At 34.6% G+C, this 72,089-nt stretch overlaps 2 protein-coding genes and 1 pseudogene across 2 annotated transcripts; all 3 read right to left on the bottom strand.

Moving 5' to 3' along the window:
- Positions 1-649: 649 nt before the first annotated feature.
- LOC132548806 (microfibril-associated glycoprotein 4-like) lies at positions 650-16,322 on the bottom strand. Its single transcript, XM_060212699.1, has 4 exons — positions 16,223-16,322; positions 15,861-16,051; positions 5,115-5,235; positions 650-1,260 (listed from the first exon to the last, which is right to left on the bottom strand). Exons 1-4 carry the CDS (start codon positions 16,320-16,322, stop codon positions 650-652), a joined length of 1,023 nt encoding a protein of 340 aa, XP_060068682.1.
- Positions 16,323-16,457: 135 nt separating this feature from the next.
- Positions 16,458-24,611, bottom strand: LOC132548807 (uncharacterized; annotated as a pseudogene).
- A 2,339-nt stretch (positions 24,612-26,950) lies between these two features.
- On the bottom strand, positions 26,951-27,952 carry LOC132548808 (uncharacterized). Its single transcript, XM_060212701.1, has one exon. The coding sequence runs from the start codon at positions 27,950-27,952 to the stop codon at positions 26,951-26,953; it is 1,002 nt and encodes a 333-aa protein (XP_060068684.1).
- Between the last annotated feature and the right edge of the window lie 44,137 nt (positions 27,953-72,089).

Here is a 72,089-nt window from a genome sequence, read left to right on the forward strand (position 1 = left end):
TTTTTCAACGAGTGCGATGAAAACAATCATCATATATCATGCATATTTACCATCAATTTACCCTAATTATAACAGCATGTTGATAAGTTATCTGTAAAGGAAACTAATTCATGATTTAGTTCCGACGTGATAAGTGTTTGTTAATGTTAATTATATAAATACCAATCTCTACAATCTTTTATAGACATTGGACGGGTTATCTGCAGACACAATAACATACCAATCATGCAACTCCTGAAGTGTGAATTAACATCAAGATCGATAAACACCGACCTGTACTTTGTTTTCATTTTTTTATATATATTTCCAGCTGCGAATTCTTTTGAGAATGTTGGACCGAATAGATTTACCCTGATTTACCTGAAAGTACCTGCATAATCTCGTTTCATTCACTCTCTGGCATAGTTTCAACGAAATCCATAAGTATCTTGAAATTGATATCTCAATTAATGGACGAGATTTACTGACTAAACCCATGTTTGTTGTTGGTTCCCAAAAACAATATTTCCACTAGTTCAGAGAATTGACAGTAATTGGTAGTATTTATAAAGCTATTAAACCAAAAGATTAGAAAATATCGATATTTCATGTTAGATTTTATTTCAAAGCAAACTGAAGAAAATTATGATATCACCTTGTAAAGTAGATATTATTGTATCATCATGATTGTTTTCTGAAAATTAACGTACCCACTATAGAATCTATGCTCAATTACTCCACTTTCATCATTCAGTAGCCCAAAATGCCCATTGATGTTCAAATATGTACACCCATTATACCAGAACCCCCCAAAACGTGAAGCAGCACATCCACGTGAATCTCTGTCGTATGTTGAGAATACTTTACCATTATTGTACTCAAAACTCTCTGCACAAAATCCATTGGTGTGATTAGACACATGAAGCGTATATTGTTGACTGGCGTTAGAGATATAAAAACTATTGTATTCCAGCGGTAACCATGTCCCATTCAGCGCTTGTAGGTTAAACTTAACTTTACGACTAGAATGTGCTAAAATATGCATTTTCTTCAGACCTATCCAGAATTCGCCGTACAATTCTCCAAATCCGTTCTCGTATTCAGCAAAGGATCGATTGAACAGTACCAAACCATTGAAGCGGCGCTGAAGGACAATCCAGCCTCCGTCTCCATTTTCCATATCACAGTAAACATCAAACGTGTTGACATCATCAGGTGATATCGTGTAAACACCTGACTTTAAACGTCCTACTTTAAAGTGATCATCACAACTTCTATACGCTGTTGAAAAATCAAAATCAAGTTTTACTCGGTTGCATTGTTAATTATATATTATACAGTTGATGTTCATTTGGATGGAAATACCTTTTGAAAATGTGCCATTTTAGACAATTTAGCGTAAAGATTAACAGATCTATGCCAGTGCGCAGTGCATCGTTTGTATGGTTGGAGAATAGGAAATCTTTTTTTGCGACAAAGTGGAGCTATATGAAAGAAACCAAACTACGTCCCCTCCTAATTCGTCAACTATTAATTATTCATTTGCACAAATTCCTAGTTCGATTTTTCCAAAAGAGTGGCTTGACCTAATAAAACACAATGTAAAAACAAAACAAACATAAAAAATGCGTTATATAAGTCACTTATTAAGTTGATATGTCACTCAGTTAGAAATGCAATATAAAAATTTGTTTTATCAAACTTGATCTACAGACTATAATAGGAAAACACTTAAACAAACCGCCACATTGATGGTTGCACAGATCGGTTTCACAACACCTCCTGCACATTTTGGTTGATTTTTTTGATATGTTTATTGCACGTCCAAATATGGGGAATTCATGACACTCCTGTAAAGTAGTAGAAAGTTTTCATATTTTACATCATAAATATGTATATTTATATGAAATGCATATCACAATCTTACCACAGTATAAATGCTAATTAATAATGTCTTCATTAACAACAAATGAGTGTCTGATATTTTGATATCTTTAATGAGTGGGCAGAACGAGTGAAAAATACAAACATATTGGACACATGATTGAAATATATTTGTTATTAACAAATGTACTATTAAATATTTTATTGATTAAACACTTACAACCAAAATTGCCAAGTTACTTGCATATTTAGAATAGATATAAAACAAGGGAGTCGACTTGATTTTTCGCTTACACTACTTGTTCATTAGAACTGAACAGTACACAACAAATTATTGTCCGTTTTTTGTGTTTTGTTTTTACATGATTAAAAGTATGTAAACACAAAAATAAATTTCAATGTAAATTTGTTTTATATTTTCACATAGAAAATGTTACTTATTCATGTCACTAACGACAAAATTTGTTGTAAAACGTTCAAAGAGTGTGTAACCTGTGACAAGTTTTCTACGCGGCTGAAATTATACGGCAACCCATAGCTGTCGCTTTTGATAACACGAATCTTCTTGTAATGTCTAGAATGTTAGCTTCTGATTCAAGACACTCGGATTGGGATTGGATTTGATCTCTGATAAAGTAATTTACCTTGCATTGTTTGCTGATTTAATGAAAATGAACGTTTGGCCTAGAATTGAATGTCATGTTAACAGTAAACAACCAGGTTTCTGGTATTGTTTTTTTGCACCGGGCTTTATAATTTATTGGTTTTATAAGATGATTGTGTTCTCTTGTAATTTTTCACTAGTAACAAAAAAGTGCTATTTTTCTCTTGCCAACGAGATATTTCTCCATATTTCACTGGCAAAATTATAATATATTTCACTTCATGAACTATATTGATGAAGTTTATTACCCTTAAAATCTGTGCATTCGTTTAAAGAAAATAATTCATGATTGTAAAGCTATCTTACAGTTTTTCTTCTGCAGCCCGCGGAGAACTGATGTTCTTGGTGAAAAAACTCTGTCTCCTCAATTCCACACACCTTGTTTAAAATAAGCATACGAGTGACATATGTTGTTAATAATCGTTTTAAGATATTTTCGTTCTGGAGCGAGTCGATGTCGATATCCTAACAAACAAAACAAATTTTAAGGAAATGCATATGTTGTAAAATTGTTAAGCCTAAAGAACCGCGTTGAAAAGTGATTATTTTTCCACCAATAACTAAGGATTGCTATGAAAGTATTTGCACTCCTTACTTCGTTAGTGTCGCAGATTGTCACTTGATCACATTCACTGGGGTCCGACAGATGTTCACATTGAAAACAATAAGGTCCCCTGTCCTGTCTTGGTGGTGGTCCTGTCAGATATAATTATGTTTCTATATAGTGTTAATGTAAAGACTTGCTACCAAGATGTCTTCCTATTTGACATCGATATTTACGAACAGTTGGCAATAAATGCAGTAATAGATAAATAAAACTCACTGCTTTACATGTACACCTATGAGATGAGGATGTGTCTAAAGAATTAAATCTTTTTACAACGATTTTGTCATTTTATAACATATTTGTACTGATGATAAAATGTCAGAGGGAAAAAAAACCAGGCACACAGATATTATGTGGAGAGTATGCGCAAGATCAAATTATGTCTTCATCAATAAAAAAACTTGTACATTACTTAAAATGAAGGATACATACGGTAAATTGATCGTTAATGGATGTAAACTTGAGTATGTGTAACAATCATATATGTAAGGAGAACAAGAGAGCTTCTACATATCTATACTGTTATAAATGGATATGTCTTTGTACAAAAAAAAAATTGTATGATTTTTATTTCGGTTCTTTTGTAAGATATAAACATCTTTTGTTAATATTAAAGAGCCAGATCCACTCCGCTAGATATATTTTTTCATATTTTATTGACTGGAAATAGATAATATATAAATAAAGACTTGTATAAAGTTTCGAACTTGAAATTGAAAGGGTACCGGAGATATCGGTGCCGGAATTAGTCTCATTAATCAACACCAGGATATGAATATTAATGAGGAAAAGTCACGTGATACGTTCAGACGCGGCCAGAACCAAAACAAAAATGGAGGAAGAGGCGAGTAGTACGACATCGCTTGTAAAGATACTTTACCGATAAATGCGATCAATACTTTATAAATCCTGTATGGAAATCATCTAACGTATGTATTGATCACATCTTTCAGTGCTTAGATATGACACAAAAACAAGAAAAACTACTATTAATTGCAAAGAGGCCCTCAAATGGGGGCTACGATACGGTAACGAACATTTAGACCAACGCGAAATGAATCTTATCTGTTGCATTAAAAATGATGCACAGGATTTTAGGATAAATTTGCGTCGAAAATCAGATTTTGTTACTAAATTGGAGACATCATAAAAATGAGAAATTTAGGATATTTCAAGGTATCTCGATCAAGACTACTTATTCGAAAATCTTGATTATGATTTCCTCTCAAGGGGCCCCCGGAATTTTGCTTTTCGTCAGCTGCATGCAGAACACCGATTTGTCTTAGTTTTTTAGCTGTCAGGTCATCATATGTCACGGAAAGTAACAAACATACTTTAATCACTTGCACAAAATAACCAAACATAAATATTCAAGCTTTAATTGTCCCGTATTACCTGTCGAGCAAAATACCCGCTGCTCCGTGATTTGTTTTTAAATCCAGTTCGGTCTTCACAGCAGTCGATCTTTCCGTATTCTCGCCAATATAAATCTTTGCCTTTGATATATCACGGTCTGGCGCCATCTTCCTTCTTTTCGCCTCAGAGTCCGTCAAAACACGTTTTAACACGTTTTAATCCCCGCTTCCCTCGCACGCTTTCTGCCATGTTGGAAGACGGCAAATTTATTTACAGTTCTTTATGAGCACTGAGTCGTTTCGAATTCTTTTTTAAAACTATTTATTACGTTAGATTGGTAGCGATTTACTTTTAAATTGCGGTATTACAGGGTTAGTCAGAACCTTTGCTACCCGAGAAAAATAGAAAATCATGAATATTTTTCTGATATATAATAATATCGGTTGAGGAGTACGTCTGGCTCTTTAAGGTTTTTATTTGAATGATTGTGGAGTATTCAGATAGACTATACACAGTTAAGAATAGAAGTTTGGAATTACACTATTAGTCATTTATTTAAGTATGACATATCATAGTAAAGTGTAGTGCAGTGTAGCATTGCTAGCAGAGTGTAATATAGCCTACCATCGTCCCCACATCCTTTGTTGTTGCACATGTTGCCATGACAACACTCCCGACAAATTTCATGTTCGTGATCCGAAGACTTTAAGTCAGTCATTTTACGTGTGATGGCTTGTTCACATGTCTGTAAATATGATAAAGCTTTTACAAGTGAGAATAACAGTTTGATAGAGACGATCGTAAAAATAAAGGTTTATACTTGACGTTCCTCGAAAATTATCAAATATATAAAATTTACGAAAACAGGGTTGGTTCAAATCCTACGGAGCCCGTTAACTGACATGCTCCATACTTACTTTATTTTGTTTTTTCGAAAAAATAATTCGTTTTTTCGAAATAATATTTCGGTTTTTTTTCGAAATATTATTTCGTTTAAACGAATTATTATTTCGAAAAAACGAATTATTATTTCGAAAAAACGAAATAATATTTCGAAAAAACGAAATAAAATATTATTTCGATAAAACGAATTATTATTTCGAAAAAACGAAATAATATTTCGAAAAAACGAATTAACATTTCGAAAAAACGAAATAAAATAAGTATGGAGCATGTCAGTTAACGGGCTCCGTAGGGTTAGTTCAAATCCCTATCTATATTTTGTTATTTTTTTCGATCACTTATGATTTTCCGCAGTCGTCTCCTAGGTTTACCATTTAGCCTGTTAGCCTCATTGATAAGTCCTAGAAGGACAAAGCAGTTTCTGATACAGTTTAATTCATTGTTTAGCTCTAATTATCTTATTTTATTTTGTATTTAAAGGTGCGTTTAACTTGTGTGATTTGTACAATTACAAAGGAGTATGAATCGACACTTATCACTTAAACTGTATATCACGATGACGGAAACCAACAAACACATCCATCTCAAACAAAAGATGGAATACCAGGGAAGCTGGAAGTTATAAGATTAGTAAGTGCATAATAACGGTTAAAGCTAATGATATTTGGACTGTATTTATACCGTTGTCCTCTTGTCAGGCATATTTGGGTTCATAATAACAAAATGTCCCTTCTGAAATGAGTTGAACTGAAAGGCACGATCCATTATTTTAAATGCCTCAAACCTATACAAGCATGACTTTAACCTCCGATAAAGTTTGCATTGTACATTATTTGAAAAAAGAAAAAAAAAATCTATTATTGGGTTCTTCCCCAAAGGTTCCTTTGGGCGTTGAAACTGTCTCAATGTTGACATAATACATGTACGCATTTAGTGCTATTAATCCTTAGCAATGGAATGTTGTGAAGTACTGAGTACTGAGAAAGTATTTTATGACCAAATCTACATTTCGTGACAAGAAATATACTAACTATACACAATTCATTTAGTTTCTGAGTAAGGTTAATGTCATTCAGGAAACTAATCATACGTACAGTGTTATGTGTACATCCAGACGTATATTTCAAATGACCATTCTTATTTTCAGACTTCTGTACGTAGCAAACCTAAATATTAAACAAAACGATTGGTTATACTCAAACAGAATATGATGCTGTTTTGTTCTTTATTTATAGTGCGTGACTTAGGATTTTGTGAATTCACAATGCAAGTCATTAAACAGTGACCCTCAAGTTGATATTGCAATATTATTTTCAGTCAATAAATAGTCTGCCATATTTGATATCCCAATGTGCATTATGTCACTATTTCTTTTCCTCAGGAATAATGAAGAAAGAAAATCAGAAATTACATGATAAAAATTAATATTTAATTTCTCTTACTACAGCAAAAAGATAATTTAGGGAATTACGACTTCGCAAACATTAAGTTAATTTCGTTTTAAGTTAATGTCCTTAAACATCAAGAATGTTGATAAAATACATTATGATGATCATAATAAACATAAAACACAAACAAATAAACAAACACATCAACAGAAAACAAACATAACTAAAACAAGAATATTTTCTTGTCTTTTTCTATACCGACCTCGCCGTCATCACATTGTGTGTAAAAATCACAGAATCTTGCGTGGGAGATGGATGAGCAGGAGAAACAAGACGGCGGAGAAGCTAAGGCTATCAAATGTAGGCAAAAACAACATTTAAAAAGAACAAAGCAGTTCTTGATATTCAAGTACCTCATATATGTGGCTCTGTCTATAGTATTTGTTGTTGTAATTTGTATAATGTGGACACTTCGTTCGGTAGCAACAGTTTCACTAAGCAAGCTAGTTGTGGCATCTGGCACGTGTTATTAATATAAAACGCATAGTTGATTGTTTAAATGGGTCTCCTATTTCCATTTTCCGTCAAATTTTAAAATCTTCTTATTTGAATGGTTGAATGTATATTTGTTATATATTTATTCATTTCATAATATTACAAATATTTCCTCACCTTGTGTAATCCAAAACACAACAGGAAGAAAAGTGAAACGTAAATCCATTTTCCTTGAAAAAGAACAGAGAGCGAAAACATACATATCAGTTTTGACATGGCCATACACCGGATGGAAAAAGGATCAAGCCGTCAACATATTAAACCAGAAGCTACTCTCTATGTGCCAAAAATAATCGGTGGTCACAATGGCAATAAATCATACATCGCTAGATATACGGAACAGAAGTAAAACAAAATGGTTAAACGATGGTCATCAAAAGTAATTCCCCCTTTTAAACATTAATAGAGTAGAAGCTTATTGTCTCCATTCGCGTACAGGACACCATCAATGCATCTGAGAAATATTTACCTTCGTGCAAGGGCTGCAATAATTAGTGAATGAAGCAACCGGTAAGGAAGAAATGACTGGCGTGCAGCGTTGCTCTTTATTATTTTATCTGATAAAGATAGTGTCGATACGCCCTCGCTAGAAACCAGGACGTCCTGAAGAACATATGGTTTTTCAGACTTCATGACTTAAACACCTTCTAATCAAGATAACGACTTTACTAAGTCCCATCTTATCAATACAAATAAACTCAAATGAATAGATATCGGTGAAGAAAGATACAGATTCAAAGCTTCCTCTGTCTCTTTTGGTCTCTGTTTCTTTATCTCTCTGACTGTCTCACTCCCTCAATTTTCTTACCAATTACAACATTGCCTGCACATTAGTGGTATGTGTAGATAAAAAAAAATGAATAAATAGCAAAGTCATAAAAACCCAAATAACGAAAGACGCATCAAAATTATTTACCACCATGATGTTGTTAAAAGATAAATGAGAAAGTACAGCTCACCCTTGTAACGTACCAAAACAAATAATTTGTTAATTCAAAATATATTCATTTTCATAAAGATATTTCCGTTACTTTGTTCAGGATTTTGGTAAAAAGTTAAAGTTCATGGCGATTACACATGGTTTTGGACACATTGAGATAAAGGGAAAACGTTATGCGCCCAATGCTAAATTTTAAAGTCCAGATCGTCAACATTATGTCAGTTCACAGAGGTCATTCAAAAATCGCCGAATTCTCACCGAACAGGATAAAAAGTTGTTTCCAGTTAAAATAAATAAAACTAAGATGAAGTTAATACGATATACTATTGTGTGCGGTCTGTTATTCAAATTTTTCACTTTTTCTGTGTTAAGTCGGTTTGAGCTTGTTCCTGTCACGGTAGGTATTCTTTAAATAAACTATTATTCTGCTAATGTTTGAAAGATAGATAATACAACATGTGACATTGATTCATTAGATGGAAGGTAAAAAGTGTGTGGGAAATAACCTATTTTCTTCCATATATTAGCCAGAACCTCCGATCTATGCTGACAGTCATATTTGTATCATAGACATACATACTTGTACTGTTTATTCGGTTGACAATTTAAGCATTAACAAGGACGAAGGTACATTGGAAACTACTTATATATATATATATATCTTCATACATGTATATCCTTTTTGTGTAGTACAGATAGGGCATTTCGCTATTGTTTCACTGAGGATCAGGTAACTTAGATGAATATGAGAATCAATATATTGAATTCAATATATCATGAATGTACATTTGAAGGAAATATGTTATAAACTAACTGAAATTGGTATTCAAGATACGATAAATGACATCAAACATGCGTAGTGACGTCAATATTACAGGCATAGAAAATGGCTGTTCCACATGACGGGTTAAACTGTCGATAGTCAATATATTCTTAGCTTTACTCAACTTATTATCGGCATGAAACAGCAATACGAGTAGGATATATATATTTAAACACCTATCTGTTTTTCTACGGCATCAATGTTCGTATTTTCAGACACTTTCTATATTGAGCGCTAGTATGTTATTACCGTGAAGGCTATTTATAAAAGCTGTTAATGCCATTTCAGCACTGTTCAATGCTAATCTTTGGTACATATGTGTATATACATAAGTATAGTTGACAGTGTAGTTCAAATTACAGGGTTAACAAATTGTAAAGTATTCCCTGTTTAATACGAACCTACATCTGTTTGTTCCTTAAAAGTCTTCCTTTCGAAGGATAGTATGTATCTTGGATGTAAAGGAATGTCAGGATGGATGAAAATAATACATAGTCTTTATTTTTGGAGAAAAACTTATTTCGTTATACAAAATTCTCCTCGCCATGGTACTAATTTTACAAGGCGATTATATACTTGAACTACTGAGATATGAATTGACGCACCAAACAAAATACAAATACAATTAGAAATATCCTTTACTCGAATATGAGCTGGAGCTGTTTTATCTGTTTTAGTAATGCTCTTATTGTCTAGCTTCAGGACCGTCCTATTTCAACATAGTGTGGGCTGTGGCCTTTATATATATATATATCTTTAGACGAATAAATGGTCGTCACTCGCTGTTAGGTTAAGCAGAGGTCTGTCTAAATGTTTTATGTTTATTAGACACACTTATGAACCGATGAAAGGGAATTCAAGAGAATTATTATTCCATTTCTTACCAATATAAGTACATTTCCACACCTGCACTATGACATTTCCATAGCGCACTCAGGATTTTTTCTGGGTCGCCTCCTAGATTAACATTTAGCCCTTTGCATCACAGACGAGTTCTAGAAAGATGAAACAGCTGAATGATGCAGCTCAGTGTAGCTTTATTGTATCTTATCTAAAGTATTAATTGATGTATGAAAAAACAAAACCAATTTGTCAATACAGACCTGTTAATGGAAATCGTGGTCGACTTACTGACTTGCTACAAAGAATTTTGAATAAAATTTCTATTTATTTGACCGAAGGTTTCGTTGATCTTATTCTCACTTAAACTGGAAGGGATAAACCGGAATATCTGGTCGTATACTCTTTGTAACACTTCAATGCTGAGCAAGTACATATTCACATAAGTCTTTGTTCGTTTCAAATTTTGTCCTCGCCTCTTCGATGTTGTGTTTGAATATTATAGCGGTGTCGGAATTTTCTTGTTTTTCCCTCTGCCTAACAGCTATCTCAACTAGTTTGTCTCTGAAACCGTAACACTTTAATGCTAAGCAAGTACATATACATATTCGTCTTTGTTCGTTTCAAATGTTGTCCTCGGTTTAATCGATGTTGAGTTTGAATATTATTAAGGTGTTTTCCCCTCTACCTAACAGCTATCTCAACCAGCTCAGCTCGTTTTTGAAACTGAGTACCGAAGTACCTCATGTCAATTAAGACATATTATTTTTCATTCTTTTTTTCCGAATTTAATATTTATTCTACGAAATCTTATTGTCATAAGATGATAGTGTTGGACAACAGACAAAGTCTATATACACATTAAGTCCTTTCCAGAAAGAACAAACGAGAACAAACAATATGAGCTTATAATACACAAACACACACACACACCACCACACCCACACAAATCCACGCACATACATACAATGAATTCATACAAAATTCATATACATCCAATATCAGATTACACAGATGTTTTCATATCTAGTCATAAAAACAGTCAAGAAAAACTCTTGCATGCAGCATTGGAATGTTGTGCAAAGGGAACACGAGTGAATAACACCATTTAACAAAAATTTCGACCAGATACAGTAGAATCAAACATTGAATTAAACTGCATCATACAGCTGTTTCGTCATTCTAGGGCTCGTCAGTGACGCTCAGAGCCTGAATGCTAAATCTTGGAGGTGACTGAGGAAAATGTTAAGTAATCAAAAGAAATGTAAAAATTTAGATTGGGTTATGCATTAGCCCCACAATTATGTAAATTTCGTAATTTCATATATGCAATAATCATTTTAGAAGAACGTCGAGTACATTTGTATATTACATAATACTAAGAGACACGGTGTGCATTTTTTTCTCATCATGACTTACTATTTGATAGCCTGAACATCTCCGCCATCTTGTTCCTCCTGTTCCTCTGTTTCTCACGAACAAAACTGCGATATTTTCACAAAGTGTGATGATGGCGAGATTTGCATTAGAGCAGAGAACATTTTACACAGTTTTGAAGTACTTTTAAACTCTTTTGGGATTAACAAAACACTCTCACATAAATGAATTTGATTCGAACAAAGTTATATATATGACGTCAGAACTGCTTTCTAAGTTCATGGAAATGCGTAATATGCTAAAATTAAAAAGGCACTTTTACAATATCAAAGACAAGATATGTGAATCACTGAGAATTTAAATACCTTTACATTCCAGCATTTTTAAATATTTAGGTTTGTTTTGTTCAGAAGACAGAAAACGACAACGACCATTTTAAATGTGTATACATAACAAGATGATTACAATCAGTCACCCATATGAAAAATAATGCTCTGTCCGCATGCACAGTGTGATCAAACATTAGTTTCTGTTGACGATTAATTTGTTACATTACACAATATTTAATTTTTAGCCGTAATGTCACGGTATGCAGATAACTTTATAACATCATAACCAGTATATTTGGCATGATCTAATAGATGGCACTGACATTTCTTTTATAAGTTAGAGAGCTTTTTAGGGGGGGGGGTACTATTTTTCATCAAAAACTATATTGGTATACATTGGTATACCTTTGGATACATGGAAGAACTATATAATGAAATACAGTCGATAACATGCCAAACATATTGAGGAATGGTGAAGACGAGACGAAACAATTAAAACATCAAAGCAATTATATTAATCTTCTGTAACTGTTGTCTGTTTGGTTTTGGAGTTATAGTACTGATATCATATATATAAGGTTGTCTCGATCACTTAGGAAAGAATGCTATTTGTTTTATATATAGATAAAATTTATCTTGGAATGTATATTATTTTGTCTGACAACAGGGCAATGCATCCAATACACTCCCATGTAATGTAGTTGTAAGATAGGCACTATTATTGCAACATCTCACAAAAATAGAGACGAATGTGCTAAAAGCCGATATGGTGAAAATTAATGGACTTTTCGTTTACACAACGAAAGTGGAGTCATTGCACAAAAGGAACTCATTTATTTAGATAATATCTTTGATAAAAATAAATTGGAAGTAAAAAAACTGCATGCAAGGTTTATATTCATTCGAATAGTGGCACGGTTCAGAATATATACCTGGACTTGACGTTGTTCTAAATTTCAGATCTATGGAAATTACGAAATTAAATGAATTATCGCACAAGTGCGCCTCCCCATCTAGAATTTTTTTATTCGTTTTGGTTACTTTGGATTTTTCGCAGTCACCTTCAGGCTTCACAATTTAGGCCCTAAGCATCATTGACAAATCCTATAGGGACGAAACAGCTGTATGACGTAGTTTAATTGTGTAGATCTACTGTATCACAATCTAAAGTTGTATAGAGAGGTGCTATTTACTAGTGTGCCTTTTATACAATCATCAATCAATGATGATTGCATTTCATTTTTCATTTTCCCTCTTCAATTCAGTAGTAGAAGATGTCATATGGAATATCTAGATAGGTAAGTAAAAGGCATAAGGATAACATTGATACATGTGTATAGTCTCTTATATTTTCCTGAAGATTTAATGCAATATTTTATTCTCTTACCTAAACACCATTAACACCAACAAACAATATCAAGGTATCAAAAACACACTGAAGGTTACAAAAAAAAAAAAAACAGTTCATGTGTCACTCCATGGACGTATACAACTTATTGGTCAGTCGAGTATGACTTCCGGTTTTTAAAAAAAACATTTTAAGGTACGAAGAACATGAAGAGATTTGCAAGGTTTTAGTTTTTATTGCCTCGTTTTCTTTTCATCAGATGTTGTTGAGGTGGCGAAGCGTTCGATGCATAAAAAATGAAGCATGCCTTTAACATTTAAGAGCACTTATATGATATCGATAAATCAACACATCAGGCAATAGTCGGTACTAAGGAAAAACGTGATGTGAATAAGTGTCAGAAAATAGTCTATAGGCCAAAACCACTGATTTAGATCGGAAACATCAACAACTCTGTAAAACAAGTGACCGTGAATGGTATAGTAACATCAAATACCTTTAAAAATCTTTTCCATGTCAGTACATATAGTTCAGACTATAATACATTATGTTTACAGGGTATGTAAAGCTAGAACACTAAGCGTGTACGTTGTTATACATGGTGAATCAATACGTTATTGGAGGAACCAGCGTGTTGGTAGACTTAAATAAAAGTCTACGGTACAAAGAGAAAAGTATCTTTTTGACCAATAACACTGTGAACTATTGAAATGGAAAATTATGGAAATAAAAAGCATACCAAATCAAGATAAAATATTGTATGAACGATACTTTTATATCATATGAATTGTTTTTGTTCACAGTGTCCTTATTTGAAAACTTGACATTACTTACTTTGGGTTACTAGGAATTACATGGCAGGTGTCGTTGATATAGCCGAGGACGCTCCCCTTTCGGAACACCTGGTCTTATTTTCCTTGTACGCCTTAATTTGCAATCATGTAAATTATACTTTTTGTCATACAATAGTTCGCTATGTTTTCATTGAGTTGCTGCCATGTTAGTATTTTCCTTGCTGTTCTAAAAACTACCAGAAACGTTACATTTAACAACAGTTCTAAAGGAACAATAGTCGTTTCATTTTATACCATGTTATGATAGTCAAGAGATCACTCGTGCTAAAAATGAGTCCTTCAAATTAAATCTAGAACAAAATTGAAATATCTTAAGAGAAATAAGATATGATGTTGTGGCACTCTGATTAAGTAGTTAAATATTTTATACTTGTATTTAATAAATATGCTAAGTAAATCCTGCACGGTAATAGTTTCTTTGTTAAATACTGTCCAAGGCAGTTGTACCGCGAAATCTGCCATATAACGAATGAGCTACTAGCAACTCGCTATCGCCAATCAAAAAGTAAAAGAGGAGGCGACACATTCCACGGTACAAGGCTGCGACCACAATTCCATGCTGTTCTATTTACAGTAATCATAGTTACATCTTAGCTGTTTGGCTAGTATCTGAATACTGATGTACTAAACGTTTCCATTGCACCTTTTAATGTGTTAATAAAGAGCTCATTTCCGAGTGTGGATAAGTGTATCCCATCCTCATGAAAAAATTGTTCCTCTAATTTCAAGTCTGGATAATGCACTACTGCTCCTCCACTTCGAATCATATATGTAGACACTTCACTGTTTAGCCTCTTTCTGATCTTTTCCAGCGCACATGAATTTCTGGCTCCTCTCCAGTTCTTTCTGGGGAGGATTAGGGACCAAACAAGTAGTGTGTGTGGAAAATGTTCTCTTAGGAAATGCATAAATGTTTTATATGTATCCTTAGCTGCCCTACACCAGTGTTGCCCACATCATTGCCACCACAATGAATAATATGGATTGCTGGTTGCTCGGCCTCAAACTTTTGTATATGTTTAACTTTTTTCTTTATATCACTTATGACCATACCACCCTTAAACTGCCACCAAACTGATAGTCCTAAGCGAGAGAGACCTAAGCTCACCCCTCCTGGAATATCGCGGATGTGGATAAAGGCATGCTTGATGATTGATGACCCTAGTATCCAGACTTGCTTGAAAGAACCTACAATTCTTAAAAACGCTTGTTAGCGTTGTACCATTAATTCCTCTGTTGGGATTATGATAATCCTTTGTAGGCTTTAGACTTCCACCGACCTAAATGCATGATATCGTCAGCCGATATATTATGTTGGGAGGCTGATGTTGCTGCCCCAATTCTAAATGAGTGAGATTTGTAATGTCTGCTTTCATAGCCAAGAACATTACATGCTTTGGTAATGACACTAGCAAACTGGTATCTAGTTAATGCCTTACCCCCAAAATAACATAACAGAAGACCTGAACAGTTTGGTATGGCAAGTAAGTAGTTACGGAGGTTACGGACTGGACAGTAATGGGTACCGTTACTGGTCAATAAAATAGTTGTTCCATACCATACTGATTCGTTTTGGAGGACGCCAGATGTGCTGTAGCACTATTTGCCTGTAGTGATACCTCTGATATTGTTACTACTCGGTAAGCCATATCCCTACTACTGATAGCTATTTCACCTACGCGGAAAAAACCCATAAAATGCTAAAGAGTATGCACAACTGAACAATGATAGCTCGTATTGGGAGCTACAAATATTGGGGAGTACGGATAATATCTCTGCCAACTTATCCACAGTGATAGGCATCCAAGCATATCTAACCCTATCATTATCTCTTCTGAGACTTTCTAATAATTTGTTTATTACAAAATGTTGAGTTGGATCATTGTACCCCGACATCTTACAATGGAAACCTAACCCAGCTAAATAAGTCTTAACTGTGGAATATGTATAGGCCTTCTGAGACATTTAACCTATATATCGCATATCATGTTGTATGGAAAGAGGCCAAGATACATCTAATTGATATTCCTCCTGAAACTGTCTTAAACTTCGCAAAGCCAACTCATATGCACCCCTAGTATTTGTAGCAACAGACAGCTTGATTAATCTGTCAACTTCACTGTCAATAGCCTTGAGAGGAACCCTTCTGGTATCACTGCTGGCTCCTGATTTGGCCAAGGTATTCTTATCTCTTGACAAGTTTCCTGAAAAACTGACATAAGCCTATCACATGTTTTTGTTCTTTCCCTTCCAGCAAATATAAAGTCATCAAGATTCAAATGAAGAATATTGAACGGAAACCATCTCAGGATCAATATTGCTATCAACGCTATCCCCTAAAGGCCATGAAAGGTGAGTTATGAGCCGCCACTCACCATCCTTCTTAGGTATTACCCCTATGGGAGAGCTACGCCACTGAGACATAGGTTTTTCATCAAAAGGACCTGCCACCCCACCTAATTCTACTTCCTGCATAATTTTTTATTTGTCTTGGATGGGTATAAAGATGCTGATTTTAATTGTTTTGATTCCCTAGGCAACCTCGAACAAAGGTAATGGAGTATAAAACCGGTTCTAAAATCCTGCAATAAAAGTCTGCCCACTCCCATGTTAGGGTATTTTGACACCCAGTAACTTAGGACTGGTATTTTAATTGAAGTTTTTCCCAGTGTCCAAATTTGGTTGCCCCCCTTGTTTTTGTTGTTTGTTTTGCCTAGCAGGGCCTTGGGTGACTGCTTTGGCACGAAAAGTATATGGGTTGTTATTGCCAACAGATGCCTTAAAGCAATTCATATTAGCATGAACCCCATTACACTTCAAACATTTATGTGTGAAAATGCAATGTAATCGTGTGCAATTGCCCTTGTAATTGAAATCGAAACATTTCTGTGGATTTTGATTGTATGATTGAGTCACTGGTTGTCTGTGTGGCTCCATATAAAGTAAATACAGTTCATTGTCAACATGACCCATGCTTCTTGTGGTTTTTGTGCTTTTCTAAGCCTGTACTGTTCATCGTATTTAAGCCATTCCATTCCGCCACATCTTCGAGCACCTAGCCGAACTGTTTGCAAGTATTTCAATAGACCATGCAAATGTTCTGGATGAACTGATGTATAGATGCTTATAAAGATAAAGCATCAGTCCACTTAGCGATATCTGTTATTTTTGCTGTTTGATTTTTTGGTTTGATAACTAGTTCCCCATCGGCTATGCATAATTTTTGAGAAGGCTAGTTTCCTCCATGGAACTAGTCAACAAAGAAGCCAAGTCTACATATTCACCATTAGTGATTTTTTGTTTAATGCTATGAGAAATGTGCAAGCCTAAATCCTCATGCACTCTTGCTATTGGATTCAGTATCATACCTGAAGTACTTGGACCAATCTTGTCTTGCTGAACAATTTCCTGGTCAATGCCATGTATTACCGGTGTCGGATTGGCTGGCTATGTGGCAGTATTAAGATTGGTCTGTGCCGATGTAGGCATCGTTTCCAGTGCTGTCACATCTGGCTCCGAGACTGTTGTCCCAGCAGGCTGGGACCCCGTCCCCAAACTGGTTCTTTTTCTAGCGGTGTACATTATCTAAACCGGAAGTAGCTCGTGGGTATTCCTATAAACATAGCCTGTTTCCAATGTTCTCAACTTCTGCTCCTCAGATTTCCAGGAACGATAACTCTCACCAACACTGCAGCAAGGCAGGCTTCAGGTTTCACGACACCAATTTTTTCCTGTGCCCTTTGATAGCGGCACTATATGGTTAACTGCCATAAGTGCTATTATTAACATATCGCTTCGTGTCGCTAGATCATGTGACCGTCACTTTCGGTTTGTAAGTATTTTGCATTGTGTGTACTCATGTGTGGTGTCATATGAGGTATTGTGTTCTTTTGTTGACCGGACAGACCACTCCGGACACATGCGCGTTGCCTATTTTCCTGTCCTTTCCCGCTTTTTTGGGTCTTTCCTTTCACTTGGGCACCAGAAATTTAAAGGGGTTGGGCGTTTGAAGTTTGAACCTACAGCAACTATATCTATTGTATCTATTCGAGATACAAGTACAGCCCCCAAAAGCCCCCCCCCCCCCCCTTCCGCCATGTGCTCGTATTGTATAGTCATGTTTTTGTCTTTTTAGAGATTTTTTCGTGCTCGAAATAAATTTGAAGCAGACATCCTCGAGTCAGTCGTTTTTCTCAAAAAGAACCATAATTTCAAATTGTGCTGTTCAAAAAATTGTATATCATTTACTCATTAAACCCAGGTCCCTTTTATTGAAGGACTTGTTTTACCGTCTGCAAGCTGCGATCTCCCCGTGGAATTGTATTATATCTTTTTAATGTTTTGTTTATGATGAATATTCTTCCATTCGTAAATCATTATCCATGGTACGTTGATGATATTGAAATATATGCAATTTAGCGACATCCAATCGATAAATGTATAGATGGCAAGTAATTACTATAGAAAATATTTCAAAGGATACTAGGACCCAATTACGGGATATAGCTCTCTCATAAAGATTTTCTAATTCAATTACAAGATGGTGATTGCATGTTCATCCAAATTGTTTAAAAAAACGACATTTTTAGTATCGTTCGACATTTATCGACATCAGTGTTTATCCTAAGCCTGATGGTAGTTATCACAAAACATTTTCCTTGTGACTGATATACTTGATCGCCACACATGATGATGTCTTTGACAGACAAGCTGATGATTATCTTTTTGAAATGTTTTCATAGTCGGTAAATTATCGGCGAATTTGATTGGTAATGAAATTTTCAGTTCAAAACTAGGCCTATAAACAAGCTATCTAAATCCAAATTGATTGAACTGTCTAAGAGAAAACTTGAACACAACGTAACATCCTTATCTTTTGTCATGAATATTCTATGGAATTTATCCAAGACATTGTATCAGGTATAACTGCACGGAACAATTTTGATTAGAAATGTGGTTTTATTAAAGTCACTTCATTGAAATTTTGACGATGTAAATAATTAAAATTTTCGAGTTTAATATATTAAAATTTATTTATTTATTACTTATTCTCATTTCTTTATACTTCAGTTTTTAACGGTTTCTCACTCTAGAAAATGCACCAGCAAATTAAATCATTGTGTCATATCGTATCGAATACGGATCGTATATCGACCTAGGGCCTCACTCTGTTTAACATTGTTAAAATTGTACAAAAGTCACGTAAAAATCTCCATCTAATCCAACGTTCACATGTTTGATCTTATTGGCTGTGATTATTGATCTTCGGTTTCATCTCTCGTGTTTTAATCATACATTGATCAGTAAAGACAAGATAACAAGGATCTCCTGAAAGTCCGGGATTGGTATTACAATGATTAAGGGCACGCTATCTTCAGTGTGTCATGTCAGTCTTGTACGTCCTTTAGATATGATAAACAAATGTGTCAATTCCACGGACAGATTAACCTCAGCGCGGACAATAGGACGAAGGACACACAGGTTCAGACTTGTCGACCTGCATTTTTTTATAAACAATATCTTGATGTTTGAACTTAGAAATGATATGAACATCAGATGCGACTAAACTTAAATTGGTGGTAAACTGAGGATATACACCAATTAAAAATACAATTTAAAAAAATCTGTTGAATTCATTCTATGATCTAGAATAGCTGTTTAATATTTATGTTTACAGCGTTTCATTTTTTTTCAAATATCACTTTCTTAGTTCACAACACTGTTTTAAATACGACTCTTGTGGTGTTTGTTCACCTGTAGTAGAAACATAATAGATATTTCCCAACAAATTATAAATGAATATATCTTTAACGACTGTGGTGTAAGCATTTGAATGGACAATATTTTAGCACGTACATAACAGTTTAATAGAGAACGCGAATCCTTGAATAAATGGGGAAAAAAATGGCGCGTGACTTTTATATCCAATGCTGACGAAATTGACATAGATCTTGACATTATGTTCGACGAAAAATATCTTAACTTTACGACCGACATAGACATCTTTGGGTCATTAGCAGTTCAACTGCTATATGGGGGAATCACTTCAATGCTGTATTTGAATCAGTTTTGAAAAAAAAAGTTAATGTGTTAGGAAAATTAAAATTTATATTGAAAAGAGATGCATTATTTATGATATATAAACTTTTGTCTATCTTAGAGTATGCATGTGAACTTTGGAATGGGTGTTCAGAAATTGGTTCTTTGAAATTGGAAAAATCACAAAGCGAAGCAGCGCGAATTATCACCGGTCTATCGTCGTATGTAAATGTTTCATCTGTATATCTAGAAACGGGCCTTGAGAAACTCCGAGAGGGGAAAAGGGAGACAACTGAACCTTATGTATAAAATGGATGATAAATTAATACCAGATTATTTCTACTCACTTCTACCTCCTAAAGACGGCGATACTAAAAACTTTGTTCTAAGAACCAACAGCAGTTATAGAATCCCACATTGCCGACTTTCTATTTCTAACTCTTTATACATTTCTCTCTTCAGTGGAATGACTTGGATGAACCAACTAGGTCTTCACCTTCCCTAGTAACTTCCAAAAGAAATTTGACTCGCGAATCCCAGAGAAAATACCCAGTATATTTCAACATTGGAGAAGACTGATATATTACACACTAAATTGAGACATCGATGTAGCCAATTAAATTGCGACTTGTTTCATCTCATCAATACTCAACGTTGTAGTCATTGAAATCGTTGTGAGAAGGTTTATCATTGATTTTTGAATGTGAAAACTATCTTAACTGTATAATAACATTATTTGATCAATTACGAAACGTAAATGTTGATATCAATTTAAATGAATCATTATATGGTAATGCACTGTATGCCGATGATATTAATACCAGTATTTTAAACACGTCATTATATCAAGACCTGTAAAATATTTCGGAATTAAATATGTATAAATAATTGTTAATTGTTTCGTTAGTTGTAATTACTTTTTTTCCTGAAACCCTTGTCGTTATTTAGATAATCAAATATGTTTAAAATAAACCGTGTAGCTCCTGAAATAGAGTTCCTTGGAATAAACACTAATATATCTGTTTTGTTTTCTGTAATTTAATTAACTAAACATATTCAGTTCTCATTTTCTACTATTATTGGGTCGTACTAGTTAATTTTCTTTTTAACGTGGACAGGTGTGAACTATTGCCATCTCTTTCATAGGCTAATTTTTCATCCTCTGATTCTATGGCCTATATAATTTTACACATTACTACAGTCAATATACAAAGAAATCATCTGCTTATGATAAAGACACCCCCCGGATTTGGTTTAAAACAAATAAAACTGCGAGAAGATCTAAAATTTGAAAATACATTTGAACAGAACAATTGATTATTACTATAGCAATTAAATTTGAAGATTAACAACTGAAAGCCATCGATCAAGGATTCGGATCGGAAGTGATCTACAACATCTATCGTTAACTATATCTCAAAGTAACCCAGTACACTAACGAAAAGAACAATTATTAGAAATTGATTAACCACAGCATTTTCAAAAGACATTTTTTCATTACTGTGGCAATGCTTGTATCCAATATAAACACATAGCACAGAGCAAATCTCGAATATATTGAACTCGTACATTTTATTTCTCATTCGATAAATCAGTTCATTTATGTAATCCATTTGCTTGGTTGTTGCAACATCAATCCATGTTCTTAATTTTCAAGCAACAAGTCCGTGATTTTTTTGCAAGTTTAATGTAATGATATACAATGTACTAATTGCGATACTAGCCCGCCAACACAACTAAATCTTCCTTTAACCAAGTCCTGAAATTCAGCTATGTCAGGTAAAATCAGAAACGTATTTCTACTTTTTTTAATTGTTGCAAATGCTAGAAATTCATGTTTGTATCTATTTTGATATCTGATTATCATTATTGTCTATAAACGTACTAATTATAACGAATACGTTTATATTTTCTGTACGATGTATTATGGAATATTTTGAATTGAAATACTGTATCAATTATAGTTAATTAGCGTTGCTATACTTGATAGCCAGTGGCATAAATTTGGAGATTTATACATAACATTGCTTTTATTTCACATTGGAGTTGTCAAAATAACCGTTTTGTTAAAAAATTGGTAAGACTACGAAGGAGATTCATGTGTAAGTTTCAACTAAAAAAGGACACAACTAATTTTCATATAAAAATCAAAAGTTAATATTTATTTGTAATGAATAGATATCAAATTTGCTGCTCAGAGACATACATTTTGGAATTTTTATCTACAAAACGGTATATTAATATTTTTCTGAAATGCTGCTATATAATAAGTAAAAAAATCGTTCACCTGGAGCGAGTGTAACACAATGAGGTTGTTTTGGCCGAAACGTTTATTTCATCGTATAGTGGTTTTCCATAGTTAATACTTCGCGTTAATATCCATTACAAAAACATAGTTCCTAATCAACATCATCAGGTTCTATAGGTTACCCGTCCATATCAAAGAGTTCCATACAAATGTCCTAGGGCAAACTTGGCCAGGGCCGCTTCATCGCGGAGAAGGTCCCATACGGGACTCTGCCCGTCTCCACGTCCGGCTCCCAACTCCCAACTCTCTCTAGCTACTCGATCCCAGACTAACTTCTGCTGGCTATTGTCTTAGTATAAATAATACCCAAATACTTAATTTCAGCCTAGTCCCTATTGGACAACAATAACACAACCCACGGAGCATCTAATTATGAAGGCACGTGCGACTAGGAGTACCCGTTATCAAGTTCCATCTTGGATCTACCTCATACATTGTTTCTTATCTTGTTTACTTACAAATACGCGAGGCAGACATGAGAGAACATCTACCTATTCAGATCACTCATACCGGCGATATTCTGCCACGGTGTTTCAACACTGAGGTGCACACCCCTCCCGTTATCAGGCGTGCATCACTACCTGTAACTCAAGGTCGCTAAGCCTGGTCCAGTGCCTGACTTATGACACCTGTTGTTATTGCTCCCTGAGATACCTTTTGTACTTTAATTTCTGACCCAAAATGTACTTTTACTATCCATTTTGTTACACGAGAAATCCGTGAATGCGCGACGCGATATGTCCTCAATAGCTACAGATGTAGTTGGGCACCATGGAAATGTATAGTTTTAACACATTTCAATGGATATGAGACAGTCCAAGATGCTATTCAACCTAACATATGCTTCTATGAATCTAGACAGTTGTTGCTTGTGTTGAACTTCAAATTTTAATGCTATTAGCTTAAATGCTAAGTAATAACATAAAGGGATTGGTTTAGTTGTGCGAGTCCTGAAACCGGATTCAGTTTTCATGTGAATAAAGGTAAGGCTACAGCCTATGAATATAGAATTTTGCAAATGGTTCCAGTTTTCTATCGTAAGCGGTAAGATATTTATTCTAGTTGTGCCTGCATGTGTTGTGTGTTTCTGGATGGAATATCGAGGTTGTACATTTACTGCGTGTTGGTAGGATGAACGAACGAGATGTGTTACTAGTACGCCTTTCATTCTAAAACACGGCTTGTCTGCGCATGCTTGTGGCCACGTTTCCGTTCAATGATAGTAGTGCACTTGATGATCTCTTTTGCGTTGTAAATATGTATTTTTAACGATGTAACCTCAGTGGCGATTCGTTGTTTTTACCACTCATACCTATTTCTTGGCAGTTTTCGTTACACTGGCCATTTATCCACTGGGTGGACGATGAACTTTTTTGAATTGTAAACTTACTTTTTATGATATGACCTCAGTGGCGGTTCGTTTATTTAAACATATTTTATTATCAATATTAGATAAATGGATCGTTGCTCTTACTATTTATCAATTTTAGATCCTGCTCGGAGAGTGTGGCATGTTTATGGTTTTACCCTTTTAAATACCTATTATAAACGAGACGAAAGGGGCCTTTTTGTGGTTTAGCAGTGAACCAGATGGGCTGGCATACGTTGAACATAGTCTTTATTAAAACCAATTTACCAACATCTATATTTCATATTACTACTCTTGTTATGTCTCCTTACAATGAACTGTCGTTGATAGTGTTATCTGGTGACAATGCTTTTATTATTATCATAGTCTGTCTTAATCTCCCTGTCACACTATCTACTACACCTATCGACTAAATAATAACACTATACTTAAATTGGATGCGCTCACTCACTGGTGCCTCGATGGAGCGGCGTTTAATTAATTAAACATTGAAATGTTTATTGTATATACATATATACATCACATTATCACTTACAATTATCCTACCTCACATTATCATTAACAAATGTCATATTTCAAATGCTTCCTTGTACATTCGTATCTTGACTTATGCTATCTTATTTTCTAATGCGATTTTACAAAAAGTGTTTTACAGTAATATCCTCGCAATGCAAGAAATTAATAAAACGAGAGATAAAACTAATAAGACAAAAAACTCTGAAAAACCTAGGACGTCGGCGCAGAGCCAAACTGAGTGCGAGCGAAATAAAACAATTTGCTTTTTATTTATATTTTACCAATACAGTTGAAATACATAGACAATTCCATGAATAAAATTTCCAAATATTCGGCATCGAGCTAAACAAAATGCACAAAATGCAGGCATGACAATTAAAAGAAAAACTTTGCTTGTATCTTTCCCTTTTAAAACCATTTAAACACAGATGTAAAAAAAAGTTTACCGTTCGCTGTGAGTTCCAAGGCTAGAATGCCCGCTCTATTACACGTGTCTAATAATTCTACCAACCTGCACGAGATTCTTGTGCATCTTGCATATTCATCACATGAACTACCTGAACGTACCAGAACAGACAAATATTTCCCGCTCTACAATGGAGATTCTTAAAGGCCCATCAACACATAAAAGGTCAATAGGGTCATAAAACTGTTAAATACACAGCGATCCAAAAAGGAAAAGATCATCAAACAAATTAAAAGGTCAAAGACAAATGCTAAACATTTTAGATGGTTAAATTATTACAAAAAAAAAAAAAAAAAAAAAAATTTAAGTCATAGGGTATAATACAGACCAATCTTGAATTTTATTAATCTCAACAGTTTCAAAAAGCGTCTTAGACTTATAATGTTACGATTAAAAAATCATCGAGTAGACAGAAGGTCAATGCAGTCCAATAAAAAAATGTTTAACGATGAATGACCAATCACATCCTATGCACCGAGGATTATCTTCGCCTTTTAACATATATAAATGCTTAAGGTATGTATGGCCCATCCGAAGACGGTCAAGGACAACTTCGTCTGGGTGGTTGTCTATAGAATGGTGACCATTCGCTAATGATAGGTTTTACGGAGTGCAATTTATTGTAGATCAAAATTTAAATATTTAAAAATTGTACATAAAAATAAACACTGTTCATTTTCAAAGATTCATCTTACAAGATTCAATTTGGTATCTTAATTTTAATTCAATGCTCATCAAATGATAACCTTTATTGGCTGAAAAATAATCTATTTCCAATATATATATGTGTGTGTGTGTGTGTGTGGGTGTGTGTGTGTGTGTGTGTGTGTGTGTGTAAAAAGTACCTGTCACACTATCAAGTTCCTTGCAGAGAGCGACAAGTACCTGTCACACTATCAAGTTCCTTACAGAGAGCGACAAGTACCTGTCACACTATGAAATTCCTTACAGAGAGCGACAAGTACCTGTCACACTATGAAATTACTTACAGAGAGTGACAAGTACCAGTAACACTATGAAATTCCTTACAGAGAGCGACAAGTACCTGTCACACTATGGAATTCTTTACAGAGAGCGACAAGTACCTGTCACACTATGCAATTCCTTACAGAGAGCGATAAGTACCTGTCACACTATGAAATTCCTTACAGAGAGCGACAAGTACCTGTCACACTATGAAATTCCTTACAGAGAGCGACAAGTAACTGTCACACTATGAAATTCCTTACAGAGAGCGACAAGTACCTGTCACACTATGCAATTCCTTACAGAGAGCGACAAGTACCTGTCACACTATGAAATTCCTTACAGAGAGCGACAAGTACCTGTCACACTATGAAATTCCTTACAGAGAGCGACAAGTACCTGTCGCACTATTAACTTCCTTACAGAGAGCGACAAGTACCTGTCACACTATGAAATTCCTTCATAGTGTTTGAAAAGTATTATTTTATCACTATTTATCACCATTTTCAACCCATAAATGTCAAAAACACGTCTGAATTGCTGGATGTTATTAATGGTTAATTTCACATGCATCATTATTTATCCTCGCAGAAAAAAACATTTAAAATATATTCGTTTTTTTAAAATGATTTATCATAAAGAATTGTCAACACTTAACGGTAAATATCTATGTATGTCTGTTATCTACTATCACAGCGCCATTTAAAACTGTCTCCTTACGTATCATTTTCAATATGATCATCATTCTAACAAACAAGGTAGTTAAAAGAATTTATAAATAAATATCATAAATAATTAATAAGAAAAAGGAAAAATCATCCGACAAATAAGCTAAATACAGAAGAAAGACATGTATTTTAAAAGATATGAGAAGTGTCCTCTAATATCTCTGTATAAATCGTTGTATCATGCGCTGGACTTTAACTCGTCCACTTCGCTGGTAATTACGTTTATTGAATCTAGTCTGATTAGAATTAATTTGAAATGAAATAGCAAAACTCGCGAATTCAGAGAAATTGACGACTGAAAAAATCAGAATAAGCAAGAAAAAATAATTGCACAAGATCAAATCACCACAACAATATTTATTTAGTTAAATGTGCGCAACGACTTTGATCTACGTTAATCAACTTGTTATTCAGAAAAATTAAACTATTTTACCATAACAAAGGATTTTTAACAAATAGTCACCTGGACAGAAAGGGCATTTCATTAAGTAGCATCACGATGATAGCTAATTGTTTTAGAAACGAACTTAATCAACAAGATGTTATTTGAAAATAAATCTTTGAACCGAATTTATCCGAATTCCATATTGCATATAATACATCGGTATGAGTGATTGTTTTATCCATACAAATTTAAATTCATGAAAGGATAGTTTGCATCAAATATTAACTCCGTTTGACAGTTCTGTTTACAATTTGTGCAATAAACCACTACACTTGTTCGCATATACTATACTTCTTCAATGTACAAGATATATCCAATGTTTGACCGAGATCTGACCTTAAAGTCAAGCAGTTTGTATCACCGAGTGAGGGGGCACCAAGTTTAAACAGATCCATATTCACCGCCGTACTGTCAGAATAAACCCAGGTACCGTCTTCTGCTTCGTCCGTCCCGTCAACATATACTTGCACATTTAGGTTCACTAAGACTGTGTTGATCTTGTCGATGGTGTCGAGTTTGGCTAATTTACCATTCATGGTGTTACAATGAAGAATGGCGTCCGCATAAGTATTTCGCTGAGAATTTTCAATTCTGTAGCAGAAGTTTAGACTTTCTGCAAACACATAAAATGTTGTGTCACATATAATACAATTCATTGATAGTGTTGACCATTGTCCATCTGACTCACATGTCGTCTCCGTGTCTCCCTTGGCTATTAGTCCAGCTTGACAACTGTATGAAAGGACCGTTCCGATAGACCTGTCATTTGAAATAGGAGTTGTAGCATCTACTACAATGGGTGGATCTCCACATTCGACTGGATTCTGACCTTGAATAGTGGTCAGTGCAGCGGTCATCTCCGTGGCCGATACTGTTGTGGATGCTAACTCACTGCTGGTATTATTTAATGTAAACCAAGAAGCACACTCGGATGTTCCTGTGGACATTTCTACACACACCGATGACTCATCACAAGAATGACCAACACAAGACTTTAAAAGTTGTCCTTCAAACTCCATCAATATCGTTCTTGTTGATGCTATTTCCTCCTGATTGGACGAAGTAGTGATATATGTGTTGTTATCACCAAGGTAACAGTTCAAATGCTCTAGGTTATATGCCACTGCTTTACAATTTGTCCGTAACAAACACTCTCTTGAACACTGCTGTATGCCAATATGTTCAAATACCAAAAACGCTTCTTGAGAAAGACTTTGTATTATCTCAAATTTGTTGATAATGTCCTGACATCCCTGGCAAGTAATCATTTTGGCATTACTCAGAATTATAAAAACACCAATATATATTAAAAAATCTCTTGTCCTTTCCATTGTTCCTTGTAGATACAAAGTGGCCACCTAGCCAAGTTTATGCTATCTATTTATTGGTACCTAGCCGCAACTGAGCTATATTGATTAAATAAAAAAACGCTCACCGATGGGTGATTAATGATCGAAACACTTGCAAGTAACCCAAACGTGTATTGTCTGTAGTCATACAGCTGACTGGAGATGTTTGACTGTAACCATCACAGTGTTAATTAAGGTGGAACGGTTGACGTACTGTGAGAAATAAAAGGTTGTACACAAGACACACAAGTGGAAGTGCACCGTTCTACATGCAATAAAATAGATTGGTACGATATAATGATTTAAAATGCATAATACACTTGTTTCGTCATTTTAGGACTGTCCGATCAGTTTCGGAGCAAACTACTGAAATACTAGGTTGCAGTGCTTCGTATGTTGTGTTACAAATTTAGGAAATTATGTTAATGTTTCAATGAACTATGAAATCGTTGTTTTGGAAGAGAAATTTCATGTCAGTATTTAAATCTTAATTGATGAAATTCTGTATACAGGCCGCGGTATCCTGTCTCTCGGCGCTCAGATGTTTAGAATGCGAAACGAGGTCACGTGACGCATGACGTCAAAGTCTTTTTTCTGCAATGATGATACTCTATTCACCAAATAAGACACTACTACACAGGTCACACCTTTATTCATTTACAAACGTTCAAACTTGTTTTAAATTGAAACCCACCTTCGTATATAGTTTTTGTTTACGTAACGATATATAACATGGATTTTTTTTCATGTTTTTGAATGGAAAGCAACCAACAACTGGACATATAACATTAATCTTGAACTCCTGCTCAGTGAAAAATACACCCTGTTTGCTTCAGAGTTGAAACATTTTTTTTTAAATTAAAAAATAAAAAAAAACAATGATATAAAATTGTAAATGCAAAGACATTTTACGTATTTCTATCGGCCTCGTTGTATACTGATGGACAACAACTCTCGACCATATGGCGCTAGACTCTGTGAATTGGTATTTCCAAGCAGAAACTATCCGGACCATGTGGACGGGCCTAATCTGTCATCCGACCTTTACCCGACGCGTGGTCAAATGACAGGAGCTTGCTGATGCTCTTTGTCAAGTTTTTTGCCTTATGGTAGAAATACATTTACTTTAGAATGATCCCTAAACTTTTGTGACCTGAATATATGATAAAGGAGAAGTGCCAATTTAGGCTTTCTGGTGGCCATGACGAATACTTTTTATTTTTTGTCTATTAAAACCTTGAGGTCAGACGGTAATGACTTGACATTAATCTAAGGTCAGCTCAAGGCTGTTCAGTTGTTATAGGGTCACGAGTGGGGGATAAAATTCATAATTATTGCAATAATTATCAAATTAAAATATTTTTTTTAGTTTTTTTCTCTTAAATGTCATTTGATGATATATTTCAAAACCTTCATTAGAAAAAATGACCAAAACTTATGCCATTGTTGAAAAGTAGGTCACGGTAACTAAGTGCCCTAATTACTAATTAAGTCACACTTGAGCACCGTTTTTTGTCTTAATGCATCTATAAACAATACGTTTATCACGTGCAGTGTATTTATTTGAAATACTTTTGTATGAATAGGAGCAATGAAGAAGTTACAGTCAGGGTAAGAGAGGCATGCCATTTAAATAGACTAGTTACAATTTAAAGTGCAAGAGCACTAGTCACTATCTTATTCCGGTTAATGAAAATGAATATTGAATTATACTGTATGAAAAATTATTTCAAATAATTTTCACAGTATAATAATTCTTCCGTGCATTAGTTGTATTCTTGAGCTTTAACATAAGATGGTTTGACACTAGAGCTTTAACATAAAATAGTATGACATCATGACATCTCCCTGATGTATACCTTGTTAATGGTCTTGTTTCAAACACTAGCAAACTTCAGTAATCTACAATGCAGTGTATGTAACACATGGTATATCCAGATATATAAGTATACTTTGTTCTGTGCAGTTCGTACATGTATTGACTTATGCACATATCTTGTGTATCACTAAAATGTTAAATATAATTTCATTCATACAAGAATGACATATATGTAATAGTATTATAGTATTTTGTTTAGTTTTTATTAACTTTTTGTTATTTTTGTAAAATGCTAGTACACAAACAGTGTACTTGCTGCAAAGCAGATTATGAAGTCAGAATAAATTGTCTGAATCAGGCAGATGTTCTGTCTTTCGTGAAAGATAACATCAATAAAGATTTATGTTTAGGTGACCCTGTATGTAAGAAATGCAGAGGGAGATTCAACAAACACCATGAACCAGTAGAGCATTCTAACAGTGGTTTAGACCATCAGAATGAGACATCTGACTCTAAAAGAATCAAACTTGATATTCCACGAGCTACGCTTACTGAATCGCGATGTTTCGTTTGTGGAAAGTCCAGAGATGAAAAAAGGTGTACAATCTTTGGATTGAATATTCAAATGGACTGACCCCAATATCAGGCTGATATTGTCAATGTAAGGTTGAGGCCAGAGTAGTCGGCTGCTGTGCCCACATTGCATCTGTCCTATGGTATCTTTCTTATGACCGACACCAGTCTGATACTGCACGAACAACTGCCTCCTCAAGTTTCCTTAGTTGTGTTGATGACGCAATGACGGTGGAGAACTGTTCAGATTTTGACAGCGACAGTGACTCCTAAATGAATATCCCAACACCACCATTCCCCTTACTAAAGCAGTAAACAAAAATACAATCCTGTAAGTAATAGACAAAGGTCATTTATAATCCTGTGAAGCCTGGTGATAATTTTTTTTCCATTATAATATCACCCATATTTGCAAAAAATATTTCAAATAAATACAATGCACGTGATAAACATATTGTTTATAGATGCATTAAGACAAAAAACGGTGCTCAAGTGTGACTTAATTAGTAATTAGGGCACTTAATTACCGTGACCTACTTTTCAACAATGGCATAAGTTTTGGTCATTTTTTCTAATGAAAGTTTTGAAATATATCATCAAATGATATTAAAGAGAAAAAACCTATTAAAAAAAAAGATATTTTAGTTTGATAATTATTGCAATAATTATGAATTTGATCCCCCACTCGTCCCCCTCTATAACAACTGAACAGCCTTGAGCTGACCTTAGATTAATGTCATGTCATTACCGCCTGACCTCAAGGTTTTAATAGACAAAAAATAAAAAGTATTCGTCATGGCCACCAGAAGGCCCAAAATGGTACTCCTCCTTTCGGTGTGCGAGAACCAGAAGTCGGTGTTTCGTTTACATTTAAAGTTTTCATATCTAAAAAAGAGTCCAACATTTTCAAATATTTTACGTTTTCATTTTGCAAGATTTTGAAAGTACATACTTTAATAATTTAAATGATAATTAAATAATTTGGAACAGTTCGTGCTTATTGAAAAAAATATGATTAAATAATGCACATTGTCTTACACCCATTGCTCGCAGTACTCCGTCACATCACAGGCCCTAGGGACCTTTTCCTATTTTTAAACGCATGCCCTCAAGGTGCTGCACAAATCACCAAGTGGAGTTTAAATTTGTTCTTTGGAAAATTATCTTGTTATTGAAAGAGGTCCTTTTCTAGATTTAACAAACAGGAAAATTGTTTGGTTTCGATCGAACTTATCTGAGGCAAGTGTGGATTTCCGACGGAAAGTTGTTTCTGATCGGAATAGACTGTGGCATAGTCAATCGCTATACATGTATATGCATATGCATATTCGGCAAAGATAAAGATGACGATGAAGCACAGTAAACACATATTTTTGCATTGGGTCTATGGTCTATGTATCTAACATACAGAACGGAATTTGGCAACAATTGATCAGTATTTTTGCTTTACAGTTTTACCAACTGATTTTTTTAATAACATTTGAATTCTAATGATTTTGTTTGATCACGAAAAAAGGTCTGAAATTAAAGATTAAAGAATACATCATGCCTACCTGTACAGGTTTAGAAGATCAAATGAAATTACAGTAACATAGATCAGATTTCAAATACATAGGGTGTTGGCCAGAGGAGATTACTGCAGAATTGTCATTGGAAGGGAGGTAACTCTTTCATTAACGCTAAAACACTATACAAACGGTAGGTAGACTAAATATAGAATTACTGTAGATTATAGGTATTACGTCCAGGAACACTGTTATAGTTATGTAGTGACTGTTACATTCACAGTGTAATTTATAAGTTCTAGTAATAGGTCATGATTTCGACCAAAAATAACTGAGAGTTCTACAGCCCTTCACGTGTGCCTGGCTTGATCATACCAATGTTAAACTGAAAGAATACAATCCAGAACTCTTCTTCTCATCAATCAAACAATCAAACTAAGCAGCCCTACCAAATATGTCATACATATCCACACAGCTTCCATTCAATTTTGCCTTATAGGATTAGCTGATGCTTTATACACAAAATATATGTATCCGTGAATTTGATTGGTTAGTACGCTTTTACGCCGGTCAAAACATTTCACAGGATGTATCATGACAAAGTAGTTTAATACGGCTGTATTTGAAAGAGTTTCTGTCCTTTGTTGGTTTCATTATGTGAATCTCCAATATCAGTTTTTGACTGATTTCATACAAACATGGTATGTAGGTTTAACCACCATGACAAGGAGTTGTGTTTTATCTGAATGGCAGTGTGAATCAAACTTTGATTTCACTTTTTAAAAAAGAGGTGCTGTCCTTGCTGTTATCCAAAATGTCTTACGTCCGCGGTCCGTAGCCCGTGGTTCATCCGTGGTATGGACGTTCGTAAACTCTTATTGTTGTAGGTATCCCGTTAGACGTACCGAATGGATCTTTTACAAAGTGCAAGTATAAATGCCCCCTGACACGTGATGGGGGCACTTATGAGTCCTGAACTGATCATAAAAACAGAATGGCTGTCAGGCGGCTATTTTTCATTTGGACAAAAACAGGTGTTATTGCTATTTCTTGAGATGAACTGGATGGATCTTATCAAATTCCATAGGTAAATGACGAAACCCTTCTTTGGTCTCTCGTTGTGCCCCTTTGATCATGAGTGTGATCAGAAAAACGAAATGGATGACCGGGTAGCCATCTTGGATTCTTATTTACCGAGAAGTACTATATGAGTCAAATTTCATATGTAGATTCAACTTGATCACTAGTTGTGCCGTCTGATTTTGGGATTGATGATAACAAAATGGCCGAAAAGCTACACTATTGAATTAGGGAGTTTAAGAATATTATCGCTATTTCTCAGAGGGAACTTCAAATTTCAGATTCAGAGCAAAAAAGAGGAGATATTCACCTTTAAAAAGTAAAAAGAAAGATCAGACGATGACGGTCGTCAAGATTCCTGTAGGATCTCTTGTCACCATGTTAATATTGTCTGGAGACCTACCCTCTCCGTTGTCAACCAATTCCTTTCAAACTTAGTAGTATTTATCATCATAACATGAAACTGTGGGGGTTTTTGAACGGCATCTTGATCCGACTGTATTTGGGAGAGTTACTGCCCCTTGCTTTTTCTTAACGTTATCATTGATAAAGGTCTCTCTCAGATTTGCACCGATTTTTGTTTTTGCTTTTAACTTGACAGCTTTTTAATCATGACATGGAATTGTGTTTTCCTTACACAATAATTCGATTCAAAATCGTTGAAGGAGTTTTTTCCTTTTCAAAATATTTTTTTTTTCTAAACGTAAATTTGCTTCCTCGATTTCACACCAATTTCTCTGGATCTTTTGGAGTTTTTAACTATTTCATGAAATTGTGTATGCCTTCATGGCATCGTGATTTTACAAATTAAAATGAGTTATTGCCCTTAGTCTTGTTCAATATTTATATTTTGTCCGGATATCTCCTCCCTCAGGTTCAACTTATTTATTTGAAATTTAGTACATGCAATGGAGCGACATCTAGCCTCTAAAACCAGTAATGACTGCGTATGGCTGTAAGTTATTACTGAAAGATCCATGTCAAATCTTCATCCGAACTAGAGAAATTGATAACCACGTACAGGTCTTAATGGGGAATATGACAAGTGATGGAGATAAATTAAATGTACATGTCTGGGTGATATTTTACTACACAAAATGTCAACTTATTAACCACTTAAACACTTTGAATTTCGTCAGAACATTGTATCAGTTCAGTTTTTTTTCTGTTTCAAACATGATCAGCAACAAAGACTTGTTTAATGGATATTATGTTTGCTTGTTATAAAACGCTTTGGATTCCATGAGACTGAAATGTCAAACTAAATTTGATACATTCTTAAACTCTATTTGGGCTTGTGAGTCACACCGGAACAAGATGAAGATACAGAAAATTGTATTAAAATGAAATAATTTAATCGTCTTGATGGAACTGGTTACAATATCATATAATTATAAACCGGCCACAGGTTGTCACGATAGCAAAATAATTTACAGAAAAAGGTTGAAGCACATGCTATTTACAATAGCTTCTAATTTTAATGGATGAATAGTTTTATCATGTAATGGCAAAATGTATCAGTAAACATTAGAAAAAACAAAAACAAAAAATCAATGAAAATATCAAAAATAAATATTATCATTTAACAAACCCCAGTAAAAGCAGAAATAAATGAAATAACAATAACATGTTAATGATAAACCTTTGCCGGAAATTACAATAATATTATTATACCACATATATTCCTATATACATAATCACAGCTTATTCCATATAGATGGTGGATTAATCGTATCAGCTTGTACGGATCATTATTGCCAGCTAGGATGGAAGTGGGAGTAATCATACTGTATGATGTCGCCGGATTTCCGGTAAATGTCTAGATATATTTCTACGCAGTTGTCATCGACAAGCTTATATAAAGTATAAATAAACGGATAATAATAGCTTAGCTACAACAGGTAATCCATCTAAAGCTTTGACATACTGTCGAACCTCGTTATCTCGAACTCCTAGAACTCGAAGCATTTAGTATGTCCCAGTCAAACATCACACAAAACATAAGAATTCACTGAAATAGAATCCTCGTGTATCTCGAATTTTCCAACCGTCGACTTCGAGATAACGAGGTTCGACTGCAGGATAAAACATCATCTCATAGTCATGAAAAGTACCTTGAAATTGAACAGCAACCTTAACCACTTCTTTCCAGCTTTATGGTATTTTTAAATTGATTCCGAAGCAAAAAACGCAAAAGGAAACATAGCACTTAGATTTTCTATCGTTTGACAATCGATCTGAGATTGATTGGTTTTCATTATTTCCAGACTAAAGGTGTATTGATCACACACACTACACCGGTATTCATTTAATCTGATTGATCCACAGAAAGATTATTCACGTCTTTGGTATTTCGAAGTATTGGTGCGAATGACGAGATTACATATAGAAAGCGTTGCTTTCATTTGTTCAGAATACTCTGTTTTTCCCGAATATTTTGATAATGAAAATATTTGATCCAAACAATTCCATATTTCTCTTTTCAACAATTCAAATACTCAATATATTGGGAATAAGAAATATATGAAAGTGTATTAATGAAGTATGCATTATATATATATATATTTGTCGACAAATGGTAAATAAATCGATGAGATAGAAATTGACACCTCTACAGTTGCTCGCATACACTAAACTTTTCTTTAGTACACTGTATATCTAGGGTTTTACCGAGATCTGACCGTAAACTCAAGCAGTTTGTATCACCGAGTGAGGGGGCACCGGTTGTGAACAGGTCTATATTCACCATCGTACCGTCGGAATATACCCAGGTACCGTCTACTTCCTCGTCCGTCCCATCCACATATACTTGCACATTGAGATTGGTAACAAGGGTGGCTATTTTTTCACTGGTGTCAACTTTCGCTAGTTTACCTCCCATGCTGTTACAATGAAGAATGGCATTCTCATAATTATTTCGCTGAGAATCTTCAATTCGATAGCAGAAATTTACACGTTCATCAAACACGAAGTAGTTTGTATCACATACCGTGCAAAGAAGTGACATTGCCGACCATTGTCCATCTGTCTGACACCACGTGTCCGGATTTCCTTTCGTCACTCTTCCACTCTGACAACTGTATGTGAGGACCGTTCCAACTGACCTATCTGGTGTATTGGGAGTCGTAGCGCCTATCACAGTTGGCGGATTTCCACACTCGACCGGATTCCGACCTTGAGTAGTGGTCAGTTTAGTGGTCAACCCTGTGGTTGATAAGGATGTCTGTGTGGATGTTACTCTTGTTGTATCTAATTTGCATTCCTTTGTCACAGTCGTTTGAATATATGAACAGTTTGTTTCCAACCAGGGCAAGCACTTTGAATTTCCATTAGACAACTCCACACATAAAGACGACAAATCACAGGAATGACCAGCACACGATTTTAATAGTTGTGTTTCAAAATGCATTAACCTCGTTCTTGTTGATGCTACTTCCTCCTGGTTGGACGAAGTAGTGATATATGTGTCGTTATCACCAAGGTAACAGTTCATATTCTCTAGGTTATATGCCACTGCTTTGCAATTTGTCCGTAATAAACATTCCCTAGTACATTGCTGTAGGCCAATATGTTCAAATACCAAAAATACTTGCTGAGGCAGACGTTGTTTTACTTCAAATTCTGTGTTTATGAAGTTGTCCTGACATTTTTGGGATATGCATGTTGACATCCCAATAAATATAACTATGATTCGAAACAATCTTGAGATTCCCATCCTCAACATGTATCAAAATGCATTCGTACACGAGTGAGTCAGATGGTCATCCTTAAACAAGTAGATAAGCTTACAATCATTTGTGACTGTGGCGTTAATGTATTGATTCTAAAGTAACCAACCAATGGAAGGTATAATAGACCTTAGGAACAATTCCTGACGACAATAATCATAGGAATTAGTGTCATACCCTTGCATGTTTTTCATTTCAAATCCCTGGAACATTGTGACATGGCTCTAATCTTCAAAGCAATCAACCTTGTAAGGAAAATGGTATTTTCTTTGATATCCAGTGTGCATTATAAGTACTTTGGCTTTTGCCCAAATTCTCGTTCCAAATAATATTAAGAATGAGAGTTAGGCGGTTAACTGATTTCAAAGTGATATGGTTGGCAATTGTATCAATTGATTCCTGTCAACCAATTGTAAGAACTATCGACTTTGTGAGCAAAACAAAAACCATCGATATATCATGCGACATTTTACATGTGTGTATCAACATAGTTGTATTCATATTACCTTCAACTTCAGCATGGCTTCACACACGTACCCATGCTCGAACGTACACACATTTAACGTAATTATTATAATTGCCTTTTACCAACGAGCATAGTAAATAAGAGATGTTAATTACATATTTTGACTATAATGTTAGGCATAAAAACAATATCATATAAAAATGAATAAACTATTTACGAAACGAAAAAATGCTTCTTCTCTTTTTATTCTTGATAAACGTCAAATCCATTGGTCCATGTTGAAGTAGTCATTATGACGTTACATACCTGTTTGTCAATCAATGTGTCAGTAAAACTTTTTGGATATAGGAGTTATATCATTTGAAAATCGATAGAGTGTCAGCAAATAAGGTCTATACTCTTTGACTTCTAGAAAAGACACATAATTCTACTATTACACATCTACATGTTATTTTCGAATGTGATTTTTCATTGTAAGAAAAATCATTTAGATAGCATGAAAGTCAAGGAGTGAAGTTTGATATACTTATCTGTTTATTTCAAATGGGCATGTACCTATTTTATAAAATCATATGCCGTTTTTGAAAATAGAAAAAAAAATGAACCCTAAATAACAGCCTTGATAGATAATTTACTTTAAGAAAAATAAGTTAACAGTAGACAAGGCAGATATCACAGTACTGTACATAACATATATTATAACTCAATCCCTACCTTATTTTTTCTAATTCTAATTTTAATGTACAACGAAAGAGTTCTGTTTCAATTTCTGGAACGTGACGAATAACATTATCCCCTTTTAGGAAATAGTTTTCTATTCTAGGAAATCCTTTAATCTGATCCTGTCCCAGGATAGTAGTCAACTGCTCTAGAATATGAATACAGCTGTCACGTTTATGACTATCGTCGTCGGTATCGTTTGGCCAGCTATCGAACTGATGAAGCATGAACATCTTTAGATGGTAGCTACATAATTTCTTGATCTTCTCGTCGTGTTCTCTTTTTGTCTCCTCCAGCAGAGTCTTCAGGAAACGAAAAATAGGTTTTCTGATGCTTTTATCATTTCCACGATTTGCGTGAAGAATCAGCTGCTTCTCTGCTGCTGAAAATGAAATCCTCCACAAAAGTTTTCTTTCTTGTTCGGGATAATCTACAATAACAACCAAAAGACCATCTTTTCAACATAATCTAAACTCAAATCGATTAAAACTATAGTAAAATATGCACAAAAGAAGGATTTACACGGAGACTACTGAAAAAGCACACGGATAATATGACAAAGTGTTTCGGAAGAGTTAACGTCTTCTGTTTCAACCGTCATGAGAATTTTTCGTAAATCTATGTAACTGTTGTCACGTTTTTAATGGAGAATACAGTAAGAAAGTAACAAAATATTACAACAAAAACTGATTTTTTCCCCACTGGTTGCTGTAAACAACTTTCTTCCATGAAAGATATAAAGTGAATTATCTTTTCCTATTCTCCTGGGTTTTTTTTCAGTATATTTAACAATTATCTTTAATTCTACCCACAGAAACCTTCATTAAACACCAGTAAGATAATTACATTTTTGAATTAAGACGAAACATTTCTTTTTGACTGATGTACAGATTAATTAATTTTGTATAAATTAGCATTAGTTCAAATCAGTATCAAAATCAGTCACGTGGTGTCTGAGTATTTTCATTTTAGCACAGTTATTGCCAATGTTCCAACACATAGATAAAATTGTTGATAGCGATACTTACCGGTCTCTGGACACGATTTAGCGACAACGTGGATTTTTTCCTTACATTTATTCCACAGCTCATCGCTGTGGATCCAGTTTGGTGGCTTCTGTCTAAACTGTTTCGGCCAACCTCTGACTTCGATGCTTGGAACTAGATCAATGTCAATAATTGGTTGTCCTCCTCCCGGGTTGTATAATATGGTATACGCTGGACTGTCCATGTCTTTTTTCTTTCCTGACATAAATTAAGAAACATTTTGGGTTTTTGTTAACAATAGATACAATGTTAACTTTAGGGCGAAACAAACATGAATTCTCAACTTTTAAAGTCCATTTTGATGATGTGCATGAAAACCCTTTAAATGACATCATGTAGTTTAAGTCATTTGGTTATGATGATGATGCCTGTTATAATAACATTTGATAGTGTTGTGTATGTGAATTCAGTAGTGGTGGTAAGGACGTTGGATTAATAACATCAGGCTCACAGTCATTGTATATTGATTGTTGGATTGATGCATGGTTAAATGATCTGATACCTGATGGATGTACATGGTGGAATACACAACTGGTAGTTTTGTGTATGCTCGTCGGTGTGATTAGTAGGTAAATATATTTACCCAAGAATTTTGTGAAGGTACTACATGTGTTGGTGTTTGTGGGTGGGTGTGTGCGGTTTTTTTTCTTTAAGGGTTGGTGGTAAATAATGTTTCTTAATAACGTGATGAATTAAGATTGCCCATTGAATGTCAAAATCTACAAAAAAATTAAAATTCACGAACATTAACCTTTTTCACAGAATAATTATCGACACAAAATACAATTAAAGCAGGATATATATATATATCTTCTTTATGTGTAACGGCTAAAAGGGGAAGGGGATAAACAATACATTTCCTACTTGTCACATTCCTACTATTAGCTGCCTCGGCAAATTCGTGGAACGCCAATGTTTTAAACTTTACAGGGTCCAGGAATTCTCCTGTCATCAGTTCAACTCGGTTTGTTTTTCTGAGGCCGATTTTGCAGAAGCCCTTTGGCATATCATTGTTCCATACAATATAAGCATCCATGCCCGTGGGTGATATCATAAAGTCGAATTCGTCGGGACTCATATTCTGAATAATAAACGAATAGATACTGGTTATCGTAAACTCGTTGTGTATCTGATTTATAAATATGTATGTTTACAAAACTAAGAACAAGCTATGCCGCAAATGAAAATGCAATTATTACTCAATCATGTGTTACTTAAACATTTGTTAAATGGCATTGAAATACTAAAAGTAAAATTATCCATTATCTCTGGAAAAAGTTACTAACCATAACCAAATCAGACCTTGACCGGTATGTTATATGTATTTAACTGCAAAGCAAAATATAGTTCGTTTTATGTATCTTTTAAAAGGTAAATGAGCGGAAACGAAACTACAATGCACATTATGAAGCCTGGTAAGCTTATACAAACACCTGATATCCTGCACTCTCACTCCGATTACTTATATTTATTGCAATGCAAAGCAAATATCGCTTACCTTCGTTCTATCATAATAGGATCCGGAAGTAAAGATGTCCCAGTTGAAAATGCTATTGTCATTAAGGTTCTTCCTAAATCGACGGTCGCCTTCTATGAAGTCCTTCACTATTCCAGCAGCGATATTGATATCATTTATACGAAGTCGTGCGGTCTCCATACGTTGTGATAAATATCCACCCGGATTATTGAGTCGGGGAGGCAATTTTGGTGTCTGAAAGACCATGCAAAACTCATTACCGAACGTGTCATACATATCTTTGAAGTTTGAATTATACTACATTTAAAAAAAACAATTTTTAGTTGATAGTTAATATAGTTAATATTGCTTGTACAGTAAACCAAACAAAACTGCATTTTATAGCTGTTCCGTCCTTCTAAAACTTGTTAGTAATGTCAGAATGAGGAGAAGCACTGGCCCTAAAAGTCAATAAATGTTCTTTTCATATATCTGGATTAAAACGAGACATCCAGAATATGACAAATCTCGGTGAGTAAATGTTCATCAGGAGTGCCTACCACATGCAATCTCGAAGATCCCTTAATAAAAAATACTGTACGTTCAAATAATAATTTAAATACATCATATATCTGGTTAGTCTTTCTAGGATGACAATGACCTGAATATTGAAACCTATTATAACAGAAGCCGAGGACAACGGACAGTGATAATTATTATTTGGATTGTAATTGTTACAAATTACTGAAATGTTTGTTCTTCACTTTTCAAGCGAAGAGAGAGATCCCGATTGGATTATCGCCAGATGAAGCAAGTCAAGTAATTACCTTGTATATTTAGATTTTTTTTCTAATGTTGTTCAACGTTATATCGCTTAGAAATATTCCCAGATAAATTCAAACCGAAATGGCTGTAGAAGACGTGCTTTATTCCTTAGTAAACACTATTACTCCTCATTTTAATGCGAGATTTCAATAGCATGCATTCTTGTTAATAATGTAATAATTCTAACTATCAGAGATTAAATTCTGAATAAGTATTCTTGCGTTATCAATCATACTTTGTAACGTAACAATTTTTGTTTTTCCATGGGATTGATTGGAAAATATGTATATCATATACGGGAAAACCTATGAGCACAACCTCGTGACAAATGGATAATCTACCTCATTCATTCAGATGGAGAATCCTACAAACCTGAGGCTTATCTGGCGTGACATCAGTCTTCAATGGCGCACCTACTTCGTCAAACACAGGTCTTTCTTTACTAGTTGTATCATCATAAACCGATCCAGAGACTTTCTTAACAGGCATGCATAAGGCTTTGGTCGGTTCCTTCGGGGTCATTAGAATCTGCTTTGCAATCTTTTTGTTTAAAACAAAGTATAGAGTAAAACAAGTACATTTACAAATTTGTTGATGGACTTTCAATTTGTTTTAAAATATCTTTGGTAATGTGACGAACTGGTGTCGACACTTGCATAAATTTGTGTCACATCACATAGCTTTATCAACCCACTCCGTTGTTGATCAAATTTTGATTTTATCTTTATACGAGGTGAACTTTTAAAACAGTAAAATCGACACGGCAGTAGCAACAACAATAAGATAAAATGATAAAAAAGAAATACCACAAGGCAATTCAAAAGTTTGTTCAGAAATGATAGAACAAGCACGCGAAAAAAAGTTATCTTAACGGTGAAAGCTTTTAGATAGGTACCTCGTTTGATCCAGGAAAGCGAACTGCCACCGTATCCGTAGCCTTACACTTCTCACTGACATCAGTGTGCATTTTAGTCTTATGTCCCTTCAAAACGGACTCAGTTTTAAAATCGTCCTTTCCACATATTTCACATGAAATGATGTCACTACCATTATTATTTGGAATATTTGGTCCTTGTGCACCGCAATGCATTTTAGTCTTATGTCCCTTTAAACCGGCCTCGGTTTTAAAATCGTCCTTCCCACATATATCACATGAAATGATGTCACTACCATTATTATTTGGAATATTTGGTCCTTGTGCACCGCAATGCATTTTAGTCTTATGTCCCTTCAAACCGGCCTCAGTTTTAAAATCGTTCTTTCCACATATGTCACATGAAATGATGTCACTACCATTATTATTTGGAATATTTGGTCCTTGTGCACCGCAATGCATTTTAGTCTTATGTCCCTTCAAAGCGGCCGCAGTTTTAAAATCGTCCTTTCCACATATATCACATGAAATGATGTCACTACCATTATTATTTGGAATATTTGGTCCTTGTGCACCGCAATGCATTTTAGTCTTATGTCCCTTTAAACCCGCCTCGGTTTTAAAATCGTCCTTCCCACATATATCACATGAAATGGTGTCACTACCATTTTTATTTGGAAAGTTTGGTCCTTGTGCACCGCAATGCATTTTAGTCTTATGTCCCTTCAAAGCGGACTCAGTTTTAAAATCATTCTTCCCACATATATCACATGAAATGGTGTCACTACCATTTTTATTTAAAAGGTTTGGTCCTTGTGCACCGCAATGTATTTTAGTCTTATGTCCCTTCAAACCGGCCGCAGTTTTAAAATCATTCTTCCCACATATATCACATGAAATGGTGTCACTACCATTTTTATTTAAAAGGTTTGGTCCTTGTGCACCGCAATGTATTTTAGTCTTATGTCCCTTCAAACCGGCCGCAGTTTTAAAATCGTCCTTTCCACATATTTCACATGAAATGGTGTCACTACCATTATTATTTGGAATATTTGGTCCTTGTGCACCGCAATGCATTTTAGTCTTATGTCCCTTTAAACCCGCCTCGGTTTTAAAATCGTCCTTCCCACATATATCACATGAAATGGTGTCACTACCATTTTTATTTGGAAAGTTTGGTCCTTGTGCACCGCAATGCATTTTAGTCTTATGTCCCTTCAAAGCGGACTCAGTTTTAAAATCATTCTTCCCACATATATCACATGAAATGGTGTCACTACCATTTTTATTTAAAAGGTTTGGTCCTTGTGCACCGCAATGTATTTTAGTCTTATGTCCCTTCAAACCGGCCGCAGTTTTAAAATCATTCTTCCCACATATATCACATGAAATGGTGTCACTACCATTTTTATTTAAAAGGTTTGGTCCTTGTGCACCGCAATGTATTTTAGTCTTATGTCCCTTCAAACCGGCCGCAGTTTTAAAATCGTCCTTTCCACATATTTCACATGAAATGGTGTCACTACCATTATTTGGAATATTTGGTCCTTGTGCACCGCAATGCATTTTAGTCTTATGTCCCTTTAAACCCGCCTCGGTTTTTCAAATCGTCCTTTCCACATATATCACATCTAATGAAGTGATTAATAATTATCCATGCAGATTCGGGTTCTTTAGATTAATCGTGCAGTTTTGTTTGGTGATCTTTTAGACCGGCTTCCGTTTTGAAACCTTCTTTTCCACCACACGTGAATTCACCTGCAAAACATATTGATACAACCGATTATGGCGTTTTTCTAAACTCGAAAATTGACAGTTGCTTAACCTATTAAAGGGGGTTTTAGAAATTATTGCTAATTCGATCAAGTTAATTTTTCTTAAGTCACCTCCAAGGTTTTAAACTATTTGGCCCTTAGGCTTACTGACAAGGCATAGACGGACGAAACAATTGTATGATGCACTTTAATCCATTATTTGGTTCTTCTTTTGAATTCTTATTTTTTTTAATATTCAGTGTGTGTCTATTGTCAATATTTAAGATTGCAAGTGATAGACACTGCCACGTTTTAATTCATTCAAGTAGTGATAAGATTCAGAAGCTTAAATCGCCATATAAAGAAACGATTCCTAGTGTGCCAATAAAATAGGCTAGCATGATACATGTCGCCATGCTTTCCTATTTATAAAATTGCCCAAAGTGTTGAGTTCTTCACATTGGAAACACAACCGTATATTCTCGGACCCTTTGATTATTTGTAAGCAGTTAAACCAATTTAATCTTGGAAAAATCATTCATTTTAAAAGAAGATAAAGTAAGTATAAAACTTTATTTTTGGTAAATAATGATAATAATTATAGTAAATGTTTAACTTTATACATGAAAAACCTAGCACAAAATAAACAATATGTTTGAATAAGACATAAATCAACTTGCCTTGCGCAAGCATTCCTATCTACCATTAATATTTCGTGATGGAATTAATTGCAGCAGTTCTATCCTGGAACAGGGCATTTTACAATAGCATCTCGCTTTATCATAATGTAGGAGAAAGCGTTACAAACATTGAAGTTACTAGATTGAAGACAACCAAGGCGAATTGCGCCGTGTATGCAGGAAGATCAAGTAATTATCATTCACTCTAAATTTGTATATTGTTGAGGTGACTCAGCACTGCACTCGAATGATATACCTAATCAAGGGACCGAATCAAATACATTACAAAACACATGTACAACCAATGACATATTTTAAATGTATGACTAATTTGATCTGGATCAATAATGATACAATCTTTTTTAACACCTACGTTTTGTAATATGTAGTTTTCGTAACACCTTTCGCTGGCTGGTACGCGAACGCTGTATGCCACGTGTAGGCCAGCAACGTAGACATGCGTTGTCATAAGTATATTTATACTATGTCCTTCGTCAATAAAAAAAAGACATTTCATGATGGAATTAACCGTCGTTGTTTGGTGAAAGTTTGATGGATGCTGTTAAAGAATATATTATTTCATTGTTTGATCAAATAACAACAAAATAAATAAACTAAAGTATAATACCGGAAACACACATATCCTCCCCGACCTCTCACACACTTATTAAACCCCACACAAAAACATGTCGGACACAAAGAAATAATTTGAACGAGGACTACATCAAGCTTGATACTCACCTAAAAACAATATCCTAAATTGTTGTACTCTCCCCACTTCTCAATAAGTGTATGTATACAAATGACGGCTCCTTTTTAACAACGCACATTTACTTTGTAAACTTGTTAACCAACATACACTAAAGGCAAGGCTATATTACATAGCTCCGATATCTGTCGATAAGCCCTTCCCCCTTAGATAATGTCGCTATGCGTAGGTAAGTAGGTGTGTGGGTTTATGTGCAATTCGACATATTTCGGAGAATTGAGAAAGTGAAAGTGAAATAGCATAGTTGTAACGGGAAAACCATGATAATAAATGTGGGCGGGGCATCAAATGGGATTTACAAGAAAAAAAAAACGTGGCGAATTGCGCCATGTATGATCACGTAATAATCATTCATTCAAAATTTTATTTTATTAAAAAAGGAAAGTTTTTATAATGTTGAGGTGACTCAGCACTGCGCTCGAATGATATACGTAATCAATGGACCGAATCAAATACATTACACAACACATGTACAACCAATGACATATTTTAAATGTATGACTGATTTGATCTGGGTCAATGCTAATACAATCTTTTTTAACACCTAAGTTTTGTAATATGTAGTTTTCGTAACACCTCTCGCTGTGGCAATCAATTCACTATCATTTAGGTTTGAACACGGTGTATATATATATACTCAGCATCATATAACAAGAATTCCTGTCAGAAAGAACCTGTGGCTTATCGGCTTTTTCCGGATTACTAATAGTTTGAAGAAAAGCAAAAAAGTCGTGACGTCACGGGAAACCCCGACAGATGGAATTTAAATAGCATTTAGAATACAATACGAACTTTGAATATGAATGAACGTATGGTCACGAAATGTTAAGAGGAAAAACGAAAATAAAATGTACAGATTATTTTTCCGAAAGAAACAAGATTGTACAAAAACGCACACTTAAAGAGCACCTTTAAATTATTTAGTTAGGCACAGTAGAATAAAACAGTTAATGTAATTGCCCAAACTTTAAAGCCTAGGGGGCGACTGGGGAAAGCGATTTACAGAAAAGTCAATGTGCAGCAGCCCCATAACTACATAGATTTCGTAAGTTTCATATGTCAGAAATTTTAGACAAGCGTTAAGTTTATGTATGTGTTCTGACCCGTGCCACTTCTCGAATGAATCAAAACACGGCATGCTGGTTATAGAAAACACCCACCAACAGTGTCTACCACCTGCTTTCTCAAAGATAGTACATAAATAATACTTTAGTTAGATATAGTAGAGCCATATTTTCGACCTTGACCTATGATAACACCGTAGTTTAAAACGCTTATTGTTGCCATAGTGTCTGCAGGCATTTAAAGTCATTTGAACGATATGTATGACGGGAGTCTTCCTCAAAACTGTCCAATACCTTCTCCGAATTCAGATTATTGTATAGTGAAAAGCTTTCCTTGGAACTCCTTCATCTGGAAGAAACAATGGTAATAAAAATACAGAGCAATCTATATCCCAGTCGCTGCGTTCTCTTTCTCCAACTTTTTTAAAATAAAGAATTACATAAACACTGGAAGACAATAGAGGTGTCACCTATATACAGGTTGATTATTCACTGTTCATAGTTATAATATAGCACTTCTTAGTAGATTTTAATAACATTTTTCTTAATTGTAACATATCAAAATCAAAACTCTTTTCCATCGGATCCTATAAACAATACATCTGTCTGAAAGGATACAATACACCAAATAGCATTAAGTTATCAAGTCATGTGGTGGTAATTATAATCAATAATAACATGTAACACGTTTCAATATACATTTAAAGATCCTCGTGAAAAAAAAAACTGACATGTACACAAGGTTTATAAACTTAAGCATATTTATTAAATACACATACAAATAAACAGATTTAGTATACGTGTTGTCCTTTATGCAGAAGATGTATCCGTTGTGGGCGATGTTCTGTATACCAAACTTGTGCATCTGCCATGTTGATGGTTGATGAGGAATATGTGATAGACCTTTCTCATTCATTATATACTTATAAATAGCTTGGATGTTCAATTATGAATATATATTACAGAGAAAGATTATATAGGTGTTTGTTTTCTGTTCAAGTGATCAGGCAAACTATCATCAAGTTTACAATACTAAATGTTGTGGCTGTCTCATTTCTGTTTTTCATATCTGATGAAAATAACATGTCAAAACCAGTTCAAGATAAAAAATAACCAACATTAAATTCTATGTGGATAGATCCATGTTTGAGAGTAGAATCCGGGTTATGTGGGAGAATGTAGGTAAACAGGTGGGGGAACATCACGGGTGAAAAAGGACAGACTATAGCAACTGTCACAATATAACTGCATCAATGTTGTTTTCAAAAAGTGGGAGAAAAGAGAACACAACATAATGACAATATTTCATACGTCTATATGTGCTAAGATGAAGGAGAATTAAACTGAAATAGGAACAAAATTCGGACAATTTGTGGGACGATAGGGGAAATAGGAAAACAGAATTTGAACAATATGGGACGATATTCGGACGGATTGTGGGACGGTTGTGGGACTACAGGGAAGGTATTCGGACGGATTGTGGGACGGTTGTGGGACTACAGGGAAGGTATTCGAACGGATTGTGGGACGGTTGTGGGACTACAGGGAAGGTATTCGGACGGATTGTGGGACGGTTGTGGGACTACAGGGAAGGTATTCGGACGGATTGTGGGACGGTTGTGGGACTACAGGGAAGGTATTCGGCCGGATTGTGGGACGGTTGTGGGACTACAGGGAAGGTATTCGAACGGATTGTGGGACGGTTGTGGGACTACAGGGAAGGTATTCGGACTGATTATGAGACGATAGGTGTACTGAGGAACAGAATGGGAACGAAAGAGGAACTAGAGGGACAGAATAGGGACAGAAGTTCTAAACTCTTTTCCATCAGATATAATACTAAGATACCAAGATTTGTGTGATTATCCATAAAGCTACCGTGGGGTCTTATGTCTATTAGAAGTCAAAAGTAATATGTCACAAGGGCCGTAACTATCAACAATCACTCGGAGCTTTAAAACAGTAATTTGATGCGAGTACCAATCAAGTAACATGATGGAAATGTTAATGTCATGAAAGTGTAGCAGCTGATAGAGAACATTATTTGTCCAAATTTGTCCTGCAATTCGTTAAACGCGTTTCAGTAGGAGAGTACAAGACAGTACAGAATATTACCCGCCAGAAGAAAATATTTCGAAACAAACCGCGTATAGTTGAAAGAAGCAACCGATATTTCCGTTTTTATTTTCTTTATTTTTTTTTCTGATTTTTTTTTATGAATTAATTTGAAGATTATATTACAAAGGAAAATTAAATCATTGAATCGACATAGCTTCCTGTACGAATTGTTACATCACATTGCGTAAAACATGAATATATATTAAAACACTTCATATAGCCATCCATTTCACTTTTATCGTCATTTAAAATCTAGAATCATGTTATAAAAACACAGGACATGTCTCATGATGAAAAAGTTACCTATGTATTTTTCTTTGGGATAAGAAATTGAGATCAAGCCAGAGTTCATAAAAAGGGCAACTTAGCTATGAAGAATTCATAAGCAAATAACAACGATATTGCTAACTAAAATATCGGGGAGTGATCTTGCAACCAAGATCAATATTTTAGTGAGCTGATACAATAGTTTCCTTCGTGGTGTAACATTTGTTTACTATGGTCACATGACCTTTACATTCTTTGCTTTTTTCTTGTTATTTATATAATGTTCTCCGCCTGATTATTTCTTTTCTTCAGAGAAAGATATGTGTAACCATGCCTAAGAGTGAATTATATTACGTTCTGTTTCAGTGTCACCTTGTGCAGGACTGGACAGTGAGGCTACAGCCTTTATCGTTGCAATACAGGAAGCTTTTAAGGAAAACCTTAATTGATCAAAACCAATGAAAAAATAACAATTATGAAAAACCCAAGATGGTAAGGTGTACTAGTCCCACAATTTTGATAAATTTCACGTTTTCCGATATTCCATGATTTCGAAAGAAATTAGAAATGCATTCTCAATATACAAACTTTTAACCCTGATAATGTTTCGTAAATTTAAATGATACAAACCTTAAACTAACGTCCAGACTAAATTCTATTTAAAGGATTCTTCTTTTCATCGCTTTCTGTAGATAGAATCTTTCTGTTTGTTGGTGTAGCGAATGGTTCGATAGTTTACAGTGTATGGGAATGTGACATTTCTGAGTTGGATTTACAAAGTTTTACATAGATATCCTCGATGAAGCAGAAGATGCTTAATCATACGGGGCACCTGGTCTTTTTCTCCTTCTACATTTTCATGAAGTTCTTTACTTCATATTTTGTACTGTACTGATTTCTTTTCCGTTTATACAAATTATGCATTTTATACTTCGGAATAACAGATTTTTTTCTCACATGTTAATATTCTAACGTGGATTCCATTTTAGAAATTCAACATTTGGCTGAATATATACCTTTTCTTTCTTGGTAGTTGCTCGCCTTGGGGACTAAGGGCCATCAACAATATCATATTACCTCCTACTAGGTTACAATAGACAGGGGAGGCGAGGAATATGAATCACTGAAGTCAATAGTAGACTCTTTGCAGTATCTGCTATTCTCATAAGGAGACATTTTTTCCGGACACTAACATCCTTTGATATAATCATAACAGCGTAGGCCCCAGAGCGTAGCGCCGGAGATTATGATATGGGAATAAAATCATAAGTTTGACCTAATTACCTCCCTTTATATTTTTTAAGATTTTACAAAAGATACACAAGTGAATAACACCTTAAAATGCAAATTTAAATAAGCCATAGTAGAGGCAATAGAATAAACTGCATCATACAGCTGTTTCGTTCTTCTAGTACTCGTCAGTGATGGTAAGGACATCTTAATAGTGTCTGATAGTTTTTAGAAGAAGGAATGGACTAAACCGTGGCATGCAGGTAACGGCAGGCCTCGGGGACTAAATGTCAACCAACAGTGTCCTACCTCCTGAAGATATCGAAATCACAATTGAATAACACCTTTCAGTACAAAATTAGATTGGACATAGTAGAGCCAAACTATCAATATAAACATAACTGAAACATAACTTTTAGTTTAGGCAAAATGTAAAACCTGTTTAGTTCTCGCGAGAGTGAGAAAAGGACAATGTAAACTGTTCCTCCGGTACCCAGATATTGGTATGACCAAATTATTAAAACCCTTATCAGCATATAATCTCGTTAAGAATATTCTGTTAAAACATAAACTTTTTCTCAAATATATGAAAAAAATACCAAACAAACATTCTTGTATCATTGAATGTAGTCCTATTATGACTTAATTAAACAAAATTGGGCAACCGGTCTCATCACAACAACGTGGTTCGTTAATATAAGGGAGGTAACTCTAATAGAAAGCAATGCCAAAGCACTTTTTTTCGTTTCGATGCATATACACAAGTTAGCAACTACTACAATATTCTGAATTTACATATTATACTTGTACACGTCTGCTCTTGTAAAACACTCCGACACGCCCACAGTAACTTATGCTTTCTGGCCTTAAGTCTTAGAATTATTCTGGAACCTAATTTTCCAAACCAAAGTCACTAGAAGTATATTAGTCAAATTCTTCAAATATGTCGTGACGGTGATTTGTTGTACTTTTGATTTAACAAAAGCGCTAACCTTTCCTCACTTCTGATAACTTTAACTGTTGGATTTAAGAAAAGGGTTAAAAATATAAATTTTTATGTGCATTTTCCTGGAAACGACAGAATAAGATATTGTCAAACACAATCTCTATTACTATGGTTATGTTGAAAATGTCATTGGCGATTTTATTTTTTTTTAATTGTCAAACATGATCGAATTTGGTTTGATGGGGCGTGAAAGGTGAAATAAAGGTAAAAAACGAAAACAATAATCAAAATCAGTCGGGGAAAAAAACAAAGATGGGGAGATGCATTACTTCTGAAAGTCAGTAAATTTCATAATTTTTCAATACTGACTCATTTATGGTCTATTTTGTGAATTGTACCACTATACGAATTAATACAGGCAAATAGGTTACGAACAACATTGAGGCTGAAGTCCGCCATAATAGCTTCCAATCGCAATTCCGAAGATTGTTAAACAATTAGTAAAGTCAACAGACTCATCTACATTGTACCTACATATTTGTGATATAAAAAGTGCTTTACAATTCAAAAAAATAAAATAATGATGGTATCGAATAATTATTTTTTCTAACCTTATGTAAAAATCAGCTGAACAATACACTTGTGTATTCGAGTATTGATTTGTCACTAAAGCTTGATCAAAATGTAATTCAGAGATCGAACACTCATTTAAGCCTTTAAAAGTCGTACATGAATGACATACACCAAAGAAACTCGGTTTGCATCACATTGGTACACAATTGTTTAAATATTGAAAATTTAATCGAGTGCTTCTAATTATATAATGTTCGTGTTTACTTTGAAATGGAAATAAAACAAAACGATTCGTTTTAATTTAACTTTACATAATGATTTGATTTGAAGTAAGCATAATGTTTTTTGTTAGAAATTTGTGCCATTAAGTCTCAGTATCCTATTGTAAACATTGTTGTACATCGACAAATATTACATGTACATGTAGTCAGATTTAAATTACTTACACAGTGTTCATAGCCACTTAATGCTTTAGCTTTAATTGAGTAATAGATAAAATGACGATAGGGAAAAACACGTATATCTGTCATTATATCAGTAATCCACTGACATACACAACAGATAAGGAATAACATTCCCACGGTTTACAGATATATTGTTGAATATGTTTGAACATTTTCTTTTTTGATAAATATTTTGGTAATTATGTATAACAATTTTAATGGTTTTACAACTATTTCTTATTTTTTTTTGTAAAATAAGAAACAATAGCAAAAAAACGATAACGAACTTTAAGACATGTGCTGGATAACACTTAGTGTAACATGTACACAACTTCAAGATAGATTTACAATTTTTAAAGTAACACGTTATGACATTCATACAGTGGCAAAAGAAGTTTTTGTTATCAATACTACGTCAAATATTAAAAATTATTTCATTATGATAATTTAATTTATCATATGAAGACCACACACTCTTTACGGTCAGCTATTCCAACTTTAGTTAAAATCGTTAGAGTTATGTCCCTTGTATCTGTAGAGTTAACTCCCTTGATGTTCATTACGTCATAGCCGTGCATTCGTCATTTTGCAAGGTCAAGCTTAGGCAGCAAAGAGTCAGTGGGCGTTTTAGTGAAAAAATATCCCTCCCACCCCTCCCGTTTTCATTTCAAATTCTGCTGTGCTTTTTTGTTTGTGTCTTTGCAGTGACCTGGACATCAGGAACCTATCTGTCAAGACTTGCAGTGACCTGGACATCAGGAACCTATCTGTCAAGACTTCAACTACACTCCTTGCAGTGGCTCAGTTTTTTGCACTCTGACAACAGATTGCTTATTATTTCCTGAATCTAATATTAATGCCTCACTTACTAGTTAACATCAGCTATTTTTGGAGGAATTTTCTGTACCCAGTTTCCTCCATTCTTATGCTGATTCAGTTGAAGTCATTGGCCTATATTCGCCATCTATATAAAGTATTACATCCCTCAAAATAAATATGAACATAATCTGTAACAACCGTCTTGGTTATTATTTAGTCTTCTGTTTGATAAATACAAACCCCTCAAACCTAAGCAAGTGTCGGTAGGGTACGTAGGTTCTTTGTTAGCAATTTTGAATCATACTCAACATGTGGATTATATTAAGTATAAAGTGTTTTACACATCTATAATATAACAATTTGTTTATCAAGTGTTTATTGTAATACCAGTGTTACAACAGGGCATATAAACTACTCTTCAAAAAACACTCTTACAAGTGAATACAGTTAAGTTTAATTAGACTAAATGTTTAGATTTTTATTTCATAATTGATAAAAAAAAACATTATAGCATTTAAATATCTGTTTAAAGTTGTGCACTTCCTGTTAATTATGATATTTCAAATTTTGTATAACCATTTTCTTGAAAATATAAAAGATTGATATAAAATACGAGCGACCCAACTTGAATTCATATCATTATAGTTTGGAAAGTGTTAATGCCTTTGCTCATGCGCGGTGCCGAAAATAGAAATCACAATAAAGCGGCAGGTTAAAGTAAGTAAGATACCATGAAAGCTGACAGATGATACTGATTTTTGACAGACGCCGGTTGAAGTCTATGACAGTATGATTTGGAAATTAATTATTTCCGTGTACGATCTGAAGTTCGGCGTGTTTCATGTTCATAAGTTTACTTGGTGGTACCGTTGATGCCAACGTTTTTCTCGCCATTTCGATTGGCCAAAGAAGCGAAAAACGCATATCCTTCCGGAGCACCTGATTTCATTCTCCTTGTACTGGTTTAGGTGTCACTGTAGAAAGTTTTGTTTTGTTCATATTTTGGTCTAGCTTCCTTAAATTTGAGTAAGATTTTGCTGACATATTGGTGTAAAATATGTCACAGTTGCAAACGACATTTGCTTTTGTTAGAAACATGGATTGAAAATGTAAAATGTATTGTTTCTAAAATACATCAAAGTAGAGGAGAAACATCCTATGTTTATCATTGCGGTCTATCTATTATGAGAGCGCTACTTCTGTAATAAGTATACATAAGGATGCATCGATTAAAATGCGTGACACAAAAACTACGATGGTATAAATGTTATCTGATTGATCAACAAAACGAAGGCTGTGGTTATCCAATAATAATTTGTATAAAAAGAGAACCTCTTTTCACAAAATCACGATATATATTTTGCAACAAGCCGTCAACTGACAGACAAGCTCATAAAACAAGATTCCAAGAAGTGAGGTTTACAGAAAATTATTGGAAATTTAACATTTGTCAGAGTGATCTCTTCTTTTTCTCTTTGTGTAATATGAATCACGACGTGTTTGACGCTCGTTAGTTTGTCTGTCGGTTTTGCTATTGTATACCTGATCTCATCTGAAAACCAGACGTTACTTACTTGGATTGACCAAATTGAACATGACGGATGTAGTCGATGAAGCAGAAGGTCGCTTACGCTTCAAATACATCTTGTCTTATTCCGTGCATTCGTTTAGGAGTGTACGTAAAACCATTTTTGTTCATATTTTATTGAATTTGTGTTTTGATTATGATTGATGACGACGCGTGTATACTTAATATTGACAGGCAATCTAATCGATTGTAATCCTACGGAAAGGATGGATAAGGCATGAAGGAGGTGGTATTCTCCGTAATTGTGTAATCCTAGTTCGTTTTATTTGCCAGAGATGTAATAATGTACACAGAGGATAAAACATAGCTAATATCTAAAGCAGGAAGTGTTGATTTAAATTGATTTATCATTAGGATTAAGCAACACAGACTTGTTTTGTTTTTATACATGATGAATCAAATGGATGTGATCTATTCTGAAAGTAAACAAAATGCAGCATCTTCTCATTTCATCCTCACTCTGGCATGCATATCCTGTAGTTGGCTGGTACTTTATAGGCGGTTTTCCATGATATTCTGTGCCGTACACGAACAAGTTTTTTTTAACAATTTTGGAAAATGCTTAAGTCAACAGTTACTATGTGTTCAGATCAGAGGTATAACAGAACAAGTTGACGTAAGAGAGAGTAGTTATGTATATTGAATTGTTGTATGGTAGTTGGTATGGAACTGAAATATTTGGTCGCGAAATAATTACAGGACATGACAAGGGTATATCTGTACTGGAAGTAAAATGGGATGCTAGCTTTAAATAATTGTTGTTGTAAAATATTTATGTTGTTATACCAGTAAGAGTATTGGATATCTTGGTATATCAGCTTAGGGAGAACATCATCCAAATGGCAATATATAGCACTTTATAGAGCAGTATTTGCGTCATTGTAAATGTGCGGAGGGTAACGCTGCTTTGAGAGGTTTTTTCCTCGTTGTACAATTAATGTAAACCCATACGACTTTTAATGGATGTATTTAATAGACCCTCATTTAGTTAACATCACTTTGCAAGGTTGTTGTTTTCTTCGAAGTTTTGATGAGACTCGTCTAGTGCATTACCACTCTTTAATATTTATTTCCCTCCGTCAAACATCAGAATGCAGAGAATTGTGCTTTGAAATTTCACCAAACAGTCGTCTTTATTTCTATTCAGATTTGAGTCATTTGTATTTATGAAAGAAACAAATTAACTGTTTTCAGTCATTTGTTATAAAGATTACAACGCATTAAATGAATGCACTATCCACTTGCTATTACGATATAAAAACGCAAACCCTTGAATAATGTATATAGATTTATAGGGTAACATTCAATGGTTAAATGCATTTTCATATTCAAACCGGACAATTAATTGATTGGATGTAATATTGCATTCAGATGTAGAAAGAGTAAGAGGGTTTGTGTTATGATTATCACACTAGACTAACTAAGTAAACTGATAGTGATTGTTTCTTTACATTTTGGGACATTTTTTCTGTAAGTTTCTATTGAAAACAGGAAGAAAAACATACAAATAGAATCGTAATTCAAACTCAAGATCGACTCCCTTTTAAGAACACGACATCATTTAATTGGGTTGACCAAGAATCAGATTCACAGTGTCGGCAGCGTCGTTAAGCAAAAGGCACATGCCTGTTCTTGTATTTTTACAATTGTGTCCGCCTCGATTTTCAGTTTGAAATGAGGTTATAGTAATATGCATGTAAAGATATATGGGTTTAAAAATGAGTTTTTAATCAATAGCTCTGATTTGTTTTCGATTTTGTAATGTCGCTAGGGAAACTAGAAATCGTCACTTTAAGTTAATTTCTCGCTATGGTTCGCTGGAAAATCCCGTTCAAAGATATCGTGACCCGATCGGTATAAGATTAATTCCACACACAACACAACACTTCGAACATCAAAGATATATTACTATTGAAAAGATTTACGAAAGGCAAATCAACATTTCTCAATACATTTCTAGAATTAGATATATTATAGACAAAAGACGGGTTTTCATTCTTTTGCTACTGTGTTATTACCTATTAAATCTTTCAAAACATTGTTGATTGATAGATTTATTGATTGATTGAGAGAGAGAGAGAGAGAGAGAGAGAGAGAGAGAGAGAGAGAGAGAGAGAGAGAGATTAGAAAAGAAAATTAATATATGGTTATTATCTGTTACCAGTATTATAGTACTACCAAAACTGTGATTTATCTACACAGATAAGTGCCACTTTTACGCTATACATCTCCGCCGGAAAATAATCATTTTCACATTGATCATTAACGTTAAAGAGTTATGCCCTTGAATGACTGGCTTCATCAGTTGACACTTCTTTTTATATGGCTATCAATAGAATCCCTAACAACCAAAGTAATATGGTGCTTGGGAATCACAAGCTTTAGATATTTGTTTATATAAATCAAATGCTGTGAAACAAGAAAATCAGTTCTTATCTAATTCATTGGTCATTTTATTATATCAAGCTTACGTCACATGAAATATTCCAATGTGCCTGCTGAGTGCATCAACAACCATTTAAGTGTGCCGGTCAATAAAATACTATAAGAATAAAGACTCCAATATTTGTTTAAATCCGTCAAGAGATGTCCTGTATTTATGCTGATCGAAGAGGCAAACAAAGTTAATACCAGAATCAAGCCAACGAACAACTTACGCAATCCATTAAAACTAAGTATATACATATCAAACTTTTATATGTACAATATTGGAACATGAACAACATATTGCCACTGTGTAATGTATGTATGTACATGCGTACTAATGTATCCAGAGAGAACAAATTTTCTAGTGATGCAAAATTAATACTACTGAAGTTGTTTGATCAAAATTGGTTCTGTTTTCATTAAAGAGACGGTTTCGTCATATTCTTTCATTTGCATGCCAGTTTGTATAGGTATAATGAAATGTGATGTGTTGACTTGATAGATATGGAAAGGTTCTGGTTCCTTTTGATCAGGCTGGCGATCTGGTCTCGTGGAAACTAGAAATTTGCTGTATGCATCAAGCCCATCCTTAAATTGAAAACTAGAATCAATTAGGTACTAGATAAAAGACAGGCATGAGTGTTAGTTGTCTTGTAGACATATAAAAGTTTATTTATAGTTACCTCAAAATGTGAGTTATCGGTCAGAAGAGTTTTTGATTCGCGATTTTCCATTGATGTTTACTATTGTTTTCGTGCCCCTTTAACCATGGGACAAAATTTAATTGATATTAATAATACGCAAAATCCTCGTATAAATATGAAGCAAAAGTAAAAGTTCTGCACTATCAGTGAATGGAAATTTGTCAATTTACGTATACAACAGAATGCATTTTCGTGCAAGTCAAATTGTATCCATTGATTTATATTTTGACTCATATACAGTATATAGGAATCTCATTTCAGATGTAATGCAAATAAAATTAAAAAAAAAAATATATATATATATATATATCAGTTTTTGGATATTTGTGTTATACCTGTATCCTAAATAGGGACCAGTTGATCGGAATATAGATTTTGCATACGTTCGAAATATATATCCTATCCAATATTCATATATTGATAATATTTACTACCATAATATCGCGCATTCTTGTTCAATCATCCGCAAACATTAATCTCCGCCGATATCACCTTATTTCATTGTCTGGAAATTATCTTTTCATGAAACATGGTGCGATTTTACGGCTTCTCACTAGAAAAAGTCCGTTATCCGTTTGGTTCAAATGTCGGTTTTGGATCACCAATAAACTAATAGACCTAAGATCAGCTGCATCATTGCATCATGGTTCCAACTGTTGGGAAAGAATTACTCGCAACCACTACAGTCGGTGAAATTCCATACCAGTGTGTTGATAGATTACTTGGTCGAAAATGTCGTCTTTACAGTTATTTCTTCTGATGTAAACTGTATTGTAGATGTCGAATAATTGACCAAAGTATTAGCCTTGCATTCCGATAATTCACGTGCACACCGACGACACATCACAAGAATGACGATAACGCGATTTTAGAAGAGTGTTATACTTTGTGATGCTATTCCCTCATGATTTGGCGAAGTAATTATGAATGTGTCGTTATCATGAAAGTAGCAGCTCAAAGTACTTAGTTTATATGTTACTACTTTGCAATTTGTCCGTAAGATACATTCTTTCACGCATTGTTGTATGGCAGTATGTTCAAACTCTACAAAAGCTTGCGCAGAGAGAGGCTGTTTATCTCGTGATAATCGTCATTAATTCTTAAAAGAATGTTCCTGTGTCGTAGATATTTCAAGCAATTTCGTGGAATATATGAGTATGAGGAATGCCGCTCTCATCCAACAGTAACACCGTTCACGCGCTTCCGCCACGTGCAATAAGATATAATGGCCAATGACGATACCGCTCGTTTCGATATTGATGTAAAACGAATTCGATTTAGCGTAAGAGGACTGAACAAAAGAAAAGACACACAAATGAATAGCGACATTTTATATAAGATACACGCTATAGCCAAACAATGAATTAAACTGCATGATACAGCTGCTGCGTCCATCAAGGACTCGTCTGTGATGCTAACAGACTAGATGTTGTACTGAGACACCTATTTCTGTGAATTGAGAAATGAATTGATGAATCAGTTTTACAACATGGTACTTGCCTCCTTTTCTAATTGTATTTGTTGGTGTTGTGTAGGATATCAGCGCCAATATAGATGAATGCTTTCTTTATCTGGTGAAATACAGCAATCCTATTTCACATATGTGAGGTCTTCAGTATGGACGAACTTACCTTTATCCTAGATAACTGACCTAATAACTGTTTGTCTCATTTTACCTGTACATGATTCATGAGCTAAGTAGCACATAGTTGTGCCTGCCTCTATCAAGAAATTGTTTGTGATCTTGGTCTCATGTTGAACGACGTTAATTAAAGTTTGATTAACTTAGATGAGCAATAACATCATAGAAAATGTATTTTACTTCAATTTATTTTAGAACAGCACTATCCTATCCCCCCAAATGTATTTGCATTTATTTTGAAAATAACGGATCAAGATCGAGAGACGACAAATAAAAGATTACCTACAATTAAATATTGAAAGTCGAACTCCAGTTATTGGAATTCAATGTCACAAACAGCTCGATGCCGTAATGTTCACCTGTGACGTTCCGCAGACCTAGCAAATCACAACTAAACAATTTCCAGAACAATATTGATCCCAGTATGTACACGAACTTTAACAGTCTTGATAAGTATGTTCTTCAAAATTCAAAGAGTAGCGAAATACAGTTCATGTTATGTATAAATGGCTGTTTTCTATATTATGATGTAAACTGTTAATGTTTCCAAGTATCATCGTTGCGCTTTACGAAACAAAAGCTTCAAGTTGACTCAAAATCTGCCATATTCTGTGATGCTCTTGAAATGTAAATTACAATAAACGGGAAACCATTAGGTCTTCTCTATGTGACAACGAATTCATTATTTTCATGATAGAGCTGATGAATGCGATGCTTATAAATACAACTTATTGACAAAGGATATTACATCTTAAGCTCTTAAGCCTCGGATTATTAAGTCTCTTATTCTGTGTGCTGAACTTAACCGAGAAATATTTCAACAATTAGGCTACATGATTTATGGTCTTTTAACATATCTTATGTATTATTTGTGTCATTTCACTCAACCATCCTTATTGTGTAACAAATTCAGTTGAGCAATATTGATTTTTATAGGTTTTCGTCCACGATGTGGATAAGTTAATTTGTCTCTTTGGAATCAATATCCAAAAGGTGCGGTAACATGTGACAGCCAGTGTAACACGTGACAGCCAGTGTAAGAGCATATTTAAGCCTTAATAAAATGATGATAACTGATGCATTCTTGTAGCTGCTAGAATGAAGAACTGGATATCATTATGGTCACTGCTACCATTTCTCTTTGTAGCATCGGTTGCTACCTATGGGTGTCAGGATAATTTTATATTCAATGCGTTTGAATTTCAACAACGTTTATCTCAGCCAGAGTTTTTGTTATTTAAGGAAGTTGGAATTCAGCAATGTTCTAGAGAATGTTTGTTACGGACAAATTGTACAGCAGTGGCGTATAGCCTAGAGAAATTAAACTGTTACCTTGGTGGTAACGGTACATATATTACTACTTCGTCCAACCAGGAGGAAATAGCATCAACAAGAACGAGGTTAATGCAGTTTGAATCAAACCTTTTAAAGTCATGTGCAGGTCATACTTGTAATGTGTCGTCGGTGTGCGTGGAGTTGTCCAGTGGAATATCAGAATGTATGTCTTTGATTGTCATTATGATTGGGAATTAAGCAGTATAAACATTGAATCGACGTCCACAACATATGAAAGTACATTGCTTACATCGGAAGAAACAACAATGCGAACGACAGCATCGGGCATAGAATTGACCACTTCACCAATCATGATCACTAATTAAGACCAGAATCCAGTCGAGTGTGGAGATCCCCCGACCGTTATTGATGCTATTAACCCTATTTCGACAGAAAAGTCTGTTGGAACGGTTCTTTTATACAGTTGTGAACTTGGATGGATACCTACTGGTGATGGAGAGACGACATGTATGTCGGATGGAATTTGGTCAACAGTGTCACTAACGTGTATGGATATTTGATAACAAAAAATGACATCACGTGCGATATAATCATCATTTATGAACCGTGTATAAAAGATAGATAATCTGAGATTACAATTGTGTAAGTAATGTAAAAAATAATAGGTTTAACAAATTGTAATCTAATATTTTTTCACATGAAAGATATTTTTCATCACGATCCAGTGATCACTGTAATAACAATAACTATGTAAAAAGAGTTGTCATTAGTTCAAGGTCCCCTTCAGTTCGATATTGACATCATCATTACAAGAGTTCAGACGCATTGTAACGATGCCAAAAAGTAAGAGATTGAGTGAGAATATCGCTAAAAGTCGCAAATCAGTCTATTGTTATAAAGTTTCGTTAGACGCCTGTTCAAGGACAAAGGTTATATAATATATAGAGTGTTACTTCCGTTCCCGTTCTATATGCAATAAACAGTGTTTTTAATTTAAACATATTTCATATGAAAAATTGAAAAGGAATTGGACACACGTTATGACAACTAAGAAATGCCCTTTTCCATCAACAATTTAACGGTGGAATCATTGAAATTATTGACAATGTTTATGATGTTAAACAAATACCTTAAGTAAAAAAAGAAAAAAGGAAACATTAATATGATTCATTATACAATAATCATAACATTGTTTATACCATTGGTTATACCAGTACCCACAGTTTGCATTACATTTACGTATAGTTACATTTAGAATCCAAGTTACATATATCATAACTGACAGGAATCATCGATAATTTGTTACATCAGATAACATTACTAAGCACGACAATATCTTTTTATATAGTGTTGTACGTGTAAACGTACAACAAATAGTTGTTATCATTAAAACTTAGTACATCAGAACCATGAAGTATAATATCAAGGTTGATAATAAAACATAATCTAGACAGTTTCCTAAACAGAATATCACGGCAATCGTTGTATTGGATAGTGAAAATTGTTTTCTAATGGGTAAGAACAGTTGCATGCTGGAGACAAGACTATATTAATTTTGAAGAGATGAATAATGTGTTACTTACGTTTCCGTTCTATATACAAAATTAAGAACATGGTTTGATTGCTCATGATTGTTGCAACAACCAAGCAAATATATTACATAAATGAATTGACTTGCTGACTGCTATCTATAAATGTAAGTCATAAATCTTAGTGAGGAATAAAATGTACGAGTGCAATGAGATCGAGATTTGGTCTGTACTATGTATTTGTATTGGATAGAAGCATTGCCGCAGTAGAGAAAAAAAACTGTCTTTTTAAAAATACGGTGATGAATCAATTTCTAATCATTGTTCTTCTTTCCTTAGTGTAATGGGTTACATTAAGATGTAGTTAACTGTAGATGTTGTTGACCCCGTTCAATCCGAATCCTTAATAATATTCAATTGTTCTGTTCAAATGCATTTTCAACTTATAGATCTTCTCGCAATTTTATTTGTTTTAACCAAAGTAAGGGGCGTCAGATGATTTCTTCGTATATTGACTGTAGTAATTCGTGACTAAACAGTTCACACCTGTCCAAGGGCTCTCATTTGGGGTTTTACTAGCGCGTCCTTCGAAGTAACTGACCATATGCACTCATATAATCAAATGTGATGTTTTATTCATTGTTGACCTGAATTTATGATATCAGGGATTTAAATTCAAAATGAGTTCGATATGCACCGTACTATTACGGACTAGCAGATGTGCAACATATATGAAGGCTACAATATATACCTATATAGCCATGGCTGCACGGGTCACCGCGTCTAAGTCTGATAAAATCACTCATCCATGACTGACACTATTCTATCTGTGCGCTCACATGGTAACGATTCGACTGGCGCTAAGGGGACCTTATTCTGTTCGTGGCATAGGCATATTTCACTTTAACTTAACTTTCACCAAAAACAAAGAGAAAAAAATTGAACAAAATCATAATCAAATATTCATACTCATATTCAATAAAATATTTACACGGAGACATCTGCACAAGAACAAGGAGAATAAGACCATGTGTATCAGAGGAGTAAGCGTCTTCTGCGTCATCGACAACACCCGCCATGTAAATCTCGGTCAATCCAAGTAAATAATGTCACATATTCAGTGGGAGTAAGGTATACAACAACGAAACCCATAGACAAACTTTCAAATTCAACACTAACTCTCATTTTACATTTCGTGTTGTGTAACCAAATCAGATGTATCTTTCACTTTACCTTTTGTTTAAAAAATACTACCTTCCTTGTCGTGTCAGCTGTAACTTTGACTTTACATTTCGTGTCGTGTAGCGAAATCAGCTGTAATATTGACTTTGACTTTGAACACATCGGCTGTGCTATATTGATTTTTGTAGCTTTTTGTCCTTGAAGACGATAAGTTAAATTGTAGCTTTGGAATAAATATCCTTAAGCTGAAGTTACACCTTGGAACCACTGTTAAACATGATTACATTTTACGAGTGCATTCTTATAGCTGCTAGAATGAAAAGCTGGATATTGTTTTTGTCACTACCTCTATTCTTCTGCGTAGTATCGGACGCTACACGTGAATGCAAGGATAATCTCATATCGATATCGTTTGACGATTTTTTTTTTATTTGAACACATTGGCATACAACAATGTTCTGGGGAATGTTTGTTACGGACAACGTGTAAAGCAGTGACTTATAACCTAGAGCATTTGAACTGTTACCTTGGTGATAACGACACATATATCACTTCTTCGTCCAACCAGGAGGAAATAGCATCAACAAGAATGATATTGATGGAGTTTGAATCAAAACTTTCAAATTCGTGTGCTGGTCATTCTTGTAATGGGTTCTGGTGGTGTCATAAACCCTGCTTCGACAGAAAGGTCGATTGGAGCAGTTCTTACGTACAACTGTGCACCTGGAATGATAGCTGATACTGAAACGGCTGGAATGATAGCTGATAATGAAGCGGCCGGAATGATAGCTGATAGTGAAGGGGAGACCGCGTGCGAGTGAGATGGAACTTGGACATCAGTGTCACTGTCATGTGAATATCTGTGACTGTACAACGTCAAGTGATGTATTTTGCAAACCGGACATGATAGAAATATACCGTGATTATGATTAAATCATTATGAGAGATATCAACATTAATACAAATATGGAAATAATCCTGGAAAACTGACTTGCTCTGCTGTAAATCAACTTAAATGGATATCATAAATCATAAGTTAATAAGAAGATTCTGCTTCAATATATCTATTTGAAGGTTTTCCAGTCGTTTCTATTATAATGCTATGGATTTTAGTGTATTATGTTGACAGAAAAGACAGAAAGATTGAGTGTAAATTTCGCCTGCTGAAATTTCAAGTTCATCTGACCCATCTAACGATATTTTATTTTTAAGAATGCAAGTAAAAGGTCCCGAGCTATTGTAAATGTAGGCTTTTTCGCTGTTTTTCAGTGGTTTTCGCACATGAAAGTATCACACTAGAATTTTACAACATATCAACAAAACTAACAGAATATAATGAGTTAGTTGTCGTTTATATCTGCGATTTTTAGATATTTATCATGCTAACACACTGATTAATGTTTAACTTTATACTTCTTAGCACGCAATTTTTCAGCGTAACATTATCGGGTAAAATTAGAAAAAGTCAATAGACGAGACAGGTGAAGCAATCGAAGGTAATTAGGTACAATGGGAAATGGTGATTATTTACCTGTTCAGTGTCTAATTCGTCACATCACGCTCAAAAACCCGCTATAATGTATATCATATACTTGAAACATAATATAGCAAATGTGAACAAATGTTTTATTTTTATGTCATTAAGACCTAAGCTTACCATTTCATGAACAAAGTCATAAATTTGTTTTTGCCTTTTAACCATAGCGAGTATTCTTTCTCCTCATAGTTCAAGTCTTTTTTCATGTTAAAGTGAAAAATGAAATGAAAAAAGTTAATGTGTGCTGGTTTAAAAAGAATTAAGCACATGTACTTCAGGGTAATTGATTATGCTGTAGGATCGAAATTTTTGTTTTATAAATAGAATCTGAAATGTTAATTTCTTTCCCAAAACCTTCATAAATATCAGTGCGGTCTCTGTTTCCTTTTATCTGGGATCTGCAGAACAAAAATAATCTATCTTTGCTGATATGGGTGTTTGGGATTTTTTTGAACAACATCTGTATCTCGAGACATTCCATTGTTTGGCTCTTCTGTATTCAAATCTAAAGTTATATTACAAGGTGATTCACCTGTGTATCTTTTGTATTACAATATACAAAAGAGCAGAAGCAGACATTACATCTAAAAAGCTGGACAGAAAAAAATAACATCAAAACAAAAAACAAGAAAAAAAAAAAAAAAAAAACAAAACAAAACAGAGTGCTGCACTGGTTAAGGTCATAATTACATATTTCCTGATGTACTTCTCTGTAACAGAAACGTTGTCGCGAAAGGGGTAAAGGTTTCACTCGAAATTACCCGACATTACGGACATACTTGTCCAAACGATTATATCGAACTTACCCTTTAGTTTCTAATTGACCTTTAATACCTTCACATGATCACTTTGAATACAGATTCATTATTGGAGAACGAGAACTGGAATTTTTGCGATGAATTGTCTTTCATGAATGACATTGTATTCAAAGGATGCGGGATAAAGAAAAATTACAATTTATCAGATAAATCACCATATACACCTCCTTTAGAATAATATTTGTGTTCTAGTCTTGTGAGTACCTTTGTTTGTTCACGGTTTTGTTAGAAAATAACTGAATTAGGCCAACAGAATTAACAAATCAATAACATTTTTTGTTTTAAACTGCTGTTCTGTATTATGCCTGGGGAGTTCCAGTTCCAGAAGGTGAAGAAGTTATGTGATATTGCTTCATGTGTAATGGTGATATTCACTCCGGCATAGCTTATCACTTAGGTGACGACTTAAGCTTTACGACCGAATCGTCCGCTTGATTTGCGAACACAATGAATCAATGGTCCCTCATTTAATTTTTATCATTTTGAAATCACAGCTGATTGGTTACTTTGGGATATCCTAATGTTGCAAGTGCTACTTAGAGTACATTCTGCATTACGATTGTAAGTGTCTTAGTTGGAACATTTCTATCTTGAAGATGAGAAATTTTGCATTTTTCAAAGCCCTATATCTGTTTGCTTCTGTATCGTCAGTTGCTTGCCATGTATGTGAAGAACTTTTTATGAGTAGTGTGTTCGAATTAAACCAATGTCTTTCCCCGCCTGTGTTTTTGGTATTTGAACAAATTGGCATTCAGCAATGTTCAAGGGAATGCTTGTTACGGACAACGTGTAAAGCAGTGACTTATAACCTAGAGCATTTGAACTGTTACCTTGGTGATAACGACACATATATCACTTCTTCGTCCAACCAGGAGGAAATAGCATCAACAAGAATGATATTGATGGAGTTTGAATCAAAACTTTCAAATTCGTGTGCTTGTCATTCTTGTAATGGGTTCTGGTGGTGTCATAAACCCTGCTTCGACAGAAAGGTCGATTGGAGCAGTTCTTACGTACAACTGTGCACCTGGAATGATAGCTGATACTGAAACGGCTGTAATGATAGCTGATACTGAAACGGCTGGAATGATAGCTGATAATGAAGCGGCCGGAATGATAGCTGATAGTGAAGGGGAGACCGCGTGCGAGTGAGATGGAACTTGGACATCAGTGTCACTGTCATGTGAATATCTGTGACTGTACAACGTCAAGTGATGTATTTTGCAAACCGGACATGATAGAAATATACCGTGATTATGATTAAATCATTATGAGAGATATCAACATTAATACAAATATGGAAATAATCCTGGAAAACTGACTTGCTCTGCTGTAAATCAACTTAAATGGATATCATAAATCATAAGTTAATAAGAAGATTCTGCTTCAATATATCTATTTGAAGGTTTTCCAGTCGTTTCTATTATAATGCTATGGATTTTAGTGTATTATGTTGACAGAAAAGACAGAAAGATTGAGTGTAAATTTCGCCTGCTGAAATTTCAAGTTCATCTGACCCATCTAACGATATTTTATTTTTAAGAATGCAAGTAAAAGGTCCCGAGCTATTGTAAATGTAGGATTTTGTCGCTGTTTTTCAGTGGTTTTCGCACATGAAAGTATCACACTAGAATTTTACAACATATCAACAAAACTAACAGAATATAATGAGTTAGTTGTCGTTTATATCTGCGATTTTTAGATATTTATCATGCTAACACACTGATTAATGTTTAACTTTATACTTCTTAGCACGCAATTTTTCAGCGTAACATTATCGGGTAAAATTAGAAAAAGTCAATAGACGAGACAGGTGAAGCAATCGAAGGTAATTAGGTACAATGGGAAATGGTGATTATTTACCTGTTCAGTGTCTAATTCGTCACATCACGCTCAAAAACCCGCTATAATGTATATCATATACTTGAAACATAATATAGCAAATGTGAACAAATGTTTTATTTTTATGTCATTAAGACCTAAGCTTACCATTTCATGAACAAAGTCATAAATTTGTTTTTGCCTTTTAACCATAGCGAGTATTCTTTCTCCTCATAGTTCAAGTCTTTTTTCATGTTAAAGTGAAAAATGAAATGAAAAAAGTTAATGTGTGCTGGTTTAAAAAGAATTAAGCACATGTACTTCAGGGTAATTGATTATGCTGTAGGATCGAAATTTTTGTTTTATAAATAGAATCTGAAATGTTAATTTCTTTCCCAAAACCTTCATAAATATCAGTGCGGTCTCTGTTTCCTTTTATCTGGGATCTGCAGAACAAAAATAATCTATCTTTGCTGATATGGGTGTTTGGGATTTTTTTGAACAACATCTGTATCTCGAGACATTCCATTGTTTGGCTCTTCTGTATTCAAATCTAAAGTTATATTACAAGGTGATTCACCTGTGTATCTTTTGTATTACAATATACAAAAGAGCAGAAGCAGACATTACATCTAAAAAGCTGGACAGAAAAAAAATAACATCAAAACAAAAAACAAGAAAAAAAAAAAAAACAAACAAAAAAACAAAACAGAGTGCTGCACTGGTTAAGGTCATAATTACATATTTCCTGATGTACTTCTCTGTAACAGAAACGTTGTCGCGAAAGGGGTAAAGGTTTCACTCGAAATTACCCGACATTACGGACATACTTGTCCAAACGATTATATCGAACTTACCCTTTAGTTTCTAATTGACCTTTAATACCTTCACATGATCACTTTGAATACAGATTCATTATTGGAGAACGAGAACTGGAATTTTTGCGATGAATTGTCTTTCATGAATGACATTGTATTCAAAGGATGCGGGATAAAGAAAAAATACAATTTATCAGATAAATCACAATATACACCTCCTTTAGAATAATATTTGTGTTCTAGTCTTGTGAGTACCTTTGTTTGTTCACGGTTTTGTTAGGAAATAACTGAATTAGGCCAACAGAATTAACAAATCAATAACATTTTTTGTTTTAAACTGCTGTTCTGTATTATGCCTGGGGAGTTCCAGTTCCAGAAGGTGAAGAAGTTATGTGATATTGCTTCATGTGTAATGGTGATATTCACTCCGGCATAGCTTATCACTTAGGTGACGACTTAAGCTTTACGACCGAATCGTCCGCTTGATTTGCGAACACAATGAATCAATGGTCCCTCATTTAATTTTTATCATTTTGAAATCACAGCTGATTGGTTACTTTGGGATATCCTAATGTTGCAAGTGCTACTTAGAGTACATTCTGCATTACGATTGTAAGTGTCTTAGTTGGAACATTTCTATCTTGAAGATGAGAAATTTTGCATTTTTCAAAGCCCTATATCTGTTTGCTTCTGTATCGTCAGTTGCTTGCCATGTATGTGAAGAACTTTTTATGAGTAGCGTGTTCGAATTAAACCAATGTCTTTCCCCGCCTGTGTTTTTGGTATTTGAACAAATTGGCATTCAGCAATGTTCAAGGGAATGCTTGTTACGGACAACGTGTAAAGCAGTGACTTATAACCTAGAGCATTTGAACTGTTACCTTGGTGATAACGACACATATATCACTTCTTCGTCCAACCAGGAGGAAATAGCATCAACAAGAATGATATTGATGGAGTTTGAATCAAAACTTTCAAATTCGTGTGCTTGTCATTCTTGTAATGGGTTCTGGTGGTGTCATAAACCCTGCTTCGACAGAAAGGTCGATTGGAGCAGTTCTTACGTACAACTGTGCACCTGGAATGATAGCTGATACTGAAACGGCTGTAATGATAGCTGATACTGAAACGGCTGGAATGATAGCTGATAATGAAGCGGCCGGAATGATAGCTGATAGTGAAGGGGAGACCGCGTGCGAGTGAGATGGAACTTGGACATCAGTGTCACTGTCATGTGAATATCTGTGACTGTACAACGTCAAGTGATGTATTTTGCAAACCGGACATGATAGAAATATACCGTGATTATGATTAAATCATTATGAGAGATATCAACATTAATACAAATATGGAAATAATCCTGAAAAACTGACTTGCTCTGCTGTAAATCAACTTAAATGGATATCATAAATCATAAGTTAATAAGAAGATTCTGCTTCAATATATCTATTTGAAGGTTTTCCAGTCGTTTCTATTATAATGCTATGGATTTTAGTGTATTATGTTGACAGAAAAGACAGAAAGATTGAGTGTAAATTTCGCCTGCTGAAATTTCAAGTTCATCTGACCCATCTAACGATATTTTATTTTTAAGAATGCAAGTAAAAGGTCCCGAGCTATTGTAAATGTAGGCTTTTTCACTGTTTTTCAGTGGTTTTCGCACATGAAAGTATCACACTAGAATTTTACAACATATCAACAAAACTAACAGAATATAATGAGTTAGTTGTCGTTTATATCTGCGATTTTTAGATATTTATCATGCTAACACACTGATTAATGTTTAACTTTATACTTCTTAGCACGCAATTTTTCAGCGTAACATTATCGGGTAAAATTAGAAAAAGTCAATAGACGAGACAGGTGAAGCAATCGAAGGTAATTAGGTACAATGGGAAATGGTGATTATTTACATGTTCAGTGTCTAATTCGTCACATCACGCTCAAAAACCCGCTATAATGTATATCATATACTTGAAACATAATATAGCAAATGTGAACAAATGTTCTATTTTTATGTCATTAAGACCTAAGCTTACCATTTCATGAACAAAGTCATAAATTTGTTTTTGCCTTTTAACCATAGCGAGTATTCTTTCTCCTCATAGTTCAAGTCTTTTTTCATGTTAAAGTGAAAAATGAAATGAAAAAAGTTAATGTGTGCTGGTTTAAAAAGAATTAAGCACATGTACTTCAGGGTAATTGATTATGCTGTAGGATCGAAATTTTTGTTTTATAAATAAAATCTGAAATGTTAATTTCTTTCCCAAAACCTTCATAAATATCACATTAAGTGCGGTCTCTGTTTCCTTTTATCTGGGATCTGCAGAACAAAAATAATCTATCTTTGCTGATATGGGTGTTTGGGATTTTTTTGAACAACATCTGTATCTCGAGACATTCCATTGTTTGGCTCTTCTGTATTCAAATCTAAAGTTATATTACAAGGTGATTCACCTGTGTATCTTTTGTATTACAATATACAAAAGAGCAGAAGCAGACATTACATCTAAAAAGCTGGACAGAAAAAAATAACATCAAAACAAAAAACAAGAAAAAAAAAAAAAAAAAAAAACAAAAAAACAAAACAGAGTGCTGCACTGGTTAAGGTCATAATTACATATTTCCTGATGTACTTCTCTGTAACAGAAACGTTGTCGCGAAAGGGGTAAAGGTTTCACTCGAAATTACCCGACATTACGGACATACTTGTCCAAACGATTATATCGAACTTACCCTTTAGTTTCTAATTGACCTTTAATACCTTCACATGATCACTTTGAATACAGATTCATTATTGGAGAACGAGAACTGGAATTTTTGCGATGAATTGTCTTTCATGAATGACATTGTATTCAAAGGATGCGGGATAAAGAAAAAATACAATTTATCAGATAAATCACAATATACACCTCCTTTAGAATAATATTTGTGTTCTAGTCTTGTGAGTACCTTTGTTTGTTCACGGTTTTGTTAGGAAATAACTGAATTAGGCCAACATAATTAACAAATCAATAACATTTTTTGTTTTAAACTGCTGTTCTGTATTATGCCTGGGGAGTTCCAGTTCCAGAAGGTGAAGAAGTTATGTGATATTGCTTCATGTGTAATGGTGATATTCACTCCGGCATAGCTTATCACTTAGGTGACGACTTAAGCTTTACGACCGAATCGTCCGCTTGATTTGCGAACACAATGAATCAATGGTCCCTCATTTAATTTTTATCATTTTGAAATCACAGCTGATTGGTTACTTTGGGATATCCTAATGTTGCAAGTGCTACTTAGAGTACATTCTGCATTACGATTGTAAGTGTCTTAGTTGGAACATTTCTATCTTGAAGATGAGAAATTTTGCATTTTTCAAAGCCCTATATCTGTTTGCTTCTGTATCGTCAGTTGCTTGCCATGTATGTGAAGAACTTTTTATGAGTAGCGTGTTCGAATTAAACCAATGTCTTTCCCCGCCTGTGTTTTTGGTATTTGAACAAATTGGCATTCAGCAATGTTCAAGGGAATGCTTGTTACGGACAACGTGTAAAGCAGTGACTTATAACCTAGAGCATTTGAACTGTTACCTTGGTGATAACGACACATATATCACTTCTTCGTCCAACCAGGAGGAAATAGCATCAACAAGAATGATATTGATGGAGTTTGAATCAAAACTTTCAAATTCGTGTGCTTGTCATTCTTGTAATGGGTTCTGGTGGTGTCATAAACCCTGCTTCGACAGAAAGGTCGATTGGAGCAGTTCTTACGTACAACTGTGCACCTGGAATGATAGCTGATACTGAAACGGCTGGAATGATAGCTGATACTGAAACGGCTGGAATGATAGCTGATAATGAAGCGGCCGGAATGATAGCTGATAGTGAAGGGGAGACCGCGTGCGAGTGAGATGGAACTTGGACATCAGTGTCACTGTCATGTGAATAT

This window comes from Ylistrum balloti, unplaced genomic scaffold, assembly GCF_031769215.1.
Source record: "Ylistrum balloti isolate Yb309-2 unplaced genomic scaffold, AGI_CSIRO_Ybal_v1 Utg370028, whole genome shotgun sequence".
Lineage (NCBI taxonomy): Eukaryota > Metazoa > Mollusca > Bivalvia > Pectinida > Pectinidae > Ylistrum > Ylistrum balloti.

Coding starts and splice junctions, on each gene's coding strand:
- LOC132548806 (XM_060212699.1), bottom strand. CDS start 16,322: ATGCAGGAAGTAGAATTAGGTGGGGTGGCAGGTCCTTTTGATGAAAAA. Junction 5,236..15,860: donor AGGAGGAATATCAATTAGAT/GTATCTTGGCCT, acceptor TCATATTTACAG/ACATGTGAACAAGCCATCAC. Junction 1,261..5,114: donor CAAAGGATGTGGGGACGATG/GTAGGCTATATT, acceptor ATTTTTCAACAG/CGTATAGAAGTTGTGATGAT.
- LOC132548808 (XM_060212701.1), bottom strand. CDS start 27,952: ATGATTACTTGCCAGGGATGTCAGGACATTATCAACAAATTTGAGATA.